The sequence below is a fragment of the Hyla sarda genome, chromosome 10 (assembly GCF_029499605.1).
Source record: "Hyla sarda isolate aHylSar1 chromosome 10, aHylSar1.hap1, whole genome shotgun sequence".
Taxonomy (NCBI): Eukaryota; Metazoa; Chordata; class Amphibia; order Anura; family Hylidae; genus Hyla; species Hyla sarda.
Window position 1 is genome coordinate 9584887 of NC_079198.1, and position 72089 is coordinate 9656975.

At 42.2% G+C, this 72089-nt stretch overlaps 3 protein-coding genes across 10 annotated transcripts; all 3 read left to right on the top strand.

Annotated features, from left to right (window-relative positions):
• The first annotated feature begins 6757 nt into the window (after positions 1–6757).
• Positions 6758–41205, top strand: LOC130294071 (B-cell receptor CD22-like). 4 transcript variants are annotated; one of them, XM_056543472.1, is made up of 14 exons: positions 6758–7347; positions 18076–18158; positions 19587–19937; positions 22769–23065; positions 23471–23725; positions 25172–25432; positions 27794–28051; positions 31506–31772; positions 33122–33382; positions 36237–36333; positions 36572–36635; positions 37936–38060; positions 38174–38237; positions 40325–41205. In XM_056543472.1, exons 2-14 carry the CDS (start codon positions 18080–18082, stop codon positions 40451–40453), a joined length of 2508 nt encoding a protein of 835 aa, XP_056399447.1. In that variant the 5' UTR covers positions 6758–7347; positions 18076–18079; the 3' UTR covers positions 40454–41205. The 4 variants fall into 4 exon arrangements, with proteins under 4 accessions (XP_056399447.1, XP_056399450.1, XP_056399448.1 ...); XM_056543475.1 differs by lacking the exons at positions 23471–23725; positions 25172–25432; XM_056543474.1 differs by lacking the exons at positions 6758–7347; positions 18076–18158; positions 19587–19937 and adding an exon at positions 22213–22343.
• An 8702-nt stretch (positions 41206–49907) lies between these two features.
• LOC130294282 (free fatty acid receptor 2-like) lies at positions 49908–50960 on the top strand. Its single transcript, XM_056543895.1, has one exon. It carries the CDS (start codon positions 49908–49910, stop codon positions 50958–50960), a length of 1053 nt encoding a protein of 350 aa, XP_056399870.1.
• A 13036-nt stretch (positions 50961–63996) lies between these two features.
• LOC130294073 (free fatty acid receptor 2-like) lies at positions 63997–69130 on the top strand. Of its 5 annotated transcripts, none has more exons than XM_056543480.1 (3): positions 63997–64130; positions 65862–65910; positions 68028–69130. In XM_056543480.1, exon 3 carries the CDS (start codon positions 68045–68047, stop codon positions 69002–69004), a length of 960 nt encoding a protein of 319 aa, XP_056399455.1. In that variant the 5' UTR covers positions 63997–64130; positions 65862–65910; positions 68028–68044; the 3' UTR covers positions 69005–69130. The 5 variants fall into 5 exon arrangements, with proteins under 5 accessions (XP_056399455.1, XP_056399451.1, XP_056399452.1 ...); XM_056543476.1 differs by lacking the exon at positions 63997–64130 and adding an exon at positions 64308–64503; XM_056543477.1 differs by lacking the exon at positions 63997–64130 and adding an exon at positions 64308–64499.
• Positions 69131–72089: the final 2959 nt, after the last annotated feature.

Here is a 72089-nt window from a genome sequence, read left to right on the forward strand (position 1 = left end):
CGCTGTCTTTTGGGTTTTGTATGATGGTTTAATTTGGCAAATACATTAAATGGATTTTTAGTATGAACCAGGAATGTTCCATTCACATCTGAGGACTGAAATATGTGAACAAAGAAGCAAATAAAAGAAAACTAAACCGGATGGATTCTTGAAAAATACCTTGACATCCATTGTTATATTCCTGTAATTTGGTCTTTTATGGAATTCCCCTCCTTTCTTGACCCTGAGTCTTATTTCCTTTTTTATCCATTTTTTTATTAACCTTGTAGATTTCATTACTGATATCAGTGTAAGTACCATCAGAAGGCCAGATTATCATTCACATTGACTGGGTTGTAAATTGTATGTAGCATGGATTTTTTTTCAAACAGTGTCATATATGTGGGTGGGCTGTGCTCACAATTGGGCAGGTGAGGGGCAGTGTATGGTTTCCTCCAGACCTGATGCTGCCCCCACCATGATCACTGTAGAGATGGTATTGGGCAGGTGATGGGCAGGGCCTAGTTTCCTCCAGACATGATGCTGCCCCCCACCATGATCACTGTAGGGATGGTATTGGGCAGGTGATGGGCAGTACCTGGTTTCCTCCAGACCTGATGCTGCCCCAACCATGATCACTGTAGAGATGGTATTGGGCAGGTGATGGGCAGTGCCTGGTTTCCTCCAGACATGATGCTGCCCCCACCATGATCACTGTAGGGATGGTATTGGGCAGGAGATGGGCAGTACCTGGTTTCCTCCAGACATGATGCTGCCCCCACCATGATCACTGTAGGGATGGTATTGGGCAGTACCTGGTTTCCCCCAGACATGATGCTGCCCCCACCATGATCACTGTAGGGATGGTATTGGGCAGGTGATGGGCAGTACCTGGTTTCCCCCAGACATGATGCTGCCCCCACCATGATCACTGTAGGGATGGTATTGGGCAGGTGATGGGCAGTACCTGGTTTCCCCCAGACATGATGCTGCCCCCACCATGATCACTGTAGGGATGGTATTGGGCAGGTGATGGGCAGTGCCTGGTTTCCCCCAGACATGATGCTGCCCCCACCATGATCACTGTAGAGATGGTATTGGGCAGGTGATGGGCAGTACCTGGTTTCCCCCAGACATGATGCTGCCCCCACCATGATCACTGTAGGGATGGTATTGGACAGGTTATGGGCAGTGCCTGGTTTCCCCCAGACATGATGCTGCCCCCACCATGATCACTATAGGGATGGTATTGGGCAGGTAATGGGCAGTACCTGGTTTCCCCCAGACATGATGCTGCCCCCACCATGATCACTGTAGGGATGGTATTGGGCAGGTGATGGGCAGTGCCTGGTTTCCCCCAGACATGATGCTGCCCCCACCATGATCACTGTAGGGATGGTATTGGACAGGTGATGGGCAGTGCCTGGTTTCCCCCAGACATGATGCTGCCCCCACCATGATCACTGTAGGGATGGTATTGGGCAGGTGATGGGCAGTGCCTGGTTTCCCCCAGACATGATGCTGCCCCCACCATGATCACTGTAGGGATGGTATTGGGCAGGTGATGGGCAGTGCCTGGTTTCCCCCAGACATGATGCTGCCCCAACTATGATCACTGTAGGGATGGTATTGGACAGGTGATGGGCAGTACCTGGTTTCCCCCAGACATGATGCGGCCCCCACCATGATCACTGTAGGGATGGTATTGGGTAGGTGATGGGCAGTGCCTGGTTTCCTCCAGACATGATGTTGCCCCCACCATGATCACTGTAGGGATGGTATTGGGCAGGTGATGGGCAGTGCCTGGTTTCCCCCAGACATGATGCTGCCCCCACCATGATCACTGTAGGGATGGTATTGGGCAGGTGATGGGCAGTACCTGGTTTCCCCCAGACATGATGCTGTCCCCACCATGATCACTGTAGGGATGGTATTGGGCAGGTGATGGGCAGTGCCTGGTTTCCTCCAGACATGATGCTGCCCCCACCATGATCACTGTAGGGATGGTATTGGGCAGGTGATGGGCAGTGCCTGGTTTCCTCCAGACATGATGCTGCCCCCACCATGATCACTGTAGGGATGGTATTGGGCAGGTGATGGGCAGTACCTGGTCTCCCCCAGACATGATGCTGCCCCCACCATGATCACTGTAGGGATGGTATTGGGCAGGAGATGGGCAGTACCTGGTTTCCTCCAGACATGATGCTGCCCCCACCATGATCACTGTAGGGGTGGTATTGGGCAGGAGATGGGCAGTGCCTGGTTTCCTTTTTTTCTCTATTGATTTCATATTCCAGCTTTACATTGTGTTTCTGCAGCTAAAACTTGGAGTCTAAGAACTGTCCAGATTACATACAATAGTAGCAAACCCTCAGCTGTGAGAAGTATCCGGTCTGTACAGCTTTAGAAATAAACAAGACTGTTCCTTATTTTTAAGGAGGAACTGAAACACATTTCACTAGAATGTCTTATTCTTCCAGTTTACAGTGTTGGGCAGCAGGCGCCATTATCTTGATGATGTTACCTCGGGGTAGGAACCACTACTCTTAGGGCAGTAAGTGCTGCTATGTTCCATAGATAATCTATTTCTGAGTGGATTCCGCCAAAGAATTCATATGGCAATTCTTTCTGTGGAGACCGGAAGGTGAATTTCTGCCCCCAGATGTTTCAGACGCAAAAATTCTGCAGCAAAATCCCATTGAAAACAATCAGACTCTGCTAAAACAAAATTTTCAAGCAGAATTCTTCCTTCAGATTCTGCTCAGAAATTCCGCTGTGTGAATGTGACCTAAGTAACCACAGAATGCACAGGGGTCCGAGTATGAGAGTGCAGAAGAAGAGAGAAAACAAAGACCACGGTGTCCAGGCGCTGCTTTGTCCAAAATTAATCCAGGATGATTCCAGAATAAAGTTGAAATAATAACCTTTTATTTAAAACAACAAAGACAATGACACATTTAGGGGCCCTCTTGCCCCTTCCTCAGATTGTCTGGAGGTCTACCGTCACCAGCAGGCCTTATATGTTCACAAAATGGAGCTCAAATTGGGTCAAGGGGCAGACCAGTATGATGTCATCACCCTTACACAAGCGTGTCAAAATATATCAAAACTCATCCATAAACTGCTCAAATACAATTGGTATTGATTGTAACTTAAAGGGATACTCCGGTGGAAAACTTTTTTTATTTTTTAAATCCACTGGTGCCAGAAAGTTAAACAGATTTGTAAATTGCTTCTACTAAAAATTCTTAATCCTCCCAGTATTTATTAGCGGATGTATACTACAGAGGAAATTCTTTTCTTTTTGGATTTCTTTTCTGTCACAACCACACTGCTCTCTGCTGACACCTCAGTCCATTTTAGGAACTGTCCAGAGCAGGATATAATTACTATGGGGATTTGCTCCTGCCCTGGACAGTTCCTGACATGGACAGAGGTGTCAGCAGAGAGCACTGTGGTTGTGACAGAAAAGAAATCTGAAAAGAAAAGAATTTCCTCTGTAGTATACAGCCGATAATAAGTACTGGAAGGATTAAGATTTTTTAATAGAAGTACTTTACACATCTGTTTAACTTTCTTGCACCAGTTGATTTAAAAAAAAAAAAAAAGTTTTCCACCAGAGTACCCCTTTAATAGCCATGTTACAAATAGAAAAACAGAATCAGTATACACAACGAAGTATAATTTCGTTAGTCACAGGAAGACATGTCCCGGTAGTGAAAGATGAAATAACGGCGTAGCGATAGCAAAGAGAGGCTGTGCTGCTGTTGATAAACAAAACCGCCATGTGCCGCCATCTGCTGTACAGCTCCTCGATGGGAGAAGAAGCGGAGGGTCGCGGCGATGCCGGTAACTAGGGCCGCATCACTATGCGTTCGTCACGTGACCTCCGGTCCTCCAATCACAGACGAGCGGGAAGAGTCAGTGAAGACAGTGTATGTGGATCAGCGTGAGTCCTCGGACGGCCGACAGCAAAAACATGTCTATAATAGAAGAAAGGACATATATTAACAGGCTGACATAATCGGTAGTTCATAAAAATAGATTAGGCTGGGTTCACACTACGTTTTGTACTTACGGTTCCCGTATACGGCTGGGAGGAGTGGGGCGGGGCTTAATCGCGGCGCCCGCACTCAGCCGTATTCGGGAACTGTATTTAATGCATGTCTATGAGCCGACTGGAGTGAACCGCAGCCTCCGGTCGGCTGCGTTTTCGGCCGTATGCGGTTTCCCGACCGCAGGCAAAAACTTTGTCGACCACGATTAAGCCCCGCCCCCCCTCCTCCCAGCTGTATACGGGAACCGTAAGTACAAAACGTAGTGTGAACCCAGCCTACAAAGGTATAATTGGAAGCCATAATAAAACCATCCGTGATATAGATATATGTATAGTGCAAGGGGACGATAATATCCCAAATAACGAAAGTAGAGAACTTAAAGAGGTACTCCGCTGCTCAGCGTTTGGAACAAACTGTTCCGAATACTGGAGCCTGCGACGGGAGCTTATGACGTAATAGCCGCGCCCCCTCAATGCAAGTCTATGGGAGGGGACGTGACAATCGTCTTTTAACTTGAAACCGTATGCAGGAAGCGTGGTGCGCATGCAGCCTAACATACATAGGGAACCAAATGTTTTATGACTTACAGTAGGAAGATCAGCTCTGGAGCACAAGCTTCTGCCACCATGCAGACAAATAGAACAAGATCCAGAGTCTAATATAAGCTTAATAGATACTGGTGTAAGTCTGTGAACTGTAGACACCTTGGGAGGAAGTAACCCATCACCGCACACGTGGTATGAAAAAGGCAAAACTACAATAAAAAGAAGATATGAATACAGCCCGGATTCATGGTTACTTGTGTTATGTCTTGTGCATTTATTTTATTTTTATTATTTATTTATTTTTATTTTTTTATAAAAAGGAAATATGGGAGACTTTGGTTTTATGTTAAACCTCTATATCCCCTGCATCTGGTCATGGACTTGTCTTTCGGGACCAGCTTGAGCAAGGGTTAAAGTGTTACTCCGCTGCTAGATATCTTATTCTCTATTCAAATGATAGGGGATAAGATGTCTGATCGCGGGGGTCCCGTCACTGGGGCAGTGGTTGTGATGTCACAGCCACGCCCCTGTGAAATCACGTCACGCCCCCTCCATTCATGTCTATGAGAGGGGATGTGACGGCCGATGCGCCCCTCCAATAGACATGAATGAAGAGGGTGTGGCATAACGTCACGAGGGGCATGGCCGTGACGTCTCGATCACAGCCTCCCGCTCAAACCATTCTATACAAAATGTTTAGAACGCTTGGGCACATGCCATTATGGAGTCTGGCTACCTGACCAGGATTTGGCCAAGCTTGACACCTTTCCAAAAGAAAAGATTTAACCCAATCTGCAGACAGCCTGTTATCAGGGTTTTTGCCCCCTCGTAGAGAGCACACACCCCCTTACCTACCTCCATATGCCTCTCACTCTGCCAAGGTAGATTAACCCTGCTCTGTATTGATGAGGGGCGAAAACCCCGAAACCGCCTGTCCGCAGATTGGGTTAAATGTTTTCTTTTGGAGAGATGTTTAGCTTGGCCAAATCCTGGTCAGGTAGCCAGACTCCATAGTGAGTAGATACTCTGATTCTAAGGCAATGTCAACAGGACCAGTCGCATGTTAATGAGCTGCTTTGCATATTCTCTTCCCAGAGTTCTTAGTGGAGGGCTAAAGGAGAACACCATTTGTGGCAGTGCACCTTTGTGCAGGGTCTAATAAATGCCCTGGAACTTAAACTTGGATTCTAGGTACCAAGGAACAACCTATCGTACCATTTGGTGCTTCATGGACTATTTCTTGGGGTTCACGACATGGAGGCCATACAGGAGGCCTGGCGTGTTATGAACTGTTTTAAGGACCCTATATGACAGGCCAAGAATTCCCTCATCTACAACAGGGAGGACATGTCCGTCCAGGACTGCCGCAGGTTGATCCATAGCCTGCTTAGAGCCCATTTAATCTTGGACAGTCTGGACCTCAATAAACGACTAACGCCCCTCTACTTCCTTACCTCCCCATATGTTGGCCGAGCAGTCTGGTTCTGTGATCCGTCCCTCCCTACCCCCATAGATCCCACACCCCTCCCCGACCACAGACTGGAATGTATTGTTGCTCGACATTGTTTCTTTTATAATGAGTGATAGAATGGAATGTTAGTGTAGCATGTGGTATAGTGTATAGCTTAGGAAACCTGTGCTGTATATTATACCATCATGCTTTGTGTGATTGTAATTTATTGTATGACTTGTAATGACGACTGAATGATCAATAAAGCATGCAACGCATCGCGTTGCATGCTTTATTGATCATTCAGTCGTCATTACAAAAATGGGAATAAAACTTGTCCTACTCTTAAAGAGTACCTGTCATCAAACCACATTTTCTAAACTAACTCAGATTATCTTCCCTAATTACTCTTAACACCCCTCCTGCCCTTAAAAAAAAAATTCCGAGCTTTAAAAAGCTGTGTTTCATACCTTTCCCCTTGCTCACCCTGTGTGAGCTCCCGCCTCCCGACAGGAGAAAGTGGGTGTTCCCTAGCAGGCGTGATGTCATTGAAGCCTGGAAAGCTGTGCCTTGCCATGCCATGCACCCATTTCCTGAGTTTGGACTTCTTCCAGGCCAGGAGGAGACCAAACTAACTGTTTGACTTGTGCAGGGAACAGAACAGAGCCACCTAGTGGCCGTTTTTTCAATCACATTAAAAACATATAAAGGTTGAGAATTTTAACAGCAAGTAAATAGCAAAATGTCTTCTAATTACATAAGGAACAATATATTCAAAGTTTTCTTTGGTGACAGGTACTCTTCAACTGATGTCTAAGTTCTCTCAGCGCCTGGTTTGATCTCATCACTCCGGGGAGGATTCCCTTGTTTTGCTAGCTGTTTCGTATCGATGGGAAGGCGGCAGTGAGGTGTGGGATTAAATGCAACACGTTGCCCTTGGTCCCGCGCAATCAACTCTGGTATTTGCATGCTCACACTGAGCGTTCAGCTTCGCACATGCCGTTTTACGCTATGGCGTGCTCTTTATTTCTGTCCTAGACTCCACGCGTCTGGAGAGGCGATGTGCGAGAAGGTCACGGTTCGGCTCCCTACAGAACTGAGCAGGTTTCAGTTTTAGTCCGTCTTGTAGAAGAGACGATTCCTGCTGCCAAAAACGAGACTCGAGTCAGGAAGCTGAGGGAGGGCGGCTGCATTGTTCTGCTCGCTTCATAGATTTACTAACTTCGTGCTGGTTCCCACTTTAAGAAGAGCAGAAGAGCCATCTTCACCCCCGAGACCGTACTCAGAGGGAGAATCCTAAATCCTGGAGGACCAGGTAAAATATGTCATCTTCTATCCAGACAACATCCTTATACATGAATGAATGGGCAAATATAGAAAATTTTACACTACAAGTTCGATGCGTTGTTATATTGATCAGAGACCCATCGACAGCTTGAAGGGGTCGCACATAGCATAAGGCATCCTAAAGAAGTCTTCAGACTCCATACATGGCTGACTCTTTTAAGATACGTACATAGAGGACATCATGGGATGTATGATCAATGACACTGGGATGATTACAGAGCAGGTAGGCGTGCAACGTTCTTAACTGTCACTTTTATTAAAGGGGTACTCTGGTGGAAAACATTTATTTATTTTTTTTAAATCAACTAGTGCCAGAAAGATATACAGATTTGTAAATTACTTTTACTATTAAAAAAAATCTTAATCCTTCCAGTACTTATCAGCTGCTATATGCGCCACAGGGAGTTGTGTGGTTCTTTCCAGTCTTACCACAGTGCTCTCTACTGACATATCTGTCCATGTCAGGAACTGTCCAGAGCAGGAGAGGTTTGCTATGGGGATTTGCTCCTTCTCTGGACAGTTCCTGACATGGACAGAGGTGTCAGCAGAGAGCACTGTGATCAGACAGAAAATAAATAAAAATAGAGCATACAGCAGCTGATAAGTACTGGAAGGATTAACATAAAAAAAAAAAAGTAATTTACAAATCTGTTTAACTTTCTGGCACCAGTTGAATAAAAAAATAAAATGTTTTCCACTGGAGTACTCCTTTAAAATTTGTAACACAGTCATGTCAAAACTTTTGATCGGTCGAGGTCTGGGTGTTCAAGATCCTAATGTTCGCTTCAAAGAGGCAGGAAAAGTTCCACCAAACTATGTAATCCGTGACTATGCAATGTGATCCCCAGCGAGACAGGGAGAGAAGTGCTTAGCCTCGTGCTTCTTCCGCCTCTTTTTAGCAATCAGTGGTGGTCTCACCACCCAGACCCCGACAGATCAAAATTTTTGACATGACTGTGTGACACATCATTTTTTTTTTCTTTTTGAGATGACCGTAACATTTTATGGTGGACTTTGCATGTCTTTTTGGATTTGCGCACCGTATAGTCTGGAGCAGTCAGGGCATATGGCCACATGTATCTGGCAGCAGTGAAGTGAGTTGCTTCTTCTTTGTGTGTTACACCAGTGGTTTTCAAACTGCGGCCCTGCAGCTGTTGCCAAACTTCAACTCCCAGCATGCCCGGACAGCCGTTGGCTGTCCGGGCATGCTGGAAGTTGAAGTTTTGCAACAGCTGGAAGGCTACAGTTTGAGACCACTGTGTTACATGGTCCATTCACGACTTTACCTTAGAATAGTACAATAATATATGATCTGTGGGGGTCCCAGAAATGGATCAGTAGTAGAGTAGTGATGAGCGGCAGGGGCTATATTTGATTTTGCGATATTTCGCGAATGTATCGATGAATATTCGTCCTATGTTTGTGAAATTTGCATATTCGCTATGTTCATTTTCTTTTTTTTTTCTATGTGAAAATTCGTAATGAAATTTGCATAGTGCGCATGCGCAATTATATCGTTCACCTAAAAAGAAGGGAGGGATCAGTGTCCAGTCTGGAAGTGCCGATAACCGCATAAATATCTGCCTAAATTTGCATTTAAAAAATGAATATTGATCATTATGAATATATATCACTATATTCTAAATATTCGCGGTAAAAATTTGCATTTCGAATATTCGCGCTATACACTAGAAAAGAACAGCACTAAGATAGATTGGACTGTAGTCCCAGACATAGACAAAGATATAGTTGTGTCAGGGGTCATGGTTCTCCACGATAGTGGGACCACCACCGATCACACATATATAGACTGTCTTTACGTTGGACCATCATTGCAAGCCCTGTATATCATCCTGTACAGTCTATGGGCCACAAAAACATGGGGGCACTCAAAATAGGGTATCAAGCATTTCTAAAGGAGAATTCCAGGATGAAACAACTATCCTAAGTTGTTACAGCCCACATAAGTTGTTACATCCCGGAGGTCTCCTTTACCTAATAAAAGCAAAGGCAATGTCAATCCAATAGGCTGTGTATCTTCAAACCCCAGAAGCCTGATGGTGGACAACAGTGGTCTCCACATTGTGGAACCCAAGGTCGGCTCTGCTAATGGGCAAAATAGGCAGCCGCCTAGAGCACCCTGTCGATGGGGGGCGCCACTTTGCCTGTCGCAAAAAAAAGTTAGGCAACCAGCTCCAGCCCACGACTGTTCGCCATGCTGCGAGTTAGTTAGGTAGTTTTGTGACAGCTTGAGGCCGGGCTGGTGCAAGGATTTTTGTCACCCTAGGCAAAAGCTAATTTTGCCGTCCCCTTGACTCCACCCATTGGCCCACCCTTTGACACACCCCATCTTACTACTGGGGTGACACATTGTAACAAACCTCTTCCTGAAGCTGCTGGCTGAGCGAGCGGTTTGGATGCTGGTTGTCTAACTTTCTTGTGGCAGGCAGAGTGGCGCCCCCTATTAAAAGGGCACTCTAGGTGGCTGTCTATTTTTCCTATAGGCAGAGCCAGCCCTGTCCACAGTTTGGAGACCACTGGTGTACAATGTATCTTTAAGCCATAGATGCCTACAGAAAGAGTATTTTGGGCATGATATCAAAAGGAGATTAATAGTAAAGTAGCACAGAGAAGACCATCATGGTGGACTGTACCTCGGGAAACTCATCAGGATGCATTATATATCAGCGAGCCATGGAAGCTCAGGAAGGTCTTCATGATCTCATGTATGTCTATGGGTTATGGCAGTATATGGAAACTCACTTTAGGGTAGCATGTCTCTTTAACCTATAAACACACGGAAAATCATCATGAAGCACAAAGTATCTTAAAAGGGGTGTTTTATATTCTAAATTAGCCTTCTTGGCCCCACTTGGCCAGTTTACGGCCTCCAGAAGTGGTTGGAAAAGCCTAAAACAGCAAAAAGAGGAAATGTATGCAATTTGCATAACTCCCACTGACTTTAATGGAGTTTTCTTGACATGCTCTGTGACCTGTGCAGAGGTCATTCATTTTGAGTGGTGCTAAGCTTTTAAAGAAGTGATTGTATAGATCCCATCTGATATATCTACCCGTGTAACCTTTAACTCTACTCCTCTCTGTGATGTCAAGAAGGAGACTGCTGTATATTCAGAACGCCGGCTTTGGGCTGCCGTGATCATGACGTCATGCCACGGCCCCTCCATTCATGTCTATGGGAGTGGGCGTGACTGTTGTCACGCCCCCTCCCGTAGACATGAATGGAGAGGGCATGGCATGACGTCACAACCCCGACGACCTAAACCCAGCATTCTGAACAAAAAGTTCAGAACGTCGGGGGTCTACACAGAGATCACGGGGGGACAAGCGCTCGGACCCCCGCGATCAGACATTTTATCCCCTGTCCTTTGAATAGAGGATAAGATGTCTAGCAACAGAATACCCATTTAAGTGAGAAACTCCACAGATCTTGTGGTGCAAAATGATAGTGCCCTCTTAGTTTAGGCGGTCTTCTAGACCTTTGGGGCCCATTGTTGTGTCAGAGCACGGACCCACTGGAGAATCCTCTGGTGCTCTAGTTTGCTGGTTTGACCCCATTGCTTCCATTGTTACAGACCTGGTTTGTTAGGGCAATAAGTTCAATTTGTGAAACGGCTTGCAGAGGAGAAGCGGATCTGCTAGACCTATGTGGATGATGGTGTGGGCGGTACCAGGGAGCAGAGACTAAGGTGCCACTGGTTTTCACCAGAGCCCGCTGCAAAGTGGGATGGACTTTCAGGCGGAAACCAGGTCGCTACCCCTGATACGACTCGTCCACACAGGCTGCCGAGGTGCAATGCGGTGCAGGAAGGATGGAACAACTCATAATCAGAATCGGCAGGAGGTCAGGGCTGGCGGCACTGTAGCAAGGTCAGGTCACGTAGCAAGAGGTCAGAAGGCAGGCGGCACAGGAGGAAGGTCAGAATACGTAGCAAAGGTCAGATACACGGCAAGGCAAGACACAAATGAACACTTTCTCTAAGGCACAAAGATCCGGCAAGGCAATAGAGGAAGTGGTGACACTTATAATTTCACTAATTAGCAAGAACCAATTAAGGGCATATTGGCCCTATAAATTTCTGAGAGCCGGTGTGTGCGCACGCCAGCAGACAGAGGGAGCAAGAGCGTGGCAAGTTAAGTTACGGGCCGGCGGACGCCTGCGACCGCATCACGACATGCGGAGAGTGTTGCCGTTGGCACTGGGGGACAGAAAAGGGTTACGCTCGCGGACAGCATGTCTGCCCACAGCATAACCCCTAACAATTTGACCCCAAACTGGATAGAGGATAAAGAAACCAGTGGGCCAATCCCAGGGCCGGACTGTCCTACTGGGATACCGGGAAAATTCCTGGTGGGCTGGTCACCCTGACTGCCGAACGTCGGGCCGCACCAAGTGAAAGAAGACTTCTTGGCCCGGCCCCTGACAGTGGTTGTCGTACGGCTGGCCGCAAGGCTGGCAGTGCATGAAGCAATAAGGCTTCCTGGGCTGACTGAAGCAGGCTGGCCAGATGACAGCAGAGGTGGCTTTAGCATAAGGCCATATAGGCCACCGCCTAAGTCCTCGCGTTAGTGAGGGGCCTCGCTCAGGGCCCCGATTAGCGCAAGTTACTCCTCACTCTCCGGCTGACCGCCGGGATTGAAGTTTAATACAGCAGTTCCGGTTCCGTCCTGCCTGCAGGCGGCGAGCCCCAGCGCTGCGCCCGACCAGCCCCTGCGGATCCTCTGCAACTTTAAGAGAAAGGGCTGCTGGGGCTGGTCGCCTGTCATAGAAACTCCTACTGATTGGTTCCCTGACCTCCTGCCCCGCCCCCCAGCTGCTCACTGCGGACAAACAACAGATGGACACTGTGGCTCTGCCTCCCCACCTGTAAGAGGAGCTCCAGGATCCCCCTGTAATGGTGTCGGCATCATTGTAAAAAGCAGCAGGTCAGTAGGAGATCAGCCCGTCCTGAAGTCCCAGTGACTGTGGCCGGGCCTAGCAGCATGGATGATGTAATGTCAGTCTGTGCCCTACGACCTGTCTGGCCTATACTATATACAAAGTAGTATATGCAGTATGGGGCAGCCGGAGGGCACAGCACAGACATTGGTATAGAGTGATATACTGCTGAGGTACCTGCTATATATATATATATATATATATATATATATATATTACAGCCAGGGCAGTGGGTACAGCACAGACATTGGTATAGAGTGATATACTGCTGAGGTACCTGCTCTATATATATATATATATATATATATATATATATATATAGCAGCCAGGGCAGTGGGTACAGCACAGACATTGGTATAGAGTGATATACTGCTGAGGTACCTGCTATATATATATATATATATATATATATATATATATGTTACAGCCAGGGCAGTGGGTACAGCACAGACATTGGTATAGAGTGATATACTGCTGAGGTACCTGCTATATATATATATATATATATATATATATATATATATATATTACAGCCAGGGCAGTGGGTACAGCACAGACATTGGTATAGAGTGATATACTGCTGAGGTACCTGCTATATATATATATATATATATATATATATATATATATATATATATATATATATATATATATGTATAGCAGCCAGGGCAGAGGGTACAGCACAGCTGATGTATATACAGTATTATGTCACTGTATACCAATGTCTGTGCTGTGTCCTCTGAACTGGATTGCCCATACTACACAATGTGGGTATACTGGGAGTTATAGTTTTGCCATAGCTAGAGGCACCCTGATTAAAGGATAAGTTTCATGCTCAAAAACATTTCCCCTATCCGAAGTTTTAGATCGCGGGGGTCCGACCACTTGTGCCCCCTGCGATCTCCTGTTTGGAGCCCCCATGCACTAGCACAAGAGCGCGGCTCTCCCATACAACTAAGGGGAAAGATTTTGAGCATGAGAATTTTCCTTTAAGAGACAATGAGATAGTGCCTATTTACATCCATCTTATTGTTTCTCAACCAGGGTGCCTCCAGCTGTTGCAAAACTACAAATCTATTTATCTATCTCATATCTATCTCATATCTATCTATCTATCTCCTATCTATCTATCTATCTCATATCTATCTATCTCATATCTATCTATCTCATATCTATCTATCTATCTATCTCATATCTATCTATCTATCTCATATATATCTATCTCATATCTATCTATCTATCTATCTATCTCATATCTATCTATCTATCTCATATCTATCTCATATCTATCTATCTATCTCCTATCTATCTATCTATCTCATATCTATCTATCTCATATCTATCTATCTCATATCTATCTATCTATCTCATATCTATCTCATAGCTATCATCTCTCTCTCACTCATATCTATATCTATCTCATATCTATCTATCTCATATCTATCTCCTATTTATCTATCTATCTATCTATCTATCTATCTCATATCTCTATCTATCTATTTATCTATCTCATATCTATCTATCTATCTATCTCATATCTATATCTCATATCTATCTAACTCATATCTATCTCATATCTATATCTCATATCTATCTATATCTCATATCTATCTATCTATCTCATATCTATATCTCATATCTATCTATATCTCATATCTATCTATCTATCTCATATCTATCTATCTATCTATCTATCTCATATCTATCTATATCTATCTCATATCTATCTATCTATCTATCTCATATCTATATCTCATATCTATCTATCTATCTATCTATCTCATATCTATCTATATCTATCTCATATCTATCTATCTATCTATCTATCTCATATCTATATCTCATATCTATCTATCTCATATCTATATCTCATTTCTATCTATCTCATCTATCTATCTCATATCTATCTCATATCTATCTCATATCTATCTATCTCATATCCATCTATCTCATATCTATCTCATATCTATCTATCTCATATCTATTTATCTCACATCTATCTATCTACCTCATATCTATCTATCTCACATCTATATATCTATCTATCTATCTCATTTCTATCTATCTCATATCTATCTATCTATCTATCTCATATCTATCTATCTATCTATCTATCTCATATCTATCTATCTCATATCTATCTATCTATCTATCTATCTATCTTGCTTCCAGCCCCTAACCCTGGGTCTTCCACCTAACCCCCCCCCCCGCCCCCCCCACCCCCCACTCCCCTCCTGTGCCCATATTCACTTAGATGCCAAGATGGGCTGCAGGTCCTTTAATATCAGTGCAGGGGTAGCAACTACAGGGTTGCCTACTATATACTGGGGACAGTATCTACCGGGGAAACTTCCTACTGATGGTACTACCAACTAGGTGCATTACCTACCTGAGGAGCACTATCAACTGGAGATGTTACCTAATGGGGCCATTACCTACCTGATGAAACTACCTACTGGCGGCATAACCTATCTGGGGGCACTACCCACTGGGGGCATTACCTACTACATGCTTACTGGGGGCAATAAATACGACCTACCTGGAGGCATTACCTACTACCTACTGGGGGCATTAACTACTACCTACCTGGAGGCATCACCTACTAGGGACATTATCGACCTACTGGGGTGTTCTATCTTATAGGGGGATTCCCTACCTACCCACTGTGGGCTTTACCTCTGTGATGGGGGAAACAATGTAAAGGGACCTGTCTACCCCCTTGAGTGACCAACTGCCTAAAGGGGGGGCTACCTACTCTTCCCCCAACCCACTTTTCTACCCACTATACTGAGCGCTATAAGTGCTGGAAAAGTGCAGAGTCTTAAATGTTTGTTTGGCAGGTTCTGTGGAGTTGTGGCTGGAAGAAATAGTCATGACGGTCTGGGCCGGATGGATAAGAAAAGGAAATTGACTGACACCGATCAGAGAAGACGTCACCTGATGTAACTGTATGTAATCTCTTATATGGTCTGCAGAGCCTGTGTAGAGCTGAGGCCACTAACTTCTGTGTGAAGTGGTTTATTCAGTATTTGTATGGTAATATTATCCTGTTACTATGTGGGGGTAATGTGTATTTATAGTGGGGTACAATTATTTGAACCTTGTATAGAGCTGTTGTTGGTTATACTGGTCTGTGGTCTATGGTCTATTTATCAACTGCTGGTTTGGTGTATGTTGAGTAACTTATACAAAGTAAGAGATTATTATTAGTATTATTATTATTATTATTATTATTATTATTATTATTATTATTATTGTCTTCTATTCTTTAAAGTAAACGTTTTTGGATTATTCTTAGTTCTGCCCCAGTTGCATGGGATAATGGTCTACTGTAGTGTTTCCCAACCAAGGGGGGCCTCCAGCTGTTGCAAAACTACATTTCCCAGCATGCCCGGGCAGCCAAAAGCTGTCTGGACATGCTGAGACTTGTAGTTGCAGCTGGGGGTACCCTGCTTGGGAAACACTGGTCTATGTAGAGGACAGGAGCTTCTTCAGGGTCCTGTACAGTACACAGTGTCCTAAAAAAAAGTAACATGGAGCCACCCCCACCTGGTGTCCAAAGGAGCAGCTAACCCTGGTACAGGTAAAGAGTAAAGAACATGTAATACATCCCTGTACTGTAGTGGGTGCTACCAGACACCAGTCAGTGCATACACTTCAGTAATACAGGTAAAGAGTACAAAACATGTAATACCTCCCTGTACTGTAGGGGGCGCTACCAGACACCAGTCAGTGCATGCACTTCAGTAATACAGGTAAAGAGTACAGAACATGTAATACCTCCCTGTACTGTAGGGGGCGCTACCAGACACCAGTCAGTGCATGCACTTCAGTAATACAGGTAAAGAGTACAGAACATGCAATACCTCCCTGTACTGTAGGGGGCGCTACCAGACACCAGTCAGTGCATACACTTCAGTAATACAGGTAAAGTGTACAGAACATGTAATACCTCCCTGTACTGTAGGGGGCGCTACCAGACACCAGTCAGTGCATGCACTTCAGTAATGCAGGTAAAGTGTACAGAACATGTAATACCTCCCTGTACTGTATGGGGCGCTAACAGACACCAGTCAGTGCATACACTTCAGTAATACAGGTAAAGACTGCAGAAAATGTAATACCTCCCTGTACTGTAGGGGGCGCTACCAAACACCAGTCAATGCATACACTTCAGTAATACAGGTAAAGAGTAGTACAGAACATGTAATACCTCCCTGTACTGTAGGGGGCGCTACCAGACACCAGTCAGTGCATACACTTCAGTAATACAGGTAAAGAGTACAGAACATGTAATACCTCTCTGTACTGTAGGGGGCACTACCAGACACCAGTCAGTGCATACACTTCAGTAATACAGGTAAAGAGTACAGAATATGTAATACCTCCCTGTACTGTAGGGGGCGCTACCAGACTTCTTAATAGACACTTCAGTAATACAGGTGTTTTACTGGTAAATTGCCCATTCTGATTGGTCAGTTCTTCCAGCCATTGACGCGTTTCACAGATCTGGACTGTCCATAGTATTGTATGTTGAGTCTGGTTTCAAGTTACAATGGTCCAGAAAAGACCAAAAAGGACCACTGTATGTTGAAACTATTGTAAGTTGAGGGATCACTGTAATTACGATATGCCATGAGCTTGAAAAATTACGCAATATGGGGCCGGTATGCAACTTTTTCCAGGGCTGGTTTTTATCCCCAGTCCGGCCCTGGCCAATCCTAGGTTATGCCATCAATGAGTGAAATTACCAAGATGAACCTATGGGCTATGTGATACACTGACCCATCCTCCTTGGCATTGGGCCCTTCTCATGTAGTTCCCTAGTATATACATGTAGGTTCAAGGTGCATATTTGTCGAAAATCTTCTCACTTCATTGCCTCTGGGTTGGGTGTTACATGCATGAAGGAGCCTGTTTGCCTATACCAGATGGTGCGTCCTTTACTTACTAATATTTTCCATTTCAACTAAAGTCCTTTCATTTTTGTTTTTACAAAGATATTGGTGTTTTTATACATCTTAAATGACTATTAGCCATGATTTAAAGGAGCACTACATTTTAAGACAGTTATCCCCTGTAGTCACTGTTCAAATATAGATATAAGCTCTGCAGGGTCCAAAACACTTCACTGCACTTTATGATTGTAGCGAGTGATTGGCTGAATGGGCATTTCTTAAAGGGGTATTCCAGGCCAAAACCTTTTTTTATATATCAACTAGCTCCGGTAAGTTAAACAGATTTGTAAATTACTTCTATTAAAAAATCGTAATCCTTCCAATAGTTATTAGCTTCTGAAGTTGAGTTGTTGTTTTCTGTCTAACTGCTCTCTGATGACTCACGTCCCGGGAGCTGTGCAGTTCCTATGGGGATATTTTCCCATCATGCACAGCTCCCGGGACATGACATCATCATTGAGCAGTTAGACAGAAAACTTCAGAAGCTAATAACTATTGGAAGGATTAAGATTTTTTAATAGAAGTAATTTACAAATCTGTTTAACTTTCCGGAGCCAGTTGATATATATAAAAAAGGTTTTGCCTGGAATACCCCTTTAAGAAAGTACTAAGGGATCGACGACAGGTGAAATCATTTGTTGCCGTTCCCTGAGAACATTTTTTTTCCTTTCATCACACTGAACTCATTTGAATATAAAAATAATTGTCTGTTCACTACCATTAATAAGATAAAGGACTTGTGAGCAACATTGTGTATACATTTTTTTCTTTTACTTTTTAGAATCATGGATAATTTGCCACCGCAGAGGACTCTGACTTTTCTGTTCTTAGTATTGTTTTTTAAAGCTGTATTTAGTGAGCAAGGTATGTTAAAATATTTTAATACTATTACACTGCTCATATATACAAAAATACAACTACTATAATACTGTCTCCGAAGTACAAGAGTATAACTACTATAATACTGCCTCCTATATACAAGAATATATCTACTATAATAATACTCCTGTATACAAGAATATAACTACTACAATACTGCTCCTATATACAAGAATATAACTTTTATAATACTGCTCCTATATACAAGAATATAACTACTATAATACTGCTCCTATATACAAGAATATAACTACTATAATACTGCTCCTATATACAAGAATATAACTACTATAATACTGCTCCTATATACAAGAATATAACTACTATAATACTGCTCCTATATACAAGAATATATCTACTATAATAATACTCCTGTATACAAGAATATAACTACTACAATACTGCTCCTATATACAAGAATATAACTTTTATAATACTGCTCCTATATACAAGAATATAACTACTATAATACTGCTCCTATATACAAGAATATAACTACTATAATACTGCTCCTATATACAAGAATATAACTACTATAATACTGCCTCTTATATACAAGAATATAACTACTATAATACTGCTCCCTATATACAAGAATATATCTACTATAATACTGCTCCTATATACAAGAATATATCTACTATAATACTGCCTCCTATATACAAGAATATAACTACTATAATACTGCTCCTATATACAAGAATATAACTACTATAATACTGCTCCTATATACCAGAATATAACTACTATAATACTGCTCCTATATACAAGAATATAACAACTATAATACTGCTCCTGTATACAAGAATATAGCTACTATAATACTGCTCCTATATACAAGAATATAACTACTATAATACTGCTCCTATATACAAGAATATAGCTACTATAATACTGCTCCTATATACAAGAATATAACTACTATAATACTGCTCCTATATACAAGAATATGACTACTATAATACTGCTCCTATATACAAGACTATAACTACTATAATACTGCTCCTATATACAAGAATATAACTACTATAATACTGCTCCTATATACAAGAATATAACTACTATAATACTGCTCCTATATACAAGAATATAACTACTATAATACTGCTCCTATATACAAGAATATAACTACTATAATACTGCCTCCTATATACAAGAATATAACTACTATAATACTGCTCCTATATACAAGAATATAACTACTATAATACTGCTCCTATATACAAGAATATAACTACTATAATACTGCTCCTATATACAAGAATATATCTACTATAATACTGCTCCTATATACAAGAATATAACTACTATAATTCTGCCTCTGTGTACAGGTATATGTGTTGTCTCTTGACTTGTTAATATGGATGACATTGTTATATTGTGACACTGATGTTGTGTGTTTTTGTTTTCTAGATAGCCATGTCCAACTTGCTAGTAGTGTTACAGGCTGGGAAGGTTCCTGCGCCGTTTTACCGTGTGAAATTATTTATAATCATGATATTGACTACTACATGTGGTTTTATAATCCAGTATTCGATAAGACAACAAGCGACTATAAAGGAACAATTGTTTATCATAGCACAAAGATGGAAGAGGTGGACTCTTCCTTTATAGACAGAGTAGAACATATAGGAATGACAGTTAAGAATTGCACCATATTAATAAAGAACCTGCAGAAGAACGACACCGGTCATTATAAACTAAGAAAGATATGGAAAGATAATAAATGGATGTCTAAACAAGAACTGAGCCTCACAGTGTCTGGTAAGTCACAAAAATATTTTACCGTAGATGTTGTTTTGCTCTTTATACACCTGCTCTGACCTGTCGGGTTTTCCGGGACTCAAAACTCAAATTCAGTACAGTTTATGTGGAAATATTAGTAAATATGTTTGGATTTTCCAAAACTGTCGGGGATTTTCCAAAACTTTTTCCAGAAGCCACGCCCATTTTTCCGGTTTTAATTAGAAAAGCCTTAGGAAAATGAAGCCTATTAATTGTATCCTTCAGGTATGTAAGATTACAATGATATCTAACTTCTGTTTTTACTTTTTGCTTTTTTAAACTACCTAGTTTAAAAAAAAATAGCAGAAAATCTGACCCCAATAACCTTTTTCAAAAATAATTAAACTTTTTTTTTTTTTTTATTTATTTGTTTTTGAAATGACGGCTCTTTTGCAACGTATTCTGTAGTGTTTTATCTGTACAATTTTAGGGTAGACTTTTTGACCCCTTTCTATTAGTTGTTTTTTTTTTTTTTTTTTATTCTGATTTTTTAAATAAAGTATGATGTGACCGAAATACGTTTGGATTTTCCAATGCAAATAAAAAGTCCCTATTTATTTACGGCATCATAGATACACAGGAAAGATGTAGCACTAACGCCGACAAGCGGCGTTAGTGCTACATCTTTTCTGTGTATCCTGTGAGCGAGTTCTGTGCACAATCCACTTTCTGAGGAACGGACTGGTGCACGGAACGCGCTGGTTTCCTACCCGTTTGAGCTGTTTCTGGACAGAGCTGGACTCATATTTTATCATTTTTAGGAATTGTGTATTTGTGTGATATTTTTTATTTTTTGGAAGGATATTAAAATTAAAATTAAAAAGGGTATTCCAGGCAAAAACTTTTTTTTATATATCCACTGGCTCCAGAAAGTTAAACAGATTTGTAAATTACTTCTATTAAAAAAATCTTAATCCTTTCAGTACTTATGAGCTTCTGAAGTTAAGGTTGTTCTTTTTTGTCTAAATCCTCTCTGATGACACGTGTCTAGGGAAATGCCCAGTTTAGAAGCAAATCCCCATAGTAAACCTCTTCTTAACTGGGCGTTTCCCGAGACAGGTGTCATCAGAGAGGATTTAGACAGAAAAGAACAACCTTAACTTCAGAAGCTCATAAGTACTGAAAGGATTAAAAAAATTTAATAGAAGTCATTTACAAATCTGTTTAACTTTCTGGAGCCAGTTGATATATATAAAAAAGTTTTCTCCTGGAATACCCCTTTAAGATAATTAAGACATGTCTACATGTATGTAGGTTTAACATATTCCAATTCATAAATTTGGCAGTTTTTAAAGGAAATGTGTCATCAGAAAATCACCTGTTGTATAATTCAAATTTGAGGTTAAACATTTCATTTAAAATACATTTTTAAGAGATGTCTTATTTCTAATTCTCCATTTTACTGTTTAAATTTTTAAATAATACTAAAATATTGCAGTTCCCACTTTGGCCACCAGGACAAAAACTAATCTGAGACTTCCTGTTCTGTACAGATCACTTTCCAGCCGTTTCCTCTTTATCATCATCGACAGGAGTCCAGTGATAGATGACTCAAATATAGATAACAGAGGAGCACACAATTTGGGAGATTTATGAAATCCTGTCCAGAGGAAGAGTAGCTGAGTTGCCCATAGCAACCAATCAGATTGCTTCTTTCATTTTTCAAATGAAAGAAGCGATCTGATTGGTAGCTATGGGCAACTCAGTAACTTTTCCTCTGTACAGGTTTTGATAAATCTCCCCAAATAGATGTTACTTAGATCAGGCAGGGTTTTCTTCTGCTGAAACTCTGGGGTCCATTATTTTTCCAGAACATGGGCCCACCAGAGAACCCTCTATTAGCCTGGTACATAAATCCAACCTTGGATAGAATGATATGTTTACCCTGTCATGGCAGATGTGAGGTCACATACAGTGACCCCCCACCTACGATGGCCCCGACATACGATCATTTCAACATACGATGGCCTCTCAGAGGCCATCACATGTTGGAGGCAGCATCAATATACGATGCTTTTGTATGTCGGGGCCATCGCATAAACGGCTATCCGGCAGCGCAGACTGCTTCAGCTGCCACCGGATAGCCGTTTACGATGCCCCGTGTGGTCCGCTGACGATCACTTACCTGTCCTCGGGGCTCCGGCGCGTCCTCTTCAGGACCCCTGCATCATCGGCGCTCTCCATCGTCGTCATCACGTCGCTGCGCACGACGTCCCGTCATCCAATAGGAGCGGCGTGCGTAGCGACGTGATGGCAGCGACGGAGAGTGAGGATTCCGGGGAAGCAGAGGCCTTGCCGGAGCGTCGGGGACACCCCGGGGATGCGGCGACAGCGATGGAAGACGACATCCCGGGCAGCGGTGACGGTCCGGAGCGGCAGGGACAGGTGAGTACAACTTCCTTTACCAGTGGTCTTCAACCTGCGGACCTCCAGATGATGCAAAACTACAACTCCCAGCATGCCCGGACAGCCGTTGGCTGTCCGGGCATGCTGGGTGTTGTAGTTTTGCAACATCTGGAGGTCCGCAGGTTGTAGACCACTGTCCTATACTTTACATCGCACGGATCCCTCAACATTCGATGGTTTCAACAAACGATGGTCCGTTTGGAACGGATTACCATCGTATGTTGAGGGACCACTGTATATCTAAACTTTCTGAAGAGTGTCAGGGTCAAAATTTAGAAAGTGAGATCTGAATTCTTATTGGCTTCTACGATCCACATTTGCTTCAACCCATTCTGGACACATTAGATCTTTTATCCCTCTTTGTTGCCTCCAATAACATTTTGCCTTCAATTTCTTTCTTCTAGAGACCGCACCGGAATTGAAATTACATGAAGTGCCCAAAATGCAAGAAAATAAAGAGGTCACGTTGACTTGCTCTATAGATTATTTTTGCCCTTCAAACGCAGTTAATTTTACTTGGCTTGCGGATGTAAACAGAAAGGTGACCACAACGGATGTAAGGAATGACATAAGTACGACAAGAACCACCACCTCACTGACATTTGTTCCTTCATGGGAAGATAACAATAAAATGATCAGCTGTGTCCTCGACAGGATGAATAGGGAAAAGGAAAATAAAATCATACAACTTGATGTGAAACGTAAGTGCTTCCCTCCATGTTATTCCATCGATGTATTATAAGGTTCGAAAACATTTGGATCATAAATAAAAACTCGTGAAAAGCAAAAAACTAAAACAAACAAACAAAAAAACTACTATGGTGTTACCCATTGGTCACCAGTTCTGCCTCTAACTCTCGATCTTTTACAATAGAACATTAAAGATTTCCAGTAAATTTTTTTAATTAATTAACTTACATTATTTATTTACTTATTATTTATTTGTATTTATTTATTTGTTTAATTTGATGAATTTTACATCTTTGTATAGTCCGAGAGTATTTATCATAGTTGTCACAGCCCCTTTTACTGGCAATGCAGAGGAACTCTAACCTGCAACAATTCAGAGACAATCATAAGTAAATCTTGGAATATTTGCTTTCCAGATGCCCCCAAAAATGTCACCATAATTCCCCAGAGTCCCATTATAAGGATTAAAGAAGGGAATAATGTAACACTGAAATGTTCTGTGGAGAGTAGTAACCCCCCGGAGGTTGCAATCACATGGTACAAAAATGGGGGAAAAATGCAGGGGACAGATGCACGTGAAAAACTATTCAAGGAATCAGGAAGATACCAATGTGAAGCTAAAAACAGTGCGGGCTCAAACAAATCTAACACTGTGGAGATCTCTGTGCTGCGTAAGTAATCACTTCTTAATGTTCCTTGGGAAGGAAGGATAAAAAGAAAGGAAGGAAGGAAGGAGGAAAGGAAGGAAGGATGGAAGGAGGAAAGGATGGAGGGAAGAAAGGAGAGAAGTAAGGAAGGATAAAAAGAAGGAAGGAAGGGTGGATGAAAGGGAGAAAAGGAGGGAAGGATAAAAAGAAGAGAAGGAAGAAAGAAAGAAAGAAAGAAAGAAAGAAAGAAAGAAAGAAAGAAAGAAAGAAAGAAAGAAGAAAATGAAGGAAGGAAGGAAAGAAGAATGGAAGAAAGAAAGGAAGCGAAGGAAGAAAGGAAGAAACAAGAGACAATAGGGAGGAAGGAAGGGAAGAAAGGAAGAAAGAAAAGAGAGATGGAAGGAAGGAAGAAAGGAGAGACAATAGGGAGGAAGGAAGGGAAGAAGGAAGAAAGGAAGGAAGAAAAAAAGATGGAAGGAAGGAAGAAAGGAGAGAAGTAAGGAAGGATTAAATGAAGGAAGGAATGGTGGATGAAAGGGAGAAAAGGAGGGAAGGATAAAAAGAAAGAAAGTAAGAAAGAAAGGAGAAAATGAAGGAAGGAAGGAAAGAAGAATGGAAGAAAGAAAGGAAGGGAAGGAAGAAACAAGAGACAATAGGTAGGAAGGAAGGGAAGAAAGGAAGAAAGAAAAAGAGATGAAAGGAAGGAAGAAAGGAGAGAAGTAAGGAAGGATAAAATGAAGGAAGGAAGGGTGGATGAAAGGGAGAAAAGGAGGGAAGGATAAAAAGAAGAGAAGGAAGAAAGAAAGAAAGGAGAAAATGAAGGAAGGAAGGAAAGTAGAATGGAAGAAAGAAAGGAAGGGAAGGAAGAAAGGAAGAAACAAGAGACAATAGGTAGGAAGAAAGCGAAGAAGGAAGAAAGGAAGGAAGAAAAGAGATGGAAGGAAGGAAGAAAAGAGAGAAGTAAGGAAGGATAAAATCAAGGAAGGAAGGGTGGATGAAAGGGAGAAATGGAGGGAAGGATGAAAGGCAGAGAAGAAGGAAGAAGGGAAGAAAACAAAAGAAGGCAGGAAGGAAAGAAGGAAGGGTGGATGAAAGGGAGAATGGAAGGAAGAAAGTAGAGGGGGAAAAGAGAGGAGGAAGACAGGAAGAAAGGGTGGACAAAAGAGAGAGAAGGAAGGCAGAAAGGAAGGATGGATGAAAGAGAGAGAAGGAAGGAAGAGAAAAGGAATGCAGGGAGGAGGAAGAAGGAAGCAAGGGAGGGAGGGAGGAAGAATGACAGAAAGTAAGGAGGGAAGGAAGATAAAATGAAGGAAGAAATAAGGAGGAATAAAGAAAAGAAAGAAGAAACTGTGGATAAAAGGTAAAGAAGGAGGGAGGGATAGATGGATGAGAGGGAGAATGGGATGAGTACAATTTTTTTCCTTTTCGACGTTTATGTCGTCATTCACATTGTCATATAAAACATTTCAGATCTTCCCAAATCTGTATCAATTCAGAAACCAGAGGGAAATATACGAGAAGGATCCCTTGTGACTCTGAGTTGTTCCACTGTTGCTAACCCCCCCGTCTCCCGTTACATCTGGTACAAGAATAAAAGGGAATTTTTCAACAGCACGGACAGTCGCTATGCGTTCCGTCACATTACAGAGAACGATTCTGGATCTTATCAATGTGAAGCTGTTAATAGTCAAGGTAAAGGCATATCTGCTCCCGAACAACTGGATGTGAAATGTAAGTATATAACCAAGGACTATCCTCTTTATTACACAGCACAGAGATTTTCCAGCGTTTATACAACAAGATTTTAGTTGAATTTTAACCTTGTGTTCACACAATCCCAATATCCTGCAGTTTATTTATTTTCATTTTTATTTTAATGCTTTATTTAATAATTTTTTGCAAAAGAATCAATCAGGGACTCCCGTGATCTCCTTGCTGCATGCACCATTCGTTTAGAGCATCGGGTGCAGTGCAGAGGATCGTGACATCACGTCACGTCACGCTCGTGATATCACGGCCACACCCCCTAAATGCAAGTCTATGGGAGGGAGAGTGACAGCCATCACGCCCCCTCCAATAGACTTGCATTGAGGGTGTGTGGCCTAGACGTCACGAGTGGGACGTGACTGTGATGTCACGAGCCTCCGCCCGGCATTGCCAGTGCACGGAGTAAGTCTTAACTGTGGGGCCTGCCAAAAGCCCAAAGCTTTTGGCGGTTCTAGGGATACCATATCCGATATAGAAAACCAAACTCCATCAACAATGAAATCACAGACTCGGAACCTACCCGCATTTGTCCAGTGCTTAAAACCATGGGTTGTCCATATTGGGTTTAAAGCCTGGATTCCCCAAAATGGGATACATTGGAGACAGGTATAGGCCTAGATTACCACCAGCAACACACTTGTCACAAAATATAAGCATAGGGGAGATAAGAGGATGCTGGCGGAGAGGGCGTTGGGTTAAAGGTATTGATGGGATGGCCAACAAAGACAGAGGAGGCATGCATGCGAAAGAAGAGGACAATGAAAACACTAGTGAGGAGGGCAAGGAGATGTTCATTGCATCCAATTTTTATTTATTTTTTACTGATTTTTTAGTCACTTAGGGTTGTGTACCTATTAATTTCGACAAGTAAGTTATGCAGAGAAAGCACAGGCTAAGTTATACCAGGAGATGGCCTACATATGCTGTGTTCCATCAAGCCTGCAGTCACCCCCAAGATGTCTCTATTCCTAGGCTCCTGGCCCATGAATGGTTCCAAGACGAGAATTAAATCAATGGTCAATACCATTTGTTATCAAAGAGAAAGATGACAACACCCCATGAAAAGACACAACAGCCAATGAAGTGGAGTACAAAGCCCCTAAAAACAGACACATACAGTGGCCCAGACCAATCAAATTAAGAGTTTCACTCAAGAGCCATCAATTTATTTGGTCAAAGGCCTTTTCTGTGTTGGTGGACAGGGCATTTCTCAGGAATGGCTTTGGTAGACACTCAGTGGATTAAGTCAACCCTCATTGTCGTGTTGTCCTTTGTCTCCTGGGAGGCCATGAAGCCAACCTGATTGAGATGGCAACGAGGCAAGACACAAGATGACTGGCCAAATTTAAAAAAATAATTTCAGGTCAACGTTGAGCAATGAAATTGGCCAATAACTCAGCTATGGTATACTTCCTGGAAGCTATGGTCATACAATCATGAGATCTGGTCCCCTCAAAAGCATGTCTCCTGTATAAAAGTGAATAAAAACCTTTTTACTGGACAACAGAGCTAATAAAAAAAATGTGGCGGTGGTGGGGGGTTATAGAGAGTTTTTAAGAGATGAGCTAAGACTTAAAGGGGTATTCCGGGCAAAAACACGTCCTCAGTCCCGGAAACCCAGATGTTTCCGAAACTGGAGATTCAGCACCAGCATAGAATGTGGGTGCTGCAGGGAGATGGCGGAGGTTCTCAGCAGCAAGCCCCCACGATCAGACATCTTATCCCCTATCCTTTGGATAGGGGATAAAATGTTTTTGTCTGGAATACCCCTTTAAGAGGTGTGCTGACACACTCAGTGTCGGATCCAAGAAAGATAGTGTAGAAGAAAAGATGACAGAATTTATCAAGCCTTTTTTGAAACATATTTTTAGAAAATAAATTCCTCAATTCATAGGATCCAGCAGTAAAGCCATTGGTAATTTGATGATGTTAACCTTTGATAATAATATAGTAGGTAACAATTAATATGACAAAATATTATTTGATATTTCAAAACGTAATCACTTTTTTTTTACTATTTTAATCCAGAATTAGAAAAACTGCTGATTTTATTCAAGAACTGCACCACGTTTATCGCCAGGTTTGATGCGGTTCTGCAGCTCAGTTCTTTTTGAGTGAACGGAGCCAAGTTGTAATACCGCACACAACCTAAGGACAGGGGTGGTGCTGTTTTGGGAAGAAATTAGCTCTGTTTTTCAATTGCTGTATAACCTCTTTAAGATTTAAAAATGTTTTGTTTTTGTTTTTTTTACAATTTTTTATTTATTTTTATTATTTTTTGGAAATATTAACTTTATGACTAACTTAAAAATTATTTTCTTGCAGATGCTCCAAAGAATGTGAAAGTTGTTGTAAAACCGGACGGGAAACAATTCCTTGAGGGAAAGTCGGTCTCTTTTGAATGTGTTGTGAAAAGTAGCAATCCAAATGTGACAAAGATTAAATGGAAAAAAAATGACAAATCTGTGACCGTATCAATTGGAAACAAGTCCATCGAGGCGGCAGATGCTGGAACATACACTTGTGAAGCTACAAATGAAATAGGGACTTCTTCTTCAGATGCAGTTACAGTGGAGGTTCATTGTGAGAATACATATTATTATTATTATTATTATTATTACTATAACAATTATATTATTACTATTATCATTATTACTATTATTATTATTATTATTATTACTATAATAATTATATCATTACTATTATCATTATTACTATTATTATTACTAGTATTATTATTACTATATCTATTATTATATTATTACTATCATCATCATTATTATTAGAATTGTTATTGTTATAATTATTAATCCTCTGGTTCTTGTTTCCGATGGTGACCCATACATTTTGGCATATTTTTTATCAGGCTCCTTTTTCTGGGAAAATATTATTTATTATATGATTTAAACACCAAACTAAAGCATTTCACATACTTCTAAGAAAACCTTCCCTTCCCTATCACTTTTTTCCGTGGCTGAGTTTTCTCTATAATCTATGGGAGCTGATTCTCTATAAGCAGGCCAACCCCTGATCTAACCAAACACCCCTTTTTGAGCGCATTTTTCAAGGTGACGCCCTTGAAAGAACACACATAAGACTAACATGCATTGAACTTGCATCTGCCCTGGATCATCGCACTGGGGCAAGAAGAGGAGAACATTTGTAAGGGATATCAGGGGAGAAATGTTACTAGTATCATCAGAGGCTGTCAGAGAGAGATGAGGAAGGTGCACCCTATGTCATGCTACAATGGGGAGAGGATACCTACGTGTTCATTTTAACACAGGCAGGCATCTGCCAACAACCAGGGATACTTTATGCAGCTTGAATACATTCCTAGGTGACCCTAGCAGTATCATACAGGGCCGAGAAACAATTGTAAAAATTGGCAAGCGCGCTGAGCTTTAGAAAAGTTTGCTTAACTCTAGTTAAGAGCCATTCTGGGGACCAGGAATGAGAGGTGGAGCCATGCTGGAGACCAGGGATGAAAAGTAGAGCCATGCTGGAGACCAGGAATGAGAGGTGGAGCCATGCTGGAGACCAGGGATGAAAAGTAGAGCCATGCTGGAAACCAGGAATGAGAGGTGGAGCCATGCTGGAGACCAGGAATGAGAGGTGGAGCCATGCTGGGGACCAGGAATGAGAGGTGGAGCCATGCTGGAGACCAGGAATGAGAGGTGGATCCATGCTGGAGACCAGGAATGAAAAGTAGAGCCATACTGGAAACCAGGAATGAGAGGTGGAGCCATGCTGGAGACCAAGAATGAGAGGTGGAGCCATGCTGGAGACCAGGAATAAAGGGTGGAGCCATACTGGAGACCAGGAATGAGAGGTGGAGCCATGCTGGAGACCAAGAATAAGAGGTAGAGCCATGCTGGAGATCAGGAATAAAGGGTGGAGCCATATTGGAGACCAGGAATGAAAGGTGGAGCCACGCTGGGGACCAGGAATGAAAGGTGGAGCCATACTGGAGACCAGGAATGAAAAGTAGAGCAATACTGGAGACCAGGAATGAGAGGTGGTACCATGCTGGAGACCAAGAATGAGAGGTGGAGCCATGCTGGGGACCAGGAATGAGAGGTGGTGCCATGCTGGAGACCAGGAATGAGAGGTGGAGCCATGCTGGAGACCAGGAATAAAGGGTGGAGCCATGCTGGAGACCAAGAATGAGAGGTGGAGCCATGCTGGAGACCAGGAATAAAGGGTGAAGCCATACTGGAGACCAGGAATGAGAGGTGGAGCCATGCTGGAGACCAAGAATGAGAGGTGGAGCCATGCTGGAGATCAGGAATAAAGGGTGGAGCCATATTGGAGACCAGGAATGAAAGGTGGAGCCATGCTGGGGACCAGGAATGAAAGGTGGAGCCATACTGGAGACCAGGAATGAAAAGTAGAGCCATACTGGAGACCAGGAATGAGAGGTGGTACCATGCTGGAGACCAAGAATAAGAGGTGGAGCCATGCTGGGGACCAGGAATGAGAGGTGGTACCATGCTGGAGACCAGGAATGAGAGGTGGAGCCATGCTGGAGACCAGGAATAAAGGGTGGAGCCATGCTGGAGACCAAGAATGAGAGGTGGAGCCATGCTGGAGACCAGGAATGAGAGGTGGAGCCATGCTGGAGATCAGGAATGAGAGTTGGAGCCATGCTGGAGATCAGGAATGAGAGGTGGAGCCATGCTGGAGACCAGGAATGAGAGGTGGAGCCATGCTGGAGAACAGGAATAAAGGGTGGAGCCATGCTGGAGACCAAGAATGAGAGGTGGAGCCATGCTGGAGACCAGGAATGAGAGGTGGAGCCATGCTGGAGATCAGGAATGAGAGGTGGAGCCATGCTGGAGATCAGGAATGAGAAGTGGAGCTATGCTGGGGACCAGGAATGAGAGGTGGTACCATGCTGGGGACCAGGAATGAGAGGTGGAGCCATAATGGAGACCAGGAATGAGAGGTGGTACCATGCTGGAGACCAGGAATGAGAGGTGGAGCCATGCTGGAGACCAGGAATAAAGGGTGGAGCCATGCTGGAGACCAAGAATGAGAGGTGGAGCCATGCTGGAGACCAGGAATGAGAGGTGGAGCCATGTTGGATATCAGGAATGAGAGGTGGAGCTATGCTGGGGACCAGGAATGAGAGGTGGTACCATGCTGGGGACCAGGAATGAGAGGTGGAGCCATGCTGGAGACCAGGAATGAAAGGTGGAGCCATAATGGAGACCAGGAATGAGAGGTGGAGCAATGCTGGAGACCAGGAATGAGAGGTGGAGCCATAATGGAGACCAGGAATAAGAGGTGGAGCAATGCTGGAGACCAGGAGTGAGAGGTGGAGCCATAATGGAGACCAGGAATGAGAGGTGGAGCAATGCTGGAGACCAAGAGTGAGAGGTGGAGCCATAATGGAGACCAGGAATGAGAGGTAGAGCAATGCTGGAGACCAGGAATGAGAGGTGGAGCCATAATGGAGACCAGGAATAAGAGGTGGAGCCATGATAGGGACTAGAAATGAGAGGTGGAGCCATGATAGGGCCAGAAATGGGGAGTTATGTAGGAGCCTAGGAATTTGAGGAGAGCAAAATTCTGGAGAATGACTGAGATAGGGAGCCAGGCTATAGAATAAGAATTATATGGGAAGAAATGAAAGAGGCTACTTACTATATGTTGACAACAAGGATTGAGAGGGCGTACTTTGCTGGGAACCAGTGATTTGACTCATTTTTTTATTCTTTGTGTTTTTTTTTTTTTTGTTTTTTTTTTGTTTCCTGTAAATGATAGCTGACTATAACCAAGACACTCAAATAAGCATTTTGTTACTAAAGGCCAAACAGTTTTAACACATTTTCTATTTATATTTTTTAATCTATTGGTTTATTTTATGATTTACTACTTTACATATTATCTTTTTCAAAAACTATTTTGATACCAGAAGAGAAATTATATAAACCTTTTGTTTAATACAAATTATTTGTATTATTACAAGGTTAATCATCTATTTCCCAAAATATTCTATCTTTTTACAATTATGTTTTCTCTTTCTTATCAGATAAACCAAAGTATTCAGATTGTAAAATAAATGAGAAAAATAAAAAAGAACACGACGAACTTATTCTAAAATGTCCATCCCGGAAAAGTAATCCTGATATTACTAGTTATGAATGGTTCAAAAGTGACGAACTATATAGTACAACAACCTCAGATTCCATAAAGATCACGAATTTAAAATTGACCGACTCTGGGTATTATTCATGTAGGGCAATAAATCCTATAGGAAGAGGCCCAAAAGCAGAGTGCGAATATATTTGGATCCATTGTGAGTATATTATTGTTATAGTTCAAAATCTATTTAGAGATATGAGATTCTGAACTTTTTGTTATGTTTTTGTGTCTTTTAGATATTAAGAAAATATTCTAAACTTACTGTTTTTTTTCTTTGTGTTTTTATACAAAAAAAAACAACTTCTTTGTAACGTAATTGATGGTCTACAACACATGGTGTATTATGTGTTAAAAATAAATATAGACATAAATATAAATATAGAGCTGTAGAGAAAACACATATTGACCATGTCATTGAGGTGGAAGGTTCCAGAAGGGCAGTAGATATTTTATCATTGAGGTGGAAGGTCCCAGAAGGGCAGTAGATATTTTGTCACTGAGGTGGAAGGTCCCAGAAGGGCAGTAGATATTTTATCATTGAGGTGGAAGGTCCCAGAAGGGCAGTAGATATTTTATCATTGAGGTGGAAGGTTCCAGAAGGGCAGTAGATATTTTATCATTGAGGTGGAGGGTCCCAGAAGGGCAGTAGATATTTTGTCATTTAGGTGGAAGGTTCCAGAAGGGCAGTATATATTTTGTCATTGAGGTGGAAGGTCCAAGAAGGGCAGTAGATATTTTGTCATTGAGGTGGAAGGTTCCAGAAGGGCAGTAGATATTTTGTCATTTAGGTGGAAGGTTCCAGAAGGACAGTAGATAATATTGTCATTAAGGTGGAAGGTCCCAGAAGGGCAGTAGATATTTTATCATTGAGGTGGAAGGTCCCAGAAGGGCAGTAGATATTTTGTCATTGAGGCGGAAGGATCCAGAAGGGCAAAATATATTTTGTCATTGAGGTGGAAGGTTCCAGAAGGGCAGTAGATATTTTGTCATTTAGGTGGAAGGTTCCAGAAGGACAGTAGATATTTTGTCATTGAGGTAGAAGGTCCCAGAAGGGCAGTAGATATTTTATCATTGAGGTGGAAGGTCCCAGAAGGGCAGTAGATATTTTGTCATTGAGGTGGAAGTTTCCAGAAGGGCAGTAGATATTTTGTCATTGAGGTGGAAGGTCCCAGAAGGGCAGTAGATATTTTGTCATTGAGGTGGAAGGTCCCAGAAGGGCAGTAGATATTTTGTCATTGAGGTGGAAGGTTCCAGAAGGGCAGTAGATATTTTGTCATTGAGGTGGAAGGTCCCAGAAGGGCACTAGATATTTTGTCATTGAGGTGGAAGGTTCCAGAAGGGCAGTAGATATTTTGTCATTAAGGTGGAAGGTCCCAGAAGGGCAGTAGATATTTTATCATTGAGGCGGAAGGTTCCAGAAGGGCAGTAGATATTTTGTCATTGAGGTGGAAGGTCCCAGAAGGACAACAAAACTTTACTACACAATGTGTTGCCACTTTGCAGATGCTCCAAAGAACGTGACTGTCGGAGTGTCCCCTGGAAATTATGTAACGGAAAACACAGATGTCAGACTGAACTGCACAGCTAAAGCTAATCCCGCCATTCATAGGTACAGCTGGTACCACAATAAGAAACCTCTACAGACAAGCCAAAAGGAATATGTAATAGTCAATATACAGCTGAGCCATATGGGAGAGTACTACTGCATTGTAGACAATACCATTGGATCCAACACGTCACAGGTGATCTACCTCCACGTCTCATGTAAGTTCTCTCTAGGTTCTTCTCTCTTATAATGTAAATGCCAATTTCTCTAAATATAGCAATTAGAATAAATTCCTCACTCAATGACAGCTCTCTATGGGGGAGATTGATCCAAACCTGTGTAGAGGAAAACTTAACCAGTCGCCAAAAGCAACTAATCACATTGCTTCTTTCATTTTGGAAAGGCCCTTTTAAAATGTAAAGAAGCCATCTGATTGGTTGCTATGGGCAACTGGTTGAGTTTTACTCTGGGTCATGTCACCTGCAGATTGTACTGTATTGTATCTATCATCTGCTCAGCTCCTCCTGCTCTATAACAAGTTACCTGCAGATTGTATTGTATTGTATATATCATCTGCTCAGCTCCTCCTGCTCTATAACATGATACCTGCAGATTGTACTGTATAGTATATATCATCTGCTCAGCTCCTCCTGCTCTATAATATGTTACCTGCAGATTGTACTGTATTGTATATATCATCTGCTCAGCTCCTCCTGCTCTATAATATGTTACCTGCAGATTGTACTGTATTGTATATATCATCTGTTCAGCTCATCCTGCTCTATAACATGATACCTGCAGATTGTACTGTATTGTATATATCATCTGCTCAGCTCCTCCTGCTCTATAACAAGTTTCCTGCAGATTGTACTGCATTATATATATCATCTGCTCAGCTCCTCCTGCTCTATAACAAGTTACCTGCAGATTGTATTGTATTGTATATATCATCTGCTCAGCTCCTCCTGCTCTATAATATGTTACCTGCAGATTGTACTGTATTGTATATATCATCTGCTCAGCTCCTCCTGCTCTATAATATGTTACCTGCAGATTGTACTGTATTGTATATATCATCTGTTCAGCTCCTCCTGCTCTATAACATGATACCTGCAGATTGTACTGTATTGTATATATCATCTGCTCAACTCCTCCTGCTCTATAACATGATACCTGCAGATTGTACTGTATTGTATATATCATTTGCTCAGCTCCTCTTGCTCTATAACATGATACCTGCAGATTGTACTGTATTGTATATATCATCTGCTCAGCTCCTCCTGCTCTATAACATGTTACCTGCAGATTGTACTGTATTGTATATATCATCTGCTCAGCTCCTCCTGCTCTATAACATGATACCTGCAGGTTGTACTGTATTGTATATATAATCTGCTCAGCTCCTCCTGCTCTATAACATGTTACCTGCAGATTGTACTGTATTGTATATATCATCTGCTCAGCTCCTCCTGCTCTATAACATGATACCTGCAGGTTGTACTGTATTGTATATATAATCTGCTCAACTCCTCCTGCTCTATAACATGATACCTGCAGATTGTACTGTATTGTATATATCATCTGCTCAGCTCCTCCTGCTCTATAACATGATACCTGCAGATTGTACTGTATTGTATATATCATCTGCTCATCTCCTCCTGCTCTATAACATGTTACCTGCAGATTGTACTGTATTGTATATATCATCTGCTCAGCTCCTCCTGCTCTATAACATGATACCTGCAGATTGTACTGTATTGTATATATAATCTGCTCAACTCCTCCTGCTCTATAACATGATACCTGCAGATTGTACTGTATTGTATATATCATCTGCTCAGCTCCTCCTGCTCTATAACATGATACCTGCAGATTGTACTGTATTGTATATATCATCTGCTCAGCTCCTCCTGCTCTATAACATGTTACCTGCAGATTGTACTGTATTGTATATATCATCTGCTCAACTCCTCCTGCTCTATAACATGATACCTGCAGATTGTACTGTATTGTATAAATCATCTGCTCAGCTCCTCCGGCTCTATAACATGTTACCTCCAGATTGTACTGTATTGTGTATATCATCTGCTCAGCTCCTCCTGCTCTATAACATGTTACCTGCAGATTGTACTGTATTGTATAAATCATCTGCTCAGCTCCTCCTGCTCTATAACATGGTACCTGCAGATTGTACTGTATTGTATATATCATCTGCTCAACTCCTCCTGCTCTATAGCATGATACCTGCAGATTGTACTGTATTGTATATATCATCTGCTCAGCTCCTCCTGCTCTATAACATAATACCTGCAGACTGTACTGTATTGTATATATCATCTGCTCAGCTCCTCCTGCTCTATAACATGATACCTGCAGATTGTACTGTATTGTATATATCATCTGCTCAACGCCTCCTGCTCTATAACATGATACCTGCAGATTGTACTGTATTGTATATATCATCTGCTCAGCTCCTCCTGCTCTATAACATAATACCTGCAGATTGTACATATCATTTGCTCAGTTCCTCCTGCTCTATAACATGATACCTGCAGATTGAACTCCATTTTTGATGTGTCAAGTGACAATTAAAGGAGTACTGTAGCACATTTTTTTTTAATCCCATTGTACCCGGACTGCAAAAAGTAAACAAACAAAACAAAATTGAACTCCCTTCCGACGCTCTCCCGTTACGCCGCTGTACTGTAGCTCTCTGGTTCTCTGGTCTTCTTCATGCTTCTGTGTGAATGTAATGTAAGAAGCCTGGGCCCTGCTTTCTCCCTGCTGTCCTGGCCTGTTTCATGACACTGCGCTCAGCGAGTCACCGGCCAAGGTGGGACATGTCTGCGCAGTGTGACGATCTGTGCACATGGAAGCATGAAGAAGACCAGAGGACTGAAGAGCTATAGCGGCGCAACAGGGGAGCGGTGGACGGTAAGTTAAAGTTTGTTTTTTAACTTTTTGCAGCCCTGGTAAAACGAGATAAAAAAAATTAGCTACAGTTCTCCTTTAATGACATCAATTATCATAACATTTGTATAAAGAGATGGCTCTTGCCCTCTTGTTTTGCAGATAGTTTCTACACCATAGCGATATACACTGCAGCCGCCATCATACCCTTCATCATCCTGATACTAATAGTTGTCCTGATTATCCGTTTCAGGATCTGGTAAGTTATTTTCTGTGTTACAGATCACAGATCTACCAGGGTTATTAGATAGAAAGGTAAAATAGATTCAATCCAGGGAATAGAATTGAAAGAGGCTGCACTCACCACGTCTTCTAGGAAGGGCTTTAATCATTCCATATAGGAGTATATACAGTGGGTGCACGGAAGAAGCAACAACATATGTTTCACGTTACCTGCGCATCATCTGGCTGCTAAAAAAAGATCATTTCCTTTAAAGTTTCAGGTTGAAGAATTGTAGGAAGGAAGACAGAAGTGATTCAGCATTTTTTGTTTTAAAAAAGGTATCTATCTATCTCATATCTATCTATCTCATATCTATCTCATATCTATCTATCTATCTATCTATCTCATATCTATCTATCTCATATCTATCTATCTATCTATCTATCTATCTCATATCTATCTATCTATCCATCTCATATCTATCTATCTACCTATCTATCTATCTATCTCATATCTATCTATCTCATATCTATCTATCTATCTATCTCATATCTATCTATCTATCTATCTATCTATCTATCTCATATCTATCTATCTTATATCTATCTATCTCATATCTATCTATCTATCTCATATCTATCTATCTCATATCTATCTATCTCATATCTATCTATCTCATATCTATCTATCTATCTCATATCTATCTATCTTATATCTATCTATCTCATATCTATCTATCTCATATCTATCTATCTCATATCTATCTATCTATCTATCTATCTATCTCATATCTATCTATCTCATATCTATCTATCTATCTATCTATCTCATATCTATCTATCTCCTATCTATCTATCTCATATCTATCTATCTTATATCTATCTATCTCATATCTAGCTATCTATCTATCTCATATCTATCTATCTCATATCTATCTATCTCATATCTATCTATCTCATATCTATCTCATATCTATCTATCTCATATCTATCTATCTATCTATCCAAAGTCGGTTTTAGGCAGCACACCAATGCAGGTTCAAGCAAAGTGCAGTTTTATTTTCCCATATCACATATCTATCTATCTCATATCTATTTATTTATCTATCTATCTATCTATTCCATATCTATCTGTCTGTCTGTCTGTCTATCTCTCATTAAAGGGGTACACCGGTTGAAAGCAAATGTTTTTTTTAAATCAACTGGTGCCAGAAAGTTATACAGATTTGTAAATTACTTCTAGAAGAAAAAAAAATCTTAATCCTTCCAATACTTATCAGCTGCTGTATGCTCCATGGAAAATTTTGCAGTTCTTTTCAGTTGATCACAGTGCTCTCTGCTGCCACCTCTGTCCATGTCAGTAACTGTCCAGAGCAGGAGAGGTTTGCTATGTGGATTTGCTCCTACTCTGCACAGTTCCTGACATGGACAGACGTGGCAGCAGAGAACACTGTGGTCAGACAGAAAAGAACTACACAACTTCCTCTGTAGCATGCAGCAGCTGACCGGAACGATTAAGATTTTTTTTTTTTTTAAGTAATTTACAAATCTTTTTAACTTTTCGGCACCAGTTGATTTAGGAAAAAAAATTGTTTTCCACTGGAGTACCCCTTTAATATACATTTGTTTTACCTTTCAGACAAACAACGAGGCATCAGACCATCCAGGCCACCATACCCGATCGGAGGACAGCCTCACCGAGCAGATAAATTATTCAAGTCTCCAATTTCCTATATCCACCAATGGAGGACAGAGCCAACCTGGGTCTGATATTCTATATTTACTACTACACAACTTCCCCTGGACACAGGAACATGGATTCTATTATCAATTTATTAATATTTTATTATATTAATATATATATATTTTTTGTTTAGGACAATTTATCCCAATCCAGACGACATATACAGTGTTGTGCAGAAGCCCGCGACTACTGCTGACGTAAGCTGTAACTTATCATTGGTCCTACAAGTATTGTAGTCTTCTAGATCCTAGGTCTCCAAACGGCGAACCTCAAACTATTGCAAAACTACAACTCTCAGCATGCCCGGACAGCCGTTGGCTGTCCGGGCATGCAAGGAGTTGTAGTTTTGCAAGACCTGGAGGTCCAAAGTTTAAAGACCCTGGGGCTGCGGAGATTGTCCTGGAGTTTCAAACATCCAGCTGCCGGACCAACGTCATGGTAAAGTGTGATTTAACTGTCCGGCAGGCAGGTGCAAGGCTGAGGCTGGGAGGGGGAGGCTGATTAGACAGGATCAGCAGACAGACTTCAGGTCAGGCAAAAGAGACCTAGCAATGCAGGATACAATTGCAAGTGCAACCTTGATGAGGCCAGGAAAAGCAGATGTGGCAGATTTATATAGTGAGTTCCTGGCTGAGATTGGAGGAGAATCCATTAAGGGAGTGCACGCAGATGCAGCCAGTGCTTGCGAGCAGCCTCTAGTGGACAGAGCAGAAACTGCAGCATGAGATACACCAGAGCAGGAAGCACAGAAAATACAACAGAAACAAAGCACAGGGAATGTTGCTTGATGCTGTTAAAGGTGTTAGAAGTAATTTACAAATCTGTAGAACTTTCTGGCACCTGTTGATTTGCAAAAAGTTGTTTTCCACCAGAGTACCCCTTTAACCCCTTAAGGACTCAGCCCATTTTGGCCTTAAGGACTCAGACAATTTAATTTTTACGTTTTCATTTTTTCCTCCTCGCCTTCTAAAAATCATAACTCTTTTATATTTTCATCCACAGACTAGTATGAGGGCTTGTTTTTTGCGCGACCAGTTGTCCTTTGTAATGACATCACTCATTATATCATAAAATGTATGGCGCAACCAAAAAACACTATTTTTGTGGGGAAATTAAAACGAAAAATGCAATTTTGCTAATTTTGGAAGGTTTTGTTTTCACTCCGTACAATTTCTGGTAAAAATGACATGTGTTCTTTATTCTGAGGGTCAATACGCTTAAAATGATACCCATTATTATATACTTTTATATTATTGTTGCGCTTAAAAAAAATCACAAACTTTTTAACCAAATTAGTACGTTTATAATCCCTTTATTTTGATGACCTATAACTTTTTTATTTTTCCGTATAAGCGGCGGTATGGGGGCTCATTTTTTGCACCATGATCTGTACTTTTTTTTGATACCACATTTGCATATAAAAAACTTTTAATAAATTTTTTATAATTTTTTTTTTAATAAAATGTATTAAAAAAGTAGGAATTTTGGACTTTTTTAATTTTTTTTCGTTCACGCCGTTCACCGTACGGGATCATTAACATTTTATTTTAATAGTTCGGACATTTACGCACGCGGCGATACCAAATATAACTATAAAAAATGTTTTTTACGCTTTTTGGGGGTAAAATAGGAAAAAACGGACGTTTTACTTTTTTATTGGGGGAGGGGATTTTTCACTTTTTTTTTACTTTTACTTTTACATTTTTTTACATTTTTTTTTACACTTGAATAGTCCCCATAGGGGACTATTCATAGCAATACCATGATTGCTAATACTGATCTGTTCTATGTATAGGACATAGAACAGATCAGTATTATCGGTCATCTCCTGCTCTGGTCTGCTCGATCACAGACCAGAGCAGGAGACGCCGGGAGCCGCACGGAGGAAGGTGAGGGGACCTCCGTGCGGCGTTATGAATGATTGGATCCCCGCAGCAGCGCTGCGGGCGATCCGATCGTTCATTTTAATCGCGAACTGCCGCAGATGCCGGGATCTGTATTGATCCCGGCACCTGAGGGGTTAATGGCGGACGCCCGCGAGATCGCGGGCGTCGGCCATTGCCGGCGGGTCCCTGGCTGCGATCAGCAGCCGGGATCAGCCGCGCATGACACGGGCATCGCTCCGTTGCCCGCGGTTATGCACAGGACGTAAATGTACGTCCTGGTGCGTTAAGTACCACCTCACCAGGACGTACATTTACGTCCTGCGTCCTTAAGGGGTTAATATGGATAAGACGTCATTGATGTATAAAGTATAACACATGACCTTTTCTTACCTTTCTAGTATGAAAACGTTAAGAAAGCGGAAGACGACTCCCAAGATGACATTCACTACTCTGTCATTGCCAACCTAAGCAGCGCCACAGTAAAGGAGCGCGGTCAAGAGGTGGAATACGCCATGTTAAGACAATGATGAAAATATTTTATAAATGTGTAAATTAGCAAAAAAAAAAGACAAGGTTTTCATTTTGTCAGCTTGGTGCCATACATTTAAGGGGCCGTTCCCAAACTCGATGCTTTTTGATGCTGTCAGACCTCAACTAGACTGGAGATGGAGGCGCCGTTGCATTGACGTCAATGGAAAATGTTAGTAAAAAGCAGTGGTGATAAGTGGTACTGCAAGTCACAGAGGAAAAGTGCGACAATTTGTGAAGGAGGCGGAAAAGTTTAATAACAGATCAAATAATGAAAAAACTCTTGTATAAGACTTTCTTTTAAGATCAGTTCTAAGCCATTTTAAATGTAAACTCACAGTCACATAAGCATTGGCCATTTTTAAAGCTTGGATGGAAATTCTCCATAAAAAAATTGCCTTGCATCACCGTGTTGTGACCCCTATAATTCCCCTATCTACGTTTCATTTTATTTTTTTAATGCGAAGTGATTGGTCATTTTCATTGGTAGCATTTTGGGAAAACCAGGACTTTTGGATCGCTTTTTGATCCATGTATTCTGGAATGTCAGGTGACCAAAGAACACCCATTTTAAAATTTGAGTTTTATTTTAAATTTATTTTATTTTGTCTCTTATGTGAAAAATGGAAGAGTGATTTATGCTTTTTATATGAAAAATAAAAAATCTATACATATATACCATATATACTCGAGTATAGGCCGAGTTTTTCAGTTTTTCGTGCTGAAAATGCCCCCCTCGGCTTATACACGAGTGAACTCTCCGCCTGTCAATCCCTTCATCAGTGGTCTTCAACCTGCGGACCTCCAGATGTTGCAAAACTACAACTCCCAGCATGCCCCGACAGCTGATGGCTGTCGGGGCATGCTGGGAGTTGTAGTTTTGCAACATCTGGAGGTCCGCAGGTTGAAGACCACGAATAAAGGGATTGACAGGCGGTGATGATGAAGGGGGGGGATGATGATGGCCGCAGTGGTCTTCAACCTGCGGACCTCCAGACGTTTCAAAACTACAACTCCCAGAAATTTGCTATGTTTTTCTATTCCTGGATAACCCCTTTTATACTGTACATTTACATTGAAGTTCCTAATCTCTTCTTTTTACGATATATATATATAATTTTTTTTTTTTTTGTAGATGTTACAGCTTGATATCAATATGCTTTGTTTCTCTGTATACAATAAAGAATATTTTACAACCTGATCTGTATACGGCGAACAATTTTAGCAACCTCTCGTAATGTGGCCGAGACGTCGTGCACTGTGGTCAGGCAGAAAGGAAATTCAAAAAGAAAAGAACTTCCTGTGGATCATAACAGCAGCTGATAAGTACTGGAAGGATTAAGATTTGTAATAGAAGTAATTTAAAAATCTGTTTAACTTTCTGGCACCAGTTGATTTAAAAGCAAATGTTGCCAGTGGAGTACCCCTTTAAGGACCAGGCCAATTTTATTTTTGCATTTTCGTTTTTTCCTCCTCACCTTCTAAAATCCATAACTCTTTTATATTTCCATTCACAGAACCATATGAGGGCTTGTTTTTTGCGTAACCAGTTGTACTTTGTAATGACATCACTTTTAGGGTAACAACTGCTCATTGACTTCAATATGAGACCATATGGACAAACTGAGGGTGGAACAAAATCGGTGACTTTTAAAGGTCGTAGAGACGTCAGGGAAATATTTTGGAGCGAACGCAGAGTTTCCTGCCCGTTATTGCTTTATGACAAAGACCAGTTATCTCATTTACTGTAACCAACCATAACTGATGGTGACATGGAGGAGCAGATAAGTGTTATTATAAAGGCGGCCGGCCTTCGCGTGTTTGTGTCTGTGTTTACCCAGTTTCCATCAAGGCAGATGATGATTATTACTACCGCTAATGCCATGTGATATACAGTAATACCACCGCACCTCAAGGTCAGCTGCACTAACCTGTGTATTACAGATGGGACTGAGCACTGAGGTTACTCATAGTCACCATTAAACAGTTTATCTATAGCATTACCCTAAATAAGAGGTTACCCATGGTCTATAGCATTACCCTATATGAGAGGTTACCCATGGTCTATAGCATTACATACATAAGAGGTTACCCATGGTCTATAGCATAACTCTACATAAGAGGTTACCCATGGTCTATAGCATTACCCTATATGAGAGGTTACCCATGGTCTATAGCATTACATACATAAGAGGTTACCCATGGTCTATAGCATAACTCTACATAAGAGGTTACCCATGGTCTATAGCATTACCCTATATGAGAGGTTACCCATGGTCTATAGCATTACATACATAAGAGGTTACCCATGGTCTATAGCATTACCCTACATAAGAGGTTACCCATGGTCTATCGCATTACCCTATATGAGAGGTTACCCATGGTCTATAGCATTACATACATGAGCGGTTACCCATGGTCTATAGCATTACCCTACATAAGAGGTTACCCATGGTCTATAGCATTACCCTACATAAGAGGTTACCCATGGTCTATAGCATTACCATACATAAAAGGTTACCCATGGTCTATAGCATTACCATACATAAAAGGTTACCCATGGTCTATAGCATTACCCTATATAAGAGGTTACCCATGGTCTATAGCATTACCCTACATAAAAGGTTACCCATGGTCTATAGCATTACCCTACATAAGAGGTTACCCGTGGTCTATAGCATTACATACATAAGAGGTTACCCATGGTCTATAGCATTACCATACATGAGAGGTTACCCATGGTCTATAGCATTACATACATAAGAGGTTACCCATGGTCTATAGCATTACCATACATGAGAGGTTACCCATGGTCTATAGCATTACCTAACATAAGAGGTTACCCATGGTCTATAGCATTTTCCTACATAAGAGGTTACCCATGGTCTATAGCATTACCCTACATAAGAGGTTACCCATGGTCTATAGCATTACCATACATGAGAGGTTACCCATGGTCTATAGCATTTCCCAACATAAGAGGTTACCCATGGTCTATAGCATTACCCTACATAAGAGGTTACCCATGGTCTATAGCATTACCCTACATAAGAGGTTACCCATGGTCTATAGCATTACCCTACATAAGAGGTTACCCATGGTCTATAGCATTACCCTACATAAGAGGTTACCCATGGTCTATAGCATTACCTAACATAAGAGGTTACCCATGGTCTATAGCATTACCATACATGAGAGGTTACCCATGGTCTATAGCATTACCCTACATAAGAGGTTACCCGTGGTCTATAGTATTACCCTACATAAGAGGTTACCCGTGGTCTATAGCATTACCCTACATAAAAGGTTACCCATGGTCTATAGCATTACCCTACATAAGAGGTTACCCATGGTCTATAGCATTACCCTACATAAGAGGTTACCCATGGTCTATAGCATTACCCTACATAAGAGGTTACCCATGGTCTATAGCATTACCCTACATAAAAGGTTACCCATGGTCTATAGCATTACCCAACATAAGAGGTTACCCATGGTCTATAGCATTACATACATAAGAGGTTACCCGTGGTCTATAGTATTACCCTACATAAGAGGTTACCCGTGGTCTATAGCATTACCCTACATAAGAGGTTACCCATGGTCTATAGCATTACATACATAAGAGGTTACCCATGGTCTATAGCATTACCCTACATAAGAGGTTACCCGTGGTCTATAGCATTACCCTACATAAGAGGTTACCCATGGTCTATAGCATTACCATACATGAGAGGTTACCCATGGTCTATAGCATAACTCTACATAAGAGGTTACCCATGGTCTATAGCATTACCCTACATAAAAGGTTACCCATGGTCTATAGCATAACTCTACATAAGAGGTTACCCATGGTCTATAGCATAACTCTACATAAGAGGTTACCCGTGGTCTATAGCATAACTCTACATAAGAGGTTACCCGTGGTCTATAGTATTACCCTACATAAGAGGTTACCCATGGTCTATAGCATAACTCTACATAAGAGGTTACCCGTGGTCTATAGTATTACCCTACATAAGAGGTTACCCGTGGTCTATAGCATTACCCTACATAAGAGGTTACCCATGGTCTATAGCATTACCCTACATAAAAGGTTACCCATGGTCTATAGCATTACCCTACATAAGAGGTTACCCATGGTCTATAGCATTAACCTATATGACAGGTTACCCATGGTCTATAGCATTACCATACATAAGAGGTTACCCATGGTCTATAGCATAACTCTACATAAGAGGCTACCCGTGGTCTATAGCATTACCCTACATAAGAGGTTACCCATGGTCTATAGCATTACCTAACATAAGAGGTTACCCGTGGTCTATATCATTACCCTACATGAGAGGTTACCCATGGTCTATAGCATTACCCTATATAAGAGGTTACCCATGGTCTATAGCATTACCATACATGAGAGGTTACCCATGGTCCATAGCATTACCCTACATGAGAGGTTACCCATGGTCTATAGCATTACCCTACATAAGAGGTTACTCGTGGTCTATAGCATTACCCTAAATAAGAGGTTACCCATGGTCTATAGCATTACCCTATATAAGAGGTTACTCGTGGTCTATAGCATTACCCTACATAAGAGGTTACCCATGGTCTATAGCATAACTCTACATAAGAGGTTACCCATGGTCTATAGCATTACCTAACATAAGAGGTTACCAATGGTCTATAGCATTACCCTATATCAGAGGTTACCCATGATCTATAGCATTACCCTACATAAGAGGTTACCCATGGTCTATAGCATAACTCTACATAAGAGGTTACCCATGGTCTATAGCATTACCATACATAAGAGGTTATCCATAGTCTATAGCATTACCATACATAAGAGGTTATCCATGGTCTATAGCATTACCATACATAAGAGGTTACCCATGGTCTATAGCATTACCCTACATAAGAGGTTACCCATGGTCTATAGCATAACTCTACATAAGAGGTTACCCATGGTTTATAGCATTACCCTACATAAGAGGTTACCCATGGTCTATAGAATTACCATACATAAGAGGTTACCCATGGTCTATAGCATTACCCAACATTAGAGGTTACCCATGGTCTATAGCATTACCATACATGAGAGGTTACCCATGGTTTATAGCATTACCCTACATAAGAGGTTACTCGTGGTCTATAGCATTACCCTAAATAAGAGGTTACCCATGGTCTATAGCATTACCCTATATAAGAGGTTACTCGTGGTCTATAGCATTACCCTACATAAGAGGTTACCCATGGTCTATAGCATAACTCTACATAAGAGGTTACCCGTGGTCTATAGTATTACCCTACATAAGAGGTTACCCGTGGTCTATAGCATTACCCTACATAAAAGGTTACCCATGGTCTATAGCATTACCCTACATAAGAGGTTACCCATGGTCTATAGCATTAACCTATATGAGAGGTTACCCATGGTCTATAGCATTACCATACATAAGAGGTTACCCATGGTCTATAGCATAACTCTACATAAGAGGCTACCCGTGGTCTATAGCATTACCCTACATAAGAGGTTACCCATGGTCTATAGCATTACCTAACATAAGAGGTTACCCGTGGTCTATAGCATTACCCTACATGAGAGGTTACCCATGGTCTATAGCATTACCCTATATAAGAGGTTACCCATGGTCTATAGCATTACCATACATGAGAGGTTACCCATGGTCCATAGCATTACCCTACATGAGAGGTTACCCATGGTCTATAGCATTACCCTACATAAGAGGTTACTCGTGGTCTATAGCATTACCCTACATAAGAGGTTACCCATGGTCTATAGCATAACTCTACATAAGAGGTTACCCATGGTCTATAGCATTACCTAACATAAGAGGTTACCCATGGTCTATAGCATTACCCTATATCAGAGGTTACCCATGATCTATAGCATTACCCTACATAAGAGGTTACCCATGGTCTATAGCATAACTCTACATAAGAGGTTACCCATGGTCTATAGCATTACCATACATAAGAGGTTATCCATAGTCTATAGCATTACCATACATAAGAGGTTATCCATGGTCTATAGCATTACCATACATAAGAGGTTACCCATGGTCTATAGCATTACCCTACATAAGAGGTTACCCATGGTCTATAGCATAACTCTACATAAGAGGTTACCCATGGTTTATAGCATTACCCTACATAAGAGGTTACCCATGGTCTATAGAATTACCATACATAAGAGGTTACCCATGGTCTATAGCATTACCCAACATTAGAGGTTACCCATGGTCTATAGCATTACCATACATGAGAGGTTACCCATGGTTTATAGCATTACCCTACATGAGAGGTTACCCATGGTCTATAGCATAACGCTACATAAGAGGTTACCCATGGTCTATAGCATAACTCTACATGAGAGGTTATCCATGGTCTATAGCATTACCCTACATGAGAGGTTACCCATGGTCTATAGCATAACGCTACATAAGAGGTTACTCATGGTCTATAGCATTACCCTACATAAGAGGTTACCCATGGTCTATAGCATTACCCTACATGAGAGGTTACCCATGGTCTATAGCATAACGCTACATAAGAGGTTACCCATGGTCTATAGCATAACTCTACATAAGAGGTTATCCATGGTCTATAGCATTACCCTACATGAGAGGTTACCCATGGTCTATAGCATAACGCTACATAAGAGGTTACTCATGGTCTATAGCATAACTCTACATAAGAGGTTACCCATGGTCTATAGCATTACCCTACATAAGAGGTTACCCATGGTCTATAGAATTACCATACATAAGAGGTTACCCATGGTCTATAGCATTACCCAACATTAGAGGTTACCCATGGTCTATAGCATTACCATACATGAGAGGTTACCCATGGTTTATAGCATTACCCTACATGAGAGGTTACCCATGGTCTATAGCATAACGCTACATAAGAGGTTACCCATGGTCTATAGCATAACTCTACATGAGAGGTTATCCATGGTCTATAGCATTACCCTACATAAGAGGTTACCCATGGTCTATAGCATTACCCTACATGAGAGGTTACCCATGGTCTATAGCATAACGCTACATAAGAGGTTACTCATGGTCTATAGCATTACCCTACATAAGAGGTTACCCATGGTCTATAGCATTACCCTACATGAGAGGTTACCCATGGTCTATAGCATAACGCTACATAAGAGGTTACCCATGGTCTATAGCATAACTCTACATAAGAGGTTATCCATGGTCTATAGCATTACCCTACATGAGAGGTTACCCATGGTCTATAGCATAACGCTACATAAGAGGTTACTCATGGTCTATAGCATTACCCTACATAAGAGGTTACCCATGGTCTATAGCATTACCCTACATGAGAGGTTATCCATGGTCTATAGCATTACCGTACATGAGAGGTTACCCATGATCTATAGCATAACTCTACATAAGAGGTTACCCATGGTCCATAGCATTACCCTACATAAGAAATTGAGTTGTTTTGAAGTTTACATAGTTTATTGTGTGCTAATCCTAAATCACAGCACCCATGTTAATCCATTTTAATCCAGACTTGGCTGTCTCTGCCTATAGGCAAAATAGGCAGCCGCCTGGGGCGCCCTCTTGATGGGGGGTGCCACTCTGCCTGCCACAACAAAGTTAGACAACCAGCATCTGAACCACTCGCCCAACAGTACCACCACCCCACCACCACCATCCCCCAACCTCCCCCCCCCCCAAAAAAAAACACCCCCGCAGGTACAATAACTATCTTTATTCTGAAGTTCTTGATCCAGCCTGCTAGAGGAGCACATTGCCAGCTCATCACTCAGGATAGGTCCAGGACCCTGACAGTGCACGTGCGCCTCCATACACCTGCCACCCCGCTAGCTCAGTACCCTTCATTGCCTGGAGAACGATATATGCATATATTTTCTATATAGGCTTTCCCAGTCTCTTGAAGAGAATATATGTCGGTTAGAGCAGCCCTTTTGGAGCTTTTCGGGAGACAGGGAAAGTTGGGTGGCACACAGTACACAGTACAGGACTCACAGTTCTTCCCCAGCTTCTTGAAGAGAAATTATGTCTGTTAAAGCAGCCATTTTGGAGCTCTTCAGGAGAAAGGGAAAGTTAGGTGGCACACAGTACACAGTGCAGGGCTCTCAGTACTTCCCCCCAGCTTTCCCAGTCTCCTGAACAGAATATCTGTCTATTAAAGCAGTCATATTGGAGCTCTTCAGGAGACAGTGAAAATTGGGTGGCACAAAGCAGTGCAGGGCTCACAGTACTTCTCCAGCTTTCCCAGTCTACTTTAGAGAATATATAAGTGGCCATATTAGTGCTCTTCTGGAGACAGGGAAAGGCTGGGGCTTCAGGAGACTAGGAAAGCTGGGTGGCACACAGTATGCGTCCCACCCAGCTTTCCTAGTCTCCTAAAACCCCAGCAGTGACAGTATGCTTGTCTTTTCTGCACTCCAGCATTGTCATACCCTAGTCTTGCCCCAGCACTAATATGTTCTCTCCCCTTGCCCCAACACGGTCTTAATAAATGCCCCCTTTAAGTAAATATGCCATAAACATCTAATATAGGAAAGCCCTTTTAATGCCAACCTGTGGACCTCTTCATAGCAGTTCTGAATGTCTATGATTCCAAAGGTTTCCAAAGTCATATAAGGACACAGTCATTTGCAGTATATGTATATGACTTCCGATCATGTTTTTTCCTTATCTTGAGGTCCTATGTGTTTGTTTAGTTTGGATTTGTTGTGTTGACTATGCGGAGCCTTCCATGTAATGACTTTAAGTGATGTTCTCCTAGCAACAGTCCCTAAGTTTCACCAATACAGGCGACATACCTGTAACTTAGTACCAGCTCACGCTCTCTCCATCGTTCTGTCCTGCCTCAATGACTTCTCTTCTCTTGAGGGATTATTGTGTAATTGGCAGCACGTCAATACTTGATTTAAAGTCACGTTATAGAATTTATTGCTTTATGGGCTGTTAGTCAAGGTTGGCTTGTTACGGGAGCCGGACGAACAAAATGTTAGTAATGATCAGCAATCTTTCTGGACCATTTCCCAGCCATTTAGAGGACAAAAATAAGAGATTGATTGGCCGGGATCCATGTGTTTAATACTTCATCCGAAGCAGACTGTCATGTTCACAAGATTTTCTCTATCGAGAACAAGTCGGTCACTTTCACAATCCCTCTGTGGCAAGAGTCAGGATTGTCTTCTCCGGAGCAGTCAGAACTATCTCACCAAATGTGGAGCATCTTCATCCTTGTGTCTTTATACATCTGTTTTTGGCTACACAAGGTCAGTGGTTTCCATCAATCAACATAACGAAGTCCTCGTTGAGTCGAGCCAAGAGTCCTATTTGTCTAATTGGAACTCTTGCCATTTCGGTCTCCATCACTCAAGAGCAGCAAAGATGTATTCATCCGACTATTCATTGACGACCAATGGATGCCTATAAGATGCCTCTGGATACTCTCTCTCTGGTGGTTTATGTCATGACCATGTTTTTAGGATTGCCGTCCAACCTTCTGGTGCTTTACATTTTCTTCAAGAAGGCTCGAAACAGATTGACCCCGAACCACATCTACATGATCAACTTATGTGTCTCTGACCTTGTGTTCATCGTGTTCCTGCCAATAAAAATAATCGAGACTTTTCTTCATAGCTGGACTCTTCCTGGAATCCTCTGTCCTCTGTTCAACTTCGTCCACTTCAGCACCATATACGCGAGCATTTGCTTCCTCACTGCCGTGAGCGTCGGAAGATACTTGAGTGTCGCTTTTCCAATCAAGTACAAAATTTACAAGAAGCCCAGGTATTCGTTCCTCATCTGCATCTGTCTCTGGGCCATTGTGTTTGCCCATGTGTCCTTTGTATTTCTCTTGGAGACTTCTCAAAACGGCTTTCTTCAATTGTTCCTCTCCAAAATTGATGACGACAAGGTGGTCTGCTATGAAAACTTTACAGAGACACAGTTGAAGATGATAGTACCGGCAAGACTGGAGCTTTCCATTGTCCTATTCTTCTTTCCTTTGGCCATCACCATTTTTTGCTACACCCGTTGTATCCAAATCCTTATGAGAAGTTGTATGCATGCAAAGCATAAGAAGAGAGCCATACGGGTCGCAGTGACCACCTTGACCGTATTCGTTGTTTGTTTTACTCCCTACAATATATCTCACGTTGTTGGGTTCGTAGAGCAAAGCAGCGTGTCATGGCGCAAGGTGGCTCTCCTGCCGGGTACTTGTAATGCCTTCTTGGATCCTCTTGTCTTCTACTTCTTGTCTACGTCTGTGGATAAGGGCTTTTACCAAGCCTGGAAGTCATTGCAGCAGAGATACAGCATATCCAAGAGGAAACTCTCCACTGTGTTCATGAAGGAACATCCAGAACATCCAAAAGCGGAGACTATAAAGACCATATCGGCCGCTGTAACTAGAACGAGTATGCAGCACATAGCAACCACAAGAAATGTTCAAAGACAAGTAAACATATAAAAAACAACACTCCACGGATGCCATCTGTCTCCTCTTCAACATAACACTAGACAGTTTCAACCAAAAAAATTACATATTTTCAGGTAAATGTTTTTGGCTGGGGGTGAGATGTGAACTCTGAATGCAGCAACGTAACACTTGGCAGCATCAACAACAACAAAAAATACATATTTTTGGTATTTTTTGGGCTGGGGTGGGATGTGAACTCTGGATGCATCTATATAACACTTGAAAGTATCAACAAAAAAAATTAAGATTTTTAGGTATTTTTTTTGGCTGGGTGGGATGTAAACTCTGGAGGCATCTAAAATGGGAGGTTTTCATTTATGTGCTAAACTTTTAAGGCAAACTTTCTGGTCGTGCATAGACCCATAGATGGAATATTGCCTACAAATTCAAAAACAAAATAACAATAAAATATTTAATTTGCAACATTAAATTTGAACATAACAAATATGAATTTTGGAGAATTGAAAAGAAAATCTTATTTTTTTTATTTTCATTTTGTGGATTGTTGTTATTGCACTTTTTGTAAAGGAAAAAAAAAAAAAAAAAAAGATTAACCCCAAAGGGAACAGAAAGGAACAAAAGAGCAAAATGACACGAAACAAAAGGAACTAATTGGAAGAATTTGGCCAACAAATATTTTTGTTATGTAGTTGTATTAGGAGGGGTTTCACGCACAGCGTTTTTGGAAATAATGCCACCGCAGTTCTTTTTTTTTCTATTTTTTTCTTTTTTTTAACCAAAGGCAGGACTGAATCCAGCAAGAAACACATCTCTCCATAAAATTGTGAATCTTTGTTTATCGATCTCTATTATTTTGGCACATGTGGATCTGATCATTTTCTCAATTTTTCTTTGAAAATTTTAAAGGAGAGGTGCCTATATATATATATATATATATATATATATATATATATAAATTTTTACATTTTTTAAATTTCACCACCAAAAAGTACAAAATAACGTCAGATCATCTCGGACTGAAAATACTCATTACTGATATAGTAACCATTTGCATGTAAATGCTAGAATCATCCGTCACTCTCGACGCATTTCTACTACGATAAGTGATGTCCTCAGGGGAGTATGTGATAATCCAGATCATACAAGAACCAAATGTTGAATCAGGTATAATATGTTCCCATATAATCAAACATCAAAGTTAATAATGTTGTTAATTTTTCTTTGCCAAACTTTGTAAAAGGTTTAAAAGTTATTTTTATGTGTTTGTTTTAGATTTTTTTCTAAATTTATTGGAATTGTGGGATCTTGGTTTGCAATAATAGCAAAAGATTTTAGTTTTTTCTTCTAATTGCTAATGGTTTAGAAAGATCTCTTCTTGCTGTTCCTTAATTGAAGCATTTTTAGGCTAAGACTGTGTTTCTCAACCAGGATGCCCCCATCTGTTATAGTTTTGCAACAGCTGGAGGCACCCTGGTTGGGAAACACTGGGCTAGGGCTAAAGTAAATTATATCTAAGCCCCACAACCAAAATATTATAGCAATTTGCCTGTTATTTTGCTGATGCATGACTTTGTTATATTGGCTGTCTGGGCATGCTGGGAGTTGTAGTTTTGCAACAGCTGGAGACCCACTGGTTTGCTTATTGCCTAGTGCTTAGTTACTGACTAAAATTTCTATATGTATGCATTATGCTCCGGAGCTCCCTCTAGTGGCGGACAGAATTGTATCATTTACTTCTGTATATGCAGAAGATTTGTAGCTCTGTACCAGGAAAACAAAGATATATGATGAAAAAAATAAAAAACATTACGGAATGGCGGACACTAAACAAAATGATGATATACGTGGAAGTTTATTTTATAGAACAATGTAGTTTGAGGGGTAAAGTAAAATTAACCCCGCCTTGTTCTCTATGGTAAATGGCCACTATAGGTAGGATGATGATAATGACTATTTTCCTCTACGTCTTTATGTCTCTTTCCCTATCCGCCTGTATCCATCCTAAGGATGGGGGGGGGGGGGGGTCAGGGGGGGGGGGGTCAGGGGGGGGGGGGGGTGTTTAATGGCCCGCACCTAACTTGTTATGCTCGGGCAATGGAACAGCGATAACTCACAATGAGACTCAGTGGACTGACAATGAGATGTATATAGAGAGCAAAGTCTGGGAGTTGTAGTTTTGCAACAGCTGGAGGCACCCTGGTTGGAAAATTCTGAGATGCAATATTGCACTGCACAAAGTGATGTTCATGTCACACAACCCATGTTCCCATGTAGTCCTGCTCAATATATAAAGAAAAAGTTCTCTACTACATTGTTGCAAACCCTGCAGCCATGTTAGCAAGACATAGACTGCAGAGTCCAAACCTCAGTGTCTGAGGGATTTAGGGATAATTATTTCAGAGGACTAGATAGTAGGCAATGTAATAGAGCAGCAGAAAATGCTTGCATGGTGTATTGGGAGAGGTATAAGCTGTAGAGAGGGAAGTGCTCATGGGTGTATAGAGAGAGGTATTAGCAGTAGAAAGAGACAAGTGCTCATGGGTGTATAGAGAGAGGTATTAGCAGTAGAAAGAGACAAGTGCTCATGGGTGTATATGGGTGTGTATTAGAAATAGAGGGAAGTTCTCCTGGATGTATAGAGAGAGGTATAAAAAGTAGAGAGGGAAGTGCTCATGGGTGTATAGGGAGAAGTATTATCAGTAGAGGGAAGTGCTCATGAGTGTAAATTTAGAGGTATTAGCAATAGAGAGGGAAGTGCTCATGGGTGTATAGGTAGAGGTATAAGCAGTAAAACAAATTGCTCATAAGTGTATAGGGAGAGGTATTAGCAGGAAAGAGGGAAGTGCTCATGGGTGTATAGGGAGAGGTATAATCAGTAGAGGGAAGTGCTCATGGGTGTAAATTGAGAGTTATTAGCAATAAAGAGGGAAGTGCTCATGGGTATATAGGAAGGGGTATTAGCAGTAAAGGGAATTACTTACAAGCGTATAGGAGGAGGTATAAGCAGTAAAGAGGGAAGTGCTCATGGGTGTATAGGAAGAGGTATTAGCAGTAGAGAAGGAAGTGCTCATGGGTGTATAGGGAGAGGTATTAGCAGTAGAGAAGGAAGTGCTCATGGGTGTATTCAGAGAGGTATAAGCTGGGGAGGGGGGCACATATTGTGACCTGTTCATACCTGCATCCATCTAATCCTTGTCTGGTAGCCTGCCCTGGTTATGCTCTGTAGGATAGCCAGTTCATTCTGTGTATAAAGTATAGGGCGGCATTACTTTGCTTTGATGTTATACTGTGTGATTTTATTCTGTACACTAGGTATTGTATTTTCTGCCACATATATGGTTTACACATGAGGTTGGGGCTGTAGACGGACTGATGACTGGATCGGATGACTGGTGATGCGGGGTGGAGGACCGAGACGCCCCGCTCGGTCACTCCCATAGACTTGCATTGAGGGGGCGTGGCCGTGAAGTCATGAACAGGCACGGCCGTGATGTCACAAGCCTCCGACGCTGCACCCAACCCTCTAAACAAATGCCGGGTGCAGCAGGGTGATTGCGGGGATCCCCAGCGGCGGGACACCTGTGATCAGACATCTTAACCCCTCTCCTTTGGATAGGGGATAAGATGTCTAGGGGCAGAGTATCCCTTAAGCATGCATGGGATAGACATAAGGCTATCCGTCATATAAGATGGGACCAGGAACTATTGATAGTATTCTGAATATTGGGCAGACAGCAGAGATTCAGCAGAGATCTGTATAATGATGATGAAGAATTGACACATACAGTGACCCCCCGACCTACGATGGCCCCGACATACGATAATTTCAACATACGATGCTTTTGTATGTCGGGGCCATCGCATAAACGGCTATGCGGCAGCGCAGACTGCTTCAACTACGGCCGGATAGCCGTATACGGTGCCCCGTGTGGTCCGCTGACGATCACTTACCTGTCCTCGGGGCTCCGGCGCGTCCTCTTCTGGATCCCTGCATCGTCGGCGCTCTCCATCGTCGTCATCACGTCGCTGCGCACGCCGTCCCGTCATCCAATAGGAGCGGCGTGCGTAGTGACGTGATGGCGGCGACGGAGAGCGAGGATGCCGTGGAAGCAGAGGCCTTACCGGAGCGTCGGGGACACCCCGGGGACGCGGCGACAGCGATGAAAGGCAACATCCAGGGCAGTGGTGACGGTCCGGAGTGACAGGGACACGTGAGTATAACCTCCAATACCAGTGGTCTTCAACCTGCAGACCTCCAGATGTTGCAAAACTACAACTCCCAGCATGCCCGGACAGCCGTTGGCTGTCCGGGCATGCTGGGTGTTGTAGTTTTGCAACATCTGGAGGTCCGCAGGTTGTAGACCACTGTCCTATACTTTACATTGCACGGATCCCTCAACATACGATGGTTTCAACAAACCATTTGGAAGGTATTACCATGGTATGTTGAGGGACCACTGTATATATTAGAAGGTATCGCTGATCCCTGCTGATCCTCACAGACGTCATACAGTCCGGACGTCATCTGCAGTTTATCTTCTGTATTAATGAGATTTCCTGGGATTAGGATATTATTACTCAGACTTATTGATGTTTCATTACCTGACATCTGCGGCTCCAGGAGCATTATCGACAGCTGAAACGTTCTGCCTGTGTGAATGGGGGTGTAAAATTGTATCAATTTGGATTTTCATTGTAAATGCTTTAAAGGGGTACTCCGCTGCTCAGCATTTGGAACAAACTGTTCCGAACACTGGAGCCGGCACCGGGAGCTTGTGACGTCATAGCCCCGCCCCTCGTGATGTCATGCCCTGTCCCCTCAATGCAAGTCTATGGGAGGGGGCGTGACGGCTGTCACGCCCCCTCCCATAGACTTGCATTGCGGGGCGTGACATCATGAGGGGCGGGGCTATGACGTCACAAGCTCCCGGAACAGTTTGTTCCAAACGCTGAGCAGCGGAGTACTCCAGCATGTGAAAACTTCTCCTCTATCCAAAGGATAGGTGATATGTGTCTGATTATGAGGGGAGTGACTGCTGGGACCCCCGTGATCTCCAGAATGGAACCTGACTCCCCCTGTGCACAGATCATGGGGTCGACAGGACACACTCTATGGGAGCGCTGGAGATACATGAGCGCTCCTATAGAGAGTGCATGATGGGGCCGTGCACAAGGAAAGTCGGGCCTAATTTCGGAGATTGCTCGGAGTCCCAGAGGACGGATCAGACACATTTTCCCATTACTCTGGATAGGGGTTAAAGGGGTACTCCGGTGGAAAACAATGTTTTAAAGTCAACTGGTGCCAAAAAGTTAAAACAGATTTGTAAATGACTTCTATTTAAAAAATCTTAACCCTTCCAGAACTTATCAGCTGCTGTATGCTCCACAGGAAGTTGTGTAGTTCTTTCCAGTCTGAACACAGTGCTCTCTGCTGACACCTCTGTCCATGTCAGGAACTGTCCAGAGTAGGAACAAATCCCCACAGCAAACCTCTCCTGCTCTGGACAGTTCCTGACCTGGACAGAGGTGTCAGCAGAGAGCACTGTGGTCAGACAGAAAATAACAACACAGCTTCCTGTGGAGCATACAGCAGCTAACAAGTACTGGAAGGATTAAGATTTTTATATAGAAGTAATTTACATTTTCAGTTGATTTAACAAAAAAAATAAATGTTTTCCACGGGAGTACCCCTTTAAGGGAAATTGAAGGGGCATTCCCACCTAAGCTTGTTATCCTCTATCCATAGTGCTTGGATCCCCACCGCTCCCAAGAACAGGGGCAAAACTGTTCCCAGAATAAGGGGAGCCAACGGCCACCACTCCATTCATTTTTTATGGGTTGCCATACACCTGGAAAGTGAACGGAGCGATGGCCGTGTCCATGCGGTGCGCTTCATTCATTCCGTGAAGAAAATTGGCTCCGTTCTCGGGATCAGTCTCCCACCGATCATCACGTTAACCCCTATAGGGGGTAACAAGCTAAGATTAGAATACCCTTCAAGATACCCTCGTGGTTCTGATGACTGCCCCATAGGGTCACTCGGCTCGGTCAGTCTAGGACAATTTTATCTTTGGTCAGTAACTTATTGATTCTATAAGGATTCCAGTGAAGATTTCTCTATGTCCCCCAGACTACAGTGTCCTATGAATTAGAATGTTGTTACAATGACGAAAATTGCATTTAGTGTAACTAGATGTATAACAAAATATATTCAATCCGTGGCCCACACGTGGCACCTGAGTGGTCTTACATTGGTACCTTGCCAATAGAGATAACTGGCGCTTGTTGGATCTAGAGAAACATCTTTACATATCGACCTAATTTTAAGACCATGTGGTTTTTAGTTCCACTATCACAATGTTCCCCTTTATATATCTTTATAGTGGGCGTAGCTCTGTTGTTTGAGCTTCAACTCTCCTGAGAGGTAAGTGGGGTTGTATGAAGTCAAATGGAGTTCTACAAATTTCTGTATGGACTAAGGCTGGGATGAAAAAAGAAAAAAACCTTATACTCACCTGCCCTGATTCCCTGTCATCTCCATTCTGATGGTCCCGATCCTGGATGGGTAGAACTTCCTGACACCCGTCCAGCCAATCACTGTACATAGCAGTGAACTGCCTGTATGCCAATAGGAAGCAAGAAGTGCAGGATGGAGGACCATTGAGATGGATGTGGCAGGAAATAAGGGCAGGTGAGTATGAGTTTTTATTTATTTTTATTTTTTTACTTTTATTTATACATTTTTCCTTTTATCCAACCATAGTTGGGGTTTTATTTATTTTTTAAGCTTTTATATATATATTTTTTAATCCAGCTATAGTCCCCATAGGGAGAAGCTCAGGACAGGTGACCATGAGTTTTTTTTTTTTTTGTTTGTTTGTTTGTTTTCCCATTTTATCCAGACATAGTCTCTGTAGGCAGGGGATCAGAGCAGGTGAGAATTATTATTATTATTATTATTATTTATTTTTTAAATCCAGCTGTAGTCCCTATAAGGCAGGAGATCAGGACAGGTGAGCATGTTGCTTTTTATTTTTTGTAATACAGCTATAGTCTCTCTAGGCAGGGAATCAAGACAGGTGAGAATGAATTATTTTTTTTTTTACTTTAATTTTTTTCTTTTTATCCAGCCATAGTCCATGTAGGTCGGGGGTCATGGTAGATGAGAATGAGTTGTAGTTTTTATTGTTTTTTTTTTTTTTTTTTTTTTTTTTTTTTTTTTTTTTTTTTATCCAGCCATAGTCCCCATAGGCAGGGGATCAGGACAAGTGAGTATCATTTTATTTGTGTAAGACAACCCCTTTTTTTTTTTGTTTTGCTGAAATATACTTAACACTTAATAATTAAAATACACAACATTCTCCAACTTTTTCTATATCCTCTTATTTTATTGTCTAAACATATCCCCTCCCCATTAGGGGAATAGAGCCTAGGGTGATGGCAGATAAGACAAACAACCTCTTTAAAGGCTAAAATTCTACCTTCCTACCTCGATAACAAAGTTCTTAGTTCAGTGTTTTCCATACAGTGTGCCTCTGGCCATTGCAGGGCTACAAATCCCAGCATGCCCGGACAAGCTGGGAGTTGTAGTTTTGCAACAGCCGGAGACCCACTGGTTTGCTTATTGCCTAGGGCTTGATTACTGACTAAAATTTCTATATGTATGCATTATGCTTCGGAGCTCCCTCTAGTGGCGGACAGAATTTTATCATTTCTGTATATGCAGAAGATTTGTAGCTCTCTACCAGGAAAACAAAGATATATGATGAAAAAAAAAAAACATTACAGAATGGCGGATACTTAACAAAACGATGATATACGTGGAAGTTTATTTATAGAACAATGTAATTTGAGGGGTAAAGTAAAATTAACCCCGCCTTGTTCTCTATGGTAAATGGCCACTATAGGTAGGATGATGATAATGACTATTTTCCTCTACGTCTTTATGTCTCTTTCCCTATCCGCCTGTATCCATCCTAAGGATGGGGTGGGGGGGGGGGGGGGGCAGGGGGGGGGTGTTTAATGGCCCGCACCTAACTTGTTATGCTCGGGCAATGGAACAGCGATAACTCACAATGAGACTCAGTGGACTGACAATGAGATGTATATAGAGAGCAAAGTCCCTTTATGGCCTCCCGAGAACAAACACGAAGTCCCACCTGGGACCTTCCTGGCCTTGATCTGATGTGCAAACAAATCCCCAGCATTGATCTCCTGTATATATCAATGTACATTACTGTGAATAAAGATTTTGCGACTACAATGCGTCCTGTCCGTGTCTATTTAATATCTCCGTGTCCCTGAGAGAAAAATAGATTTTTTGTTAATTGTCGCCTGTCACTTTAAATGGACATTTTATATAGAGATCTAGAAAGCTCAGTGCATGCCTATGTGTATTTTGACTTTAAGGGTAGGGTCACACATGTCGTGTTTTGCACACACAAGGCATTTTTTTTGCCCCTGTTTTGGGCTGTAAAATGCCCGTAAGGGTAGGGTCACACGTATTGTATGAGATGCTGCTGCGTATTTTCCTTCCCATTGAAGTCGATGGGTAGCAAAATCAGCTGCAGAAAATACACAGCAAAATATGGCACATGTGACCCTACCCTAAATATGTATGTGTGTATAAGTGTATGTGTGTATTTGCATATGTATGTATATAAATATATATGTTTATATAAATGTGTGAATGTATTGTATATGTATATATATATGTGTGTGTGTATGTATGTATGTATGTGTGCATATGTACAGTATGTTTATGTATGTGTGTAAAAGTGTATGTGTGTATGTATTTGTGTGCATGTGCGTGTGTGTATGTATGTATGTATGTGTGCATGTGTGTGAATGTATGCATGTGTGTATTTATATATGTGTGTGTATATGTGTGTATGCATATGTGTATGTATGTGTGTATGTACAGTATGTAAATGTATGTGTGTATGTGCATATGTATGTGTTTGTGTATGTATGTGTATATTTATGTGTATAGGTGTGTAAGGGTGCATATGTTTGTGTATGTGTGTATATGTATGTGTATATATGTGTGTATGTGTACAGATGTGTGTATGTATGTGAGTATGTATGTATGCATGTTTGAATGTATGTGCACAGATGTGTGTATGTATGTATGTAAGTATATGTTCTGTATGTATGTGTGTATGTATATAAATATATGTGTGTATAAATGTATGTATGTATGGGCACAGATGTGTGTATATGTATGTAAGTATATGTGTGTATGCATGTGTGTATGTATATAAGTATATGTGTGTGTATAAATGTATGTATGTATGGGCACAGATGTGTGTATGTATGTAAGAATATGAGTGTATGCATGTGTGTATTATGTGCACAGATGTGTGTATGTATGTGTGTATGCATGTGTGTATGTATGTAAGAATATGAGTGTATGCATGTGTGTATGTATGTGCACAGATGTGTGTATGTGTGTATGTATGTGTGTATGTGTGTATGTATGTAAGAATATGAGTGTATGCATGTGTGTATGTATGTGTGTATGTATGTGTGTATGTGTGTATGTGTGTATGTGTGTATGTATGTGTGTATGTATGTGCACATTTGTTTGTATGTATGTATGTGCACAGATGTGTGTATGTATGTAAGAATATGAGTGTATGCATGTGTGTATGTAATAGTGTTGCCCGCGAATATTCGCAATGCGAATTTTATTCGCGAATATCGCATATTCGAAAATTTGCATATGCTAGTTTTCGCATATGCAAATTTTCTCTTATGCTCATTTTTGTATATGCAAATTTTCGCATATGTTAATTTTCGCAGACGCAAATTTTTCGCATATGCGAAAATAAAACGAGAATATTACGAATATGCAAATTTAGCAAATATATTACGAATATTCGTCCATATATTCGCGAATATTCGCGAATTCGAATATGGCCTATGTCGCTCAATACTAGTATGTAAGTATATGTGTGTATGTATGTGTATGTGTGTGTGTGTATGTATGTGTATATGTGTGTGTGTGTATGTGTATATGTGTGTGTGTGTATGTGTATATGTGTGTGTGTATGTGTATATGTGTGTGTGTGTATGTGTATATGTGTGTGTGTGTGTATGTGTATATGTGTGTGTGTGTGTGTGTATGTGTATATGTGTGTGTGTGTGTGTGTGTATGTATGTGTGTATATGTGTGTGTGTGTGTGTGTATGTATGTGTATATGTGTGTGTGTGTGTGTATGTGTATATGTGTGTGTGTGTGTGTGTATGTGTATATGTGTGTGTGTGTATGTATGTGTATATGTGTGTGTGTATGTGTATATGTGTGTGTGTGTGTGTGTGTGTATGTGTATATGTGTGTGTGTGTGTGTGTTTGTGTGAGAAATCTACATTTCCTGATCCAGAGTGATGGATCAGGTCAGGACTCAGGAGATATTATTACAATATAAGTATATAACAATATATGGAAAGTGACTTTATGTATACTATATTAATGTGTATGTGCAACTCCCCAGCCGTTGGCTGTCCGGGCACGCTGGAAGTTGTAGTTTTGCAACATCTGGAGGACCAAAGTTTTGAGACCACTGTTCTATAAAGTCTTAAAACCATGACATACATCAGTGTTTCCTAAGCAGGGTGCCTCCAGCTGTTGCAAAACTACAACTCCCAGCATGCCCGGACAGCCGGAGGCTGTCCGGGCATTCTGGGAGTTTTAGTTTTGCAACAGCTGGAGGCACCCTGCTTGGGAAACACTGCCATACAGGTTGTGATATACTGTCTGCCCTTGGCGGTGGCGGTGCGACGACATGCTTGACGCCTGCGGTATCGCCTCCTATCCCGTATAAGATGCTCTCATATCATAAACACATGAAGATTAAAAATACAGGCGATTGATTTTTTAAAATTTTTTTCCTACCGCTCGATCCGAGACAACGCAAGAAGGATATTTATAAATATATACGATTTTACGATTTTTCCAGGAGCCGGTTCACCATAAAGAAAAGGGTGACGGGGAGACGTGTTTAACTCCTTCATTGCTGATGACGGCTACTATAACATATGCCCGGAGGATGCTATCTGGACCCAAAACCGGTCCCTTACACTTTATGGTTAAATCACTGGTGCCGGAGAGAAGAAGAAATCATTAAAAAATTGTAAAAAAAAAAAAAAAAATGTAATTAAAAATAAGAATAAAAAAAAAAATGTAATTTTCACGGTAAGGTTCTTGTACCTTATAAAGGGATCTGGTGACTCGGATGAGTCTTTGCGGTCGCGGGGAGATGAAGGAACGACACGATCTCCAGGAGACCTCAAGGATCTCGTGGTACGGTACGACCATATAAATGTATCTACTAAGATTAGTACAGTATAGAGATGTAGCAGTGCTGACTATGTAGAGATGTAGCAGTGCTGACTATGTAGAGATGTAGCAGTGCTGACTATGTAGAGATGTAGCAGTGCTGACTATGTAGAGATGTAGCAGTGCTGACTATGTAGAGATGTAGCAGTGCTGACTATGTAGAGATGTAGCAGTGCTGACTATGTAGAGATGTAGCAGTGCTGACTATGTAGAGATGTAGCAGTGCTGACTATGTAGAGATGTAGCAGTGCTGACTATGTAGAGATGTAGCAGTGCTGACTATGTAGAGATGTAGCAGTGCTGACTATGTAGAGATGTAGCAGTGCTGTGTTTGTTATAGGTCACAGAGCTGATGTGTACAGTCGTAGCTGAGTCACATTTGAGCAAATACAGAAGAGCTTAGAGCAGTGGTCTCCAAACTGCGGACCTCCAGATGTTGCAATACTACAACTCCCAGCATGCCCGGAAAGCCGACGTTGGCTGTTCAGGCATGCTGGGAGTTGTAGTTTTGCAACACCTAGAAGTCCACAGTTTGGAGACCACCTCCAGATACTGCAAAACTACAACTCACAGCATGCCCGGACAGCCTGGGAGTTGCAGTTTTGCAACACCTGGAGGGGGGTCTCCAAACTGTGGCCCTCCAGATGTTGCAATACTACAACTCCCAGCATGCCTGGACAGCCAGTGTTGGCTGTCCGGGCATGCTGGCAGTTGTAGTTTTGCAACATCTGGAGGTCCACAGTTTAGAGACCATAAACAGATACAAAAGCCAATGTTGGCTGTCCGGACAAGCTGTGAGTTGTCGTTATTCAACATCTGGAGGTCCACAGTTTACAGACCATCTCCAGATGTTGCAAAGCTACAACTCCCAGCATGCCCGGACAGCCGGCAGCTGTCTGGGCGTGCTGGGAGTTGTAGTTTTGCAACAGAGGTCCACAGTTTGCAAAACTACAACTCCCAGCATGCCCGGACAGCCTGGGAGTTGCAACACCTGGAGGTGGCCTCCAAACTGTGGCCCTCCAGATGTTGCAATACCACAACTCAGACTGCTGACGTTGGCTGTCCAGGCATGCTGGGAGTTGTAGTTTTGCAACATCTTGAGGTCCACAGTTTAGAGACCATAAACAGATACAAGAGAGCCGAGTGTAGATGGAAGTTGTAGTTTTGCAACATCTGGAGGTGGTCTCCAAACTGTGGACCTCCAGATGTTGCAATACTACAACTCCCAGCATGCCTAGACAGCCGACGTCGGCTGTCCAGGCATGCTGGGAGTTGTCGTTATTCAACTGGAGGTCCACAGTTTACAGACCATCTCCAGATGTTGCCGGCGGCTGTCCGGGCATTCTGGGAGTTGTAGTTTTGCAACATCTTGAGGTCCACAGTTTAGAGACCATAAACAGATACAAGAGAGCCGAGTGTAGAGGGAAGTTGTAGTTTTGCAACATCTGGAGGTCCACAGTTTGGAGACCATCACCAGATATTGCAAAACTACAACTCCCAGCATGCCCGGACAGCCTGGGAGTTGTGGTTTTGCAACATCTGGAGGTGGTCTCCAAACTATGGTCTCCAATCTAGCGGCAGTCTGGGCATGCTGGGAGTTGTAGTATTGCAACATCTGGAGGGCCACAGTTTGGAGACCACTAGCTTAGTGTAAACGGACACAACAGAGCCAAGTGTAGACGTGCCACCTGTGCGCAGTAAAACCTCTTTGAGGAGACCACCCCCCTTACCCAGACCCGACAATTTTGAGATAGATTTTCAGTTCCTCACTTTTTATGCATTCTAAAAGACCACCCCGCGGAGTCGGAGAAGACCAATTTTTTGTGCGATTTCGGGCGGTCGTCTGAACAGGTTTCACTGTAGGTGCCGAGTGTGTCCAATAAAATAGAGACGAGGAAAAGTTGCCCATAGCAACCAATCAGATCGCTTCTTTCACTTTGCAGAGGCCTTGTTAAAAATGAAAGAAGCGATCTGATTGGTTGCTATGGGCAACTCAGCAACTTTTCCTCTGGACGGGTGTTGATAAATCTCCCCTGCTATGTATTGTGGGAGAATACAGAATCCATTTTGTTTAGAACGCTCGGAGCCGGAGGCCGTGTTCATGACGTCAAGGCCACGCCCTTCCCTTCATGTCTATGGGAGGGGGCGTGTCAAACATCTTACCTCAATCCTTTGGATAAGGGAAAAAAGATGTTTTTCGGCAGAGTACTTCACCCATTTAAGCCATTGTTCGTACGTTTCATTCATTTTAATAGCTCGGACACTTACGCAGTCGGCGATACCACATATGTTTATGTTTATTTACATTATTACTTGAAAAATGGGAAAAAAAGGGGGGCGATTCAAACTTTTATTAAGAAAGGGGTTTATTCACATTACCCAAAGGGGTACTCCGGTGCTCAGCGTTTTGACACAAACTCTTACGAGCGCCTTAGCTGGCGCCAGGAGTTCGTGATGTCATAGTCCCGCCCCCTCATGACGTCACGCACCCTCAATGTAAGTCTATGGGATTTTGGATTTGGATTTTCATTGTAAATGCTTTAAAGGGGTACTCCGCTGCTCAGCGTTTGGAACAAACTGTTCCGAATGCTGAAGCCGGCGTCAGGAGCTCATGATGTCATAGCCCCTCAGGATGTCACACCCCGCCCCCTCAATGCAAGTCTATGGGAGGGGGCGTGACAACGTCACGCCCCTTCCCATAGACTTGCATTGAGGGGGAGGTGTGACATCATGAGAGGCGGGGCTATGACGTCACGAGCTCCCAGTGCCGGCTGCAGCTTTCGGAACAGCTTGTTCCAAACGCTGAGCACCCCTTTAACAACTTTATTTATACCTTTTTATTCGCTATTTTTTAGTCCCCCTAGGAAACTATCTTGCAATTGCATACACTAAACACTTTCTGTGCCATAGCATGATCTGTGTTATCGGCGCTCCATTACTACAGGCTTCTGAGGCTGCCTGCACTATTGGAGTGCCGATCGGATGACTGGTGGTCACGATCAGCTCCCTGAGCTACCAGCATTAATTTTTACCACATTTAGATGCCTCAGTCAACTTTAATCACGGCACCTAAAGAGTTAATGCTGAACATCAGCCTGATTGGTGAGGGCCTGCATTAGCCGCGGGTCCTGGCTGTTGGATGACCAGTGAATGAAGGGGGACGGAGGGGTATATTTGCGTCCATGGTCCTGAACGGGTTAAGGGGTTTATCCAGATATTAAAAACATATCCCCTCTCTCCAGATTGGAGCCTGACTCTCCCCGGTGAACCCTGCAGCCCCCACTTACTGAGACGTTGGCTTCTGAGCAGTGAGGGTCCGCTCAGCCGCACCGGCCGCAATAGAGTCCTACCTGAGTCGTGATTGGCTGAGCAGACCTTCACTGCCTAGATGAGTACGTCTCAGAAGGTGGGGGCTACAGGGTTCCCCCGGCAGAGTCAGGCCCTGTCCTGTGGATAGGGGGATACATTTTTTATTAGCTGGATAACGCCTAAATACCCCATTGTGGGCAATTAATAACATTCATTAGATTGCAATGTACTTGTGACTACTAAGTAATATTAATGTACTGATGGGCCATCTTCTTGTACAGACTGGATCTGCAGGCAGCACTGGAAGATCGGCCATGTTTCATGCCGGAGGTGAGTAGCAGACCTTTGGCAGCATTTGCACTCATTGGTCAATTTTTGGTGTGTCCAATAAGCCCACCCCAACACACCGGCACCTCCATTTTGCCTATAGGTTCCATGATATGCATTGATCACCGCATCTATTGGGTTAATGGCGGACATGAGCATAATTATCCCTGGTTGCTGATAGCAGCCGAAACTCACCCCCTATGTAGTGAGTGCAGCTCCTCCACACAATGGCCCTAAACCAAACATGCGTTGTCAGGTTGTGCGCCAGAATCTGGCGCATTGCGCCGGAAATTCTGTCTGCGCCAGAAATAAAAAAAACTCAACCAACTCTTAATTTTACTGAGAAAACCCAGAAAAGGGGGCCTGTATGTCTGGGAAAAGGGGGCGTGGTCACAGAAAAGGGGCGTGTTCCTGACATTTTCACAAAAACACTACATATTTACTAAGTTTTCCACAGAAAATGTGGTGGATTTGAGCTGAGGAAAAACCCGACAGATCAGAACATGTGTAAAAAAAAAAGCAAAATGTGGGGAAAAGTGCAAAATGTAGGGAAACCTTAGTAAATACAAAAATTGTAGGGAATTAAAGGGGTGCTCCGGCCCTGAGACATCTTATCCCCTATCCAAAGGATAGGGGATAAGATGTCTGACCGCGGGGGCCCCGCCGCTGGGGACCCCCGCAATCTTGTATTCGCCACCCACCTGTTTGAGCTGCACGCCGCGACCTCACACGCGACCTTCTTTGTTTCCGACCTCACACATGTTTCGGCTTTAGAAATCTGTCAAAGTGCAAAATACATAAATAAAAAATACTGAAAATGATGCGGTCTCAGCGCCTCAAGAGATTTCCTCTATGGTTAAGAAAACAGGAAGATGGCTTCATATTGAACCCTAGCCTTCTGGTCTCAATAACTTTATTTATTTATTTTTTTAGATAAACAATGGGATTCCCCTGACTAGCCCTTTAAAGGGGAACTCCGGCGGAACACAATTTTCTCCTAATCAATTGGTGCCAGAAAGTTATACAGATTTGTTAATTACTTCTATTTAAAAATCTTAATCCTTCCAGTACTTATCATCTGTTCTATGCTCCACATGAAGTTGTGTAGTTCTTTTCAGTCTGACCACAGTGCTCTCTGCTGACACATCTGTCCATCTCAGGAACTGTCAGGAGAAGGAGAGGTTTGCTATGGGGATTTACTCTGGACAGTTCCTGATGCGGACAGAGGTGTCAGCAGAGAGCACTGTGTTCAGAATGGAAAGAACTATGCAACTTTCTGTGGAGCATACAGCAGCTGATAAGCACTGGAAGGGTTAAGGTTTTTGAAAAGAAGTCATTTGCAAATCTGTTTAACTTTTTGCCACCAGTTGATTTAAAAAAAATTGTTTTCCGCTTGACTATTCCTTTAAAAGGGGTACTCCACTGCCCCAGCGTTGGGAACATTTTGTTCTGAACGCTGGGTGCGGGCTGCGAGGGTCATGACATCACGGGCACACCCCTCATGACGTCATGCCACACCCCCTCAATGCAAGTCTATGGGAGGGGGCGTGGCAGCCGCCACGCCCCCTCCCATAGACTTGCATTGAGGGGATGTGGCGTGACGTCACAGGGGGCGTGCCCGTGACGTCACAACCCCCGCAGCCCGCACCCAGCGTTCAGAACAAAATGTTCCCAACGCTGGGGTAGTGGAGTACCCCTTTAAGGTTGTTCATTCTATGACAGTGATCTCCAGACTGTGGACCTCCAGCTGTTGCAAAACTACAACTCCTGGCATGCCTGGACAGCCATTGGTGGCCGTCACGCCTCCTCCCATAAACTTGCATTGAGGGGGCGTGGCCGGGACACAAGTGTCACGAGTTTCCGGTGCTGCACCTGACACTCTAAATGAACGTGGGGTGCAGAATGGAGCTCGCCGGGGGGGATGTGGGGGGTTCTCCAGCGGTGGGACCCCCAGGATCAGACATCATATCCACTATCCTTTGGATAGGGAATAAGATGTCTAGGGGCAGACTACCCATTTAAAAAAAAAAAAAAGTTAAAATGTAAGTCAATGTTTTCTTTTAGTGTTATCGCTGATAAATTTTCATAAATAATAATGGGGTTTCTGTCTCTTGTTATAGGCCTGTGATTGTCGACCATGTCTTCTACCATCTACACTCCACTTGTCCTCTGTATCTACATCTTGGCCTTCGTGACAGGAGTGCCCTCCAACCTCTTGGCCTGTTATACATTCTTAGTTAAGGTCCGTCAAAAGCCGTCTCCGGTTGGACTGTTCCTCCTCAACCTCACCATCTCCGACTTGCTCCTTCTTTTTGTCTTACCTTTCAAGATGGTAGAAGCTGTTTCCGGTATGACCTGGCCCATGCCACTTTTTCTTTGCCCCATTGTGACATGGGTATATTTTTGTAGTATATACATCAGTATCCTCTTCCTGACTGCCGTCAGCATCGAGAGGTATCTCGGAGTTGCTTATCCAATGAAGTATAAAGTTATCAGGAAAACGGTGTACGCTGTCTGGATCTGCGGCTTCATCTGGGGGTTCAGTGCCCTTCATGGCAGCGTCTCTTTCATCGTCATCACTGTCTTGCCCAGTAATGAAAGTCAAGATGGCCGATGTTATCAAAGGTTTACTGCAGGACAGAAGAAACTTCTAATGCCCTTCAGACTAGAAGGAAGCCTCCTGATGTTCTTCATCCCGTTCATGATAACCATCTTCTGCTATTTTAACTTTGTCCGGTTGCTCTTGTCCATGCCCAAAATAAGAAGGAAGAAGAAGTACCGAGCGATATGTTTAGCGGTGGCCACACTCTTCAACTTCACCCTGTGTTTCGTCCCATACAATATATCACATATTGTCGGCTTCATCCAAGACAAGAGTTCACATTGGAGAGTCTACGCTCTACTATTGACCACACTCAACGCCAGCATCGACCCCATAATATTCTATTACTCCTCCACTGCTGTCCAGAAGACATTTCTAAAATGTCTACAAGGCTTGAAGAAGAAACTGTGTATGCAGGACAATCATGAGGTTCACGTGGAACTCAGTAAGACAAGTGACACTCGGACAACATACAACAATGAGACATCTGTCTGATGGTTAAAAAAACATCTACGATTGTAGGTCATTCATGTTGGACACAAAGATGGCTCCCAAGAGTCACAACCATGTGTTTTTTGTTAAAGGGGTATTCCAGCTAAGAACATTTTATTTTTTTTCATATCAACTGGCTCAAGATTTTTAAATTACTTCTATTAAAAAAATCTTAATCCTTCCAGGACTTATCAGCTGTTGAAGTTGAGTTGTTTTTTTCTGTCTGACATCAGTGCTCTCTGCTGACATCTCTGTCCATGTAGCAGGATATGTTATCCGGAGCAGGAGAGGTTTGCTATGGCGATTTGCTCCTACTCTGGACGGTTCCTGAGACAGACAGAGGTGTCAGCAGAGAGCACTGTGGTGAGACTGGAAAGAACAACTCAACTTCAGCTAAATGTTTTTAACTGGTATACCCCTTTAAAGTCCCAAGATAGCTACCAAACATGTGCTAACTGTCCCAAAATGGCTGCCGAACATGTGACAGGGGGTACAGGCTAATGTGTTACCCAAATGCATTTGCAAAACACCCACGAAACACTGATATTTTTTTGTTCAACTACAAAATGAATTGTAACAGGTATTTTGGCAGCAAATGTCTTTGTGATGTCCCAGTACAGGACATGGTCCTGTACCATCCTTAGGCCCTGTCAGGTTGAGTCCTTCAGTGACCTGGGGGCTCCCCTGCAGGGTCTCCCCCTGTTGTTTCCAGAATGTTGTGTATACTGCTTTAAGGCCTAGACAGTCTCCTAATGTATATGTAGTACAAAGAACCTGTGGGAGGTCTAAAGGACACATGTTATGTTATGCAGTCACATGATTTGTTGTCACATGTTCTCCCAGAGAGCACCAGCTTAACCTATGACCTGCAGCTTGACCAATGGACTTTAGTCCAGCCCTCCACTATTATAAAGAGGTGGCCATTACAATTCTCGCTCCTCTCTTAGCTCTTACCACCAGCTACCTGACTGAGCACAGCAACCACCAGAGATCTCAGTGCAAGTGATCAGAATCTGGAAGACCCCAAAAGCTACAGTCATTGAAGTAAGTCTCAAGTCTATGTCTGCTGTCACTGAAACTAGTCAAGTCCTGCATATAGTCAAGTCAAGTCCAATCTCAAGTCAAGTTAATTACAAGTATATTGGTCCAGCAAGCTGTGAGGTCCTCTGGGTACTGGTCACCTCTCTGGGAATTCTGGCCCTTGCTGTGAAGATAATTATACCTGTCTTCTACTCAGTAAACCCTCCGTTTGACCATAACTGGTTGTGGACTCTCATTTCACTTCTAGCAATTGGGATAGCGGAGAATCCGGGCGTGTGGTGTTCCGGAACCCGAAAACCACACTGGCGTCATGAACACTAGGGGTTAATACCATCCGACCCACAGGGATAATACCATCTGATCCCACAACTCATACCGCTACACCCGTGGTCCCGCCATTACACCCGGTGGTCCTCCACATCTTCAATTAGCAGTTTACCCCACCGGATTAACAACATACATACTCATATCAATGCCATGACACATGTTCTATATATTTAGATGACCAGCATGGATCGAAACGATGAAAGGACACTACACCAAGCGTGTCAGCTACTTCTCTATTTCTCATTCATCATGACAGCCAAAAGAAGCAAATGAGCGGGGAAGGAAGGTGCAGGCAACATAATCCCATGTGTTTTGCGCATGAGCCGTGCTTCTTCAGGCCATTGTTCAAAAGACTTTTAGCTTATGTGAAAATCAGCGGCTATCCTCTTGGCTCCACATGTCACCCTCCTATTTTGGTGTTCAAGATGTAACACTGCGCAAGAATGAAGGAAGGAGTATACACCGTCTACGGTGGGGGCCTCTCTTGGATTATTCATTGGGCAATGCTATAAAGGGACACAACTTTTTGGGCTTCACTGCCACAGAAGCCTTATTAGATGCCATTATGGACCCTGCCCATTTGCTAAGCCCCGCCTATCCACAATGATTGACAGCTGTAGCGTCCTATCCAAAAACCACTAGAGCTGCCAGACATTCCGGAGAGCCATGGTGAGGAGCACTTTTATACCGGGAACCCTGGGTGAAGAAGCAGTTTCTTCTGGGGAAAGAAGGTGTCATCAGGGTCTACTTGCTGTGGCACATTACAGGACATATGAGAAAACAGGTGTATGTGCACTAATGTTCCTTGTGGCTTCTTGGGGCTGCTTTCAGTTGCTCTAATTCAAAATTGAAATATATTTTCAAAGACGCCATTGTGGATAGATGAAGCTCAAGCATGGATGGGTTTCTACTGTAAATGGAAAGTGTCGGGTGGAAAAAGCTTTGTGACACTCTACAAAGAGAATTTTACCAAAATTATATGTAAGCACAGAGTCGTATTATAGAGGTAAAATTATCGCCTTTTCGCTAAACAGTGAAAATTTTAAGTAGGTTGGTAGATACTTCATATCAGATGCTTGAATGACACGAACACTTGACCACCGGTTCGGTAAAGTTTGGCATGCAGAGTCGTCAGAAAATACACTACTTAGATCACCACTACCCAAACGTCCACGTGGCTGGAAATTGCCATATAGTGTCATCCTCAAAGTGTCATCCCCAAAGTGTCATCCCCAAAGTGTCATCCTCAAAGTGTCATCCTCAAAGTATTATATCTATAGTGTCATCCCCAAAGTGTATTCCTCAAAGTGTCATCCCCAAAGTGTCATCCTCAAAGTGTCATCCTCAAAGTATTATATCTATAGTGTAATCCCCAAAGTGTCACCCTCAAAGTATTATATCTATATTGTCATCCCTGAAGTGTCAATCCCAAAGTGTCATCCTCAAAGTGTCATCTTCAAAGTATTATATCTATAGTGTCATCTCTAAAGTGTCATCCTCAAAGTATTATATCTATAGTGTCATCTCTAAAGTGTCATCCTCAAAGTATTATATCTATAGTGTCATCTCTAAAGTGTCATCCTCAAAGTATTATATCTATAGTGTCATCCTCAAAGTGTCACCCTCAAAGTATTATATCTATATTGTCATCCCCGAAGTGTCAATCCCAAAGTGTCATCCCTAAAGTGTTGTTCCCAAAGTATTATATCTATAGTGTCAT

What these genes read in the sequence shown, in the direction of transcription:
- LOC130294071 (XM_056543472.1), top strand. Translation starts at nt 18,080, where the DNA reads ATGGATAATTTGCCACCGCAGAGGACTCTGACTTTTCTGTTCTTAGTA. An exon ending in AGCTGTATTTAGTGAGCAAG is followed by an intron (nt 18,159 to 19,586) that starts GTATGTTAAAAT and finishes TTTGTTTTCTAG; the next exon opens with ATAGCCATGTCCAACTTGCT. An exon ending in AGTTACAGTGGAGGTTCATT is followed by an intron (nt 28,052 to 31,505) that starts GTGAGAATACAT and finishes CTTTCTTATCAG; the next exon opens with ATAAACCAAAGTATTCAGAT.
- LOC130294282 (XM_056543895.1), top strand. Translation starts at nt 49,908, where the DNA reads ATGGATGCCTATAAGATGCCTCTGGATACTCTCTCTCTGGTGGTTTAT.
- LOC130294073 (XM_056543480.1), top strand. Translation starts at nt 68,045, where the DNA reads ATGTCTTCTACCATCTACACTCCACTTGTCCTCTGTATCTACATCTTG.